The 72,089-nt window shown below is 45.7% G+C and overlaps 1 protein-coding gene and 1 long non-coding RNA gene across 2 annotated transcripts; both read left to right on the plus strand.

Annotated features, from left to right (window-relative positions):
- Window positions 1-8,599: 8,599 nt before the first annotated feature.
- Window positions 8,600-13,186, plus strand: PRLHR (prolactin releasing hormone receptor; the record flags this gene model as incomplete). Its single annotated transcript, XM_084753954.1, has 1 exon — window positions 8,600-13,186. One exon carries the CDS (start codon window positions 8,600-8,602, stop codon window positions 9,710-9,712), a length of 1,113 nt encoding a protein of 370 aa, XP_084610080.1. The 3' UTR covers window positions 9,713-13,186.
- Window positions 13,187-21,894: 8,708 nt separating this feature from the next.
- Window positions 21,895-48,574, plus strand: LOC311581884. The gene is made up of 3 exons (XR_014773916.1): window positions 21,895-21,977; window positions 46,660-46,791; window positions 48,428-48,574. It is a non-coding gene; the product is annotated as an uncharacterized lncRNA (long non-coding RNA).
- The last annotated feature ends 23,515 nt before the right edge of the window (window positions 48,575-72,089 follow it).

Raw genomic sequence — 72,089 nt, forward strand, 5'->3', positions numbered from 1 at the left:
GCTCTTGAGTCAGGCATGTTCAGGGTTGTCGGTTGTTACGTAGTAGCATTGTGACAGTTTCCTAGGAAACTGTCTTTGCCTTGCATCCTGTGTGTTTTCTTTTTGTTAATGAAGAGACTTGCATAAGAAATATCTCAGGGAACCCTGTAGCTGTGATTATCCTTGTCAATTTGATATAAAAAGAGAACTACTTCATTCACTATTTATATTTATGAATTGTAAGATGTAAAAGGAAAAGTAGGCAGGAAAAGAACAGTGATTACAAAGCAATGATTCTAATCTTGCATGCAGAAGAACCATTGGAGTCAGCAGAGCTCCGCGGGTAGAAAGCACCTGTGGTTTACAACCCTGAGTGAGCAACAGTTTTGATTAAATCCATTGAGTCATAGAATCGAACAAAACCGTGCTTGCTAAACTCTGAAGACTGCCAGAGATCATGCAGTCTGAGTTTCCCCTCGGCGTCTGAAGCAAGGAGTGGAAAGCTGAGTGGTTAGTGGTGGGTCCGGGCCTGAATGTGTTTCCTACATATCCAGGAAGGGCAGCCTGTAGAAAGAAAAGGTAAAGTGCAGCTCAACAGGACACCCAGCTGGGCTGGGGAGCTAAAGTGCTTGCTTGTAAAGTGTGAGGAAAGATCTGAGTTAGAGTGAAAATCCAGGTGTGGTTGGGGGGATACTTGTAATTTTAGTTCTGGGGGATCCCTGATTAGCCAGCCTAGCCTACTTGGTAAATTCTAGGCCAGTGAGAGATGCTGTCCTGAAACAAAACAGAGCAATAATAACAAAAACCCCAAATGAAGTGGATGGCACTGAATGAATGTCAGCTGGCCTCCATACATACCTTCAGACAGGCAGACAGGCAGACAGACAAACAGACAGACAGACAGACAGACACACGCGTCCAGCACACAGGAGCAAAGGATAGAACTGTAAACAAGAGATATAATTTCTTGTGGTATGAGAACAGCAGCAACCCAGGAGCATCTCTGGACCCCTAGTGTCTGAGCCTGGACCATCAGAGTTGGATGTCAAGGACAGGTGTGGGAATCAGGGGCAAACACCTTAAAGACCATCCCAGGGATGTAGCCATTACAACCATAAACCAAGTGGGACAGGGTCTTCTCAGACTGGAAATGGCACCAGGATGAGCTCACGTGTCTGAACAATTATGCACGGGTAGGCAAAGCAAGATGTAGCTAATGGTGAGATGGAAGCAGAGATCCTGAGCTGTGGAGGGCTTGTCCTGGGTGACTTGTAGGAGCACACACAGTCACCCACCTGTTCTGGTTGTCGACCTCCTGTCTGGACCCCTCCTCCTCACAGTTTGTTTCCACAGGGATTTAGCTGGAGATTCCTGGCCAGGCCTCACTGATCCAGGAATCCACTGAGTTACGTTTTGGCTCCGGACACTGATTTAGGCATAAACTTGTGGTTTACGTGAAGTCTTGGTAGTACGCGGCCATCCTCTGAGCACTGCCACCATCTTCATCACTTCATGAATGCCCTCTTGTGAAAGGCCGTCACGGCTGGGCCTGTTGGCTGCTGACCTTTTCTCACAGAAGACTGGACAAGGAGGGTTTTGGGACTGTCTGTCACCTGAGTGTGCAGCCATTCCTTCCACCCGCTTGAATGAAATTTTGTTTTAACTTCACATGGCCCTAGAGTCCTGGGAACGGGCAGGAGTACAAAGACTGGGGACGACTAGAGTCAGGGGCCGGACATCACTGATGCTGGGTTCAGACCTCCCAGTGTGGCTGTTTGAGCGTCACCTTCCTTCAGCTCCTGTCAGTAACTTCTCTCACATACCTTGTAAGTAATCTAATAAACCAGAGTTTCTCCAGGGTGGCCTTTGCTGGAAGTGACCTGCAGCTTGTCACTGGGACCTTGTGCAGGAGGAGGGCAGGTGGTGCTTAGCCTCCTGTGGGGAGAAAATTCTCCCAACACTCTCCCATGGGCATTTGGACTTAAAAGTAAGTTAAAATAGAGGTTCATCTGCTGAGCCCAAACCCGTGTGGCAAGCAGCACACAGATGACATGTGCAGTGTACCCAAATCCTGGTGGGAGAGATGGCATTCGTCCTTAGAGATTTTTGCCCTTCCCAGGCACCTCACGAAGCCCTGGTTGGCTGTGTACTAGGTACGAAATGCAAATTTTTGTGCCCGTGGAAGCTATGGGCAAATGTGGGTTACTTACCAGAAGAAAAGAGAAAGTGCAAGGAAGGACGTGGGGTTTCTGTTATCCCCAAAGGATGCTGCCTGGTTCACTAGCAGCAATTTTGTCACTGTCACCAACCATTACAGTAACTAAAGGCATAGAGAATGCGCTCCCGTAATTCAGTGAAAAAGTGAAGGTCCTGGGGTGAACCTTTGTTAGTTATGTTTATCATTGCTCTGACAAGATACCTGAGAAAGACAAGGGAAGGGAGGCTTTATTTCTGCTCTCACTTTGAGACCTATTCCATCTTGGTGGGGGGGCCTACCACTCAGGGGCTCACACATCTTTTTCAGCCAGGCCCTTGGGGCACGCAGCTACCAGCAGTAAGGACGGCATGTTTCTACCTTGGTTTAGTAGGAGCAGCCAATACATCTGGGTCCCCAATTAAGTAAATAAACATGGAGATCAAAACAAAGCCCTTGAAGGCCATTTAGATTGCATTCTTCTTCAACAGCAGGGACTGGCCAATTTGCTTTTCCATTTCCATTTCAACCCTCCTGTATTAGCGATCAGAGATGGCTCTTATGGACGGCAAAGCCCATCTGGTGTCTGCATTATGACATTTGGTTGTGAAGAGCAATTTGTAGACACATTCAGATGGAGACCTTGACCCAAAGAAGATCTCCATTTGGCTTTCTATTAGTATGTCTCCCCGCGAAACAGTTATGAGCCCAACAAATGTCCCACTAAGCCTGTCTTACTCTATTACCTAGACACGGCCAACTTCATTCAGGTATCATAGTTGGGATAGAGATTTTTTTCTATTTGTTTCTTTTATCTTCTTCCTTTTTCCTTTTTAGTTTTTGTAACTTTGTCACACACACACACACACACACACACACACACACTCATGTGCTCTCACCCTCCTCCATTCTGGGACAACAACATGGCAGGTTGACTGTCCCTGGGGGATGCATCTTTCTTATGCTTTGTCTTGTTAAGGGGGTCTTTGTCACCAGGGAAACAGCCTGGCTCTCATACTCAGGCAGATTATGAAGCAACATCTTAAGAAAGAGGCAACAGGAAAGCGGTGTGGGTTTTGTTTTGTTTTGTTTTTCCTGGTGTAGGCCATGGACTGCCTCCAGCAGGGTCAGCTCCGAGCTTGCTACGAATGGCTCGGCGTTACCAATGGTGCAGCCTGGGAAACTGAACTGATATCGAGCAGAGTGGGTTATTCTGACTCACTCAGGTGTGAGAGCAAACTCCTGCAGCGTGGCAGGAGGTGGAGAGTCCACGGGGTCCTGGATGCTGGCCAGGGCCTGAGAGCAGAGGCCACATGAACTGCGGACCCCAACCAGCCCGCCCACTCGCAGAGGTCAGAGGTGACCCCTGTCCCTTCCCCTGCAACCGCACACTGTGCAGTAGGTGCAAGAAGAGCAGCACTCAATGCTTTCTGCCTAGTCCATTTTCCCTTTCAAATGATTTTAATGACATACTAGGAAACAAACACATTCTCTTTTTTTTATTAAACACAGAGAAGGGGCAGGCAGGATGACTCAGTGGGTTAAGGTACTTGCCTCTAAATCAGGTTACCTCAGTTCTAGCCCTGGAACCCACATAAGGGAAGGAAAGAACAACTCTTAAGAGTTCTTCTCTGACCTCTACACATGCACCATGATGTAATGCACACGCACGTGCACACATGCACACACACACAGAGACAGAGGCATGTACACACACATGCACACAACACAATGCAAGCACACAGGCACATACACATATGCACTTGCACACACACATGCATGTGCATGCACACATACACACATGTGTGTGCACACATGCAAATTCATGCATACACAGGCACATGCATGCACAGACATACACATGCTCATGTACACACATGCACGTGCATGCACACGTGCACACACACATGTACCATGATCAGTAGACATGTAAATATATGATTTTAAAGCCTGAGAGCTCCATTTCCATGTTCAGTCCCAACTAGTCCCTGCGGTGTAATGTTTTGTCTGGGTTGGACGTGATCGTAGTTGTGTTGAAGCACAGCAGCTGAGATGACCAGCAGGGGCTCCCCGTGAGAGCGGCCCTATCATCATTTCCTTGTGGAGGATGCAAGATGCCTCATAAGAGAGCCTCACAGGCTGCTCCCCCCATGAGACTCAGCTCATGCCTGGAGGCTAAGTGATTGACTGGGGTGGGGCCTTCTGGTGCCTGTGCTCCTGTACAAAGCCTTCATATAGTAACACACTCGCTCTGTCTCTCTGTCTCTCTGTCTCTGTCTCTCTCTCTCTGTCTGTCTCTCTCCTTCTCTCTGTCTCTGTCTCTCTGTCTCTCTGTCTCTCTCTCTCTGTCTGTCTCTCTGTCTCTGTCTCTCTCTCTCCTTCTCTCTGTCTCTCTGTCTGTCCTTCTCTCTCTCTCTCTCTCTCTCTCTCTCTCTCTCTCTCTCTCTCTCCATCTTTCTGGTTCTTTGTGTCCTTCCCTCACCCCCCCACCGTGAAAACAACAGTCCCTCAGATATAACATTTTGGCAGGATATATACATTTCCATGTGTGTATGTGAACTGTAATAAAACACTATGGCCGGAAGCAACCTATGGAAGAAAGAGTTTAATTTGGCTTGTGGGGAGGCATGGCAGCATGTATAGCCATGGAGGTAGGAATAAGAAACTGAGAGCTGATGTCCTGAAGCCGAGAGAGCAAACTGGATTGGCATAAAGCTTTTAATCTCAGAGCCTGCGCTTGTCCCTGCCCCCTCCCACCGTCATTCCCCCTGCCCCCACCCCTGTGATGAAGCCACACCTCCTAAGCCTCCCCAAACAGTGCCGCCAGCTGGGAACCACACATTCAGGTATGTGAGCCTGCAGGTGTAGTGCAGGGAGACCCTTGGTGCTAGGACAGTGCTCACTGTCACGGTCAGGCCCAGATGCCTCCAAGACAGCAGCAAGGGGAAATAAGGCAGCCGTGGTCAGTAATAACTACCAACCTCACAGGATGTATAATCACCTCTGGGCATCTTTATGAGGGAGTTTCTAGGTGGAGTTAGTTGAGGTGGCAAGAACCAGTAAACATAGGTATCACAATTCCATGGTGTGGGGTGCCCTGCCTGGGGCCTGGATCTGGAGGGATAGTGTGAAGTCCAGCACCATAGGAGACTGCCCGTGTGAAGAATATGGATAGCCCATAGTCAGTTGGAAAACACTTAGGGCTCCTTAGCAACTCAGCCTGCCCTCCCGAACTGGATAATCATATCAACCAACAGTCCGGTACCTCCTGCCCTCACCATCAGCACTACTTGTGGGTCCCCTTGGGAGACTGATTAAAATGATCTGGAGAGAGAAAGGGGCAGGGCCACCCAGTAGCCTACCATGTTGCTCCACTTAGGGCTGGCAATGGGGGATGGTTGGCAGCTCTTCCAGGAAGATAGATGCTGAGTAAGTGGCTAAGGCAGGAAATGCAGTATCCTGATGCTAAGTACTGGCTGAGGAACATTCCAGTGATTCTGAAGGCATGAAGAACATGGCTTCCCCTTCATCCCATGTCACACGAACATATAAGCAACCTCGTGGGAATTTATTATGGACCCATGTGTGGTGTGCAATACACATAAACACGGAAGAGGGACACACCTAAGCAAGATATGTGAGGTTGGCACAGCTGGATAAAGAGGCCATGCACACTTTAAAATCATTGTACATTTAAATGCACACGATCTATGACAGCTAACACAGCTCTAACTTATAAAAGCCAGCCTAATGGCTTCAGTGATCATTAACCTCTCCAGTGTGGCACCCACCACGGTTCCTGTTCCTAAGCAATTTTTGTAGACGTCTCTCTCACTCGCTGGACTGCGGAATTTTAGATGATAATGCCTTTAAAATTATTTTGCTTCTGATTACTCTAACAACACCTGGCTCTAGGCTTTGCATGTCTGGGAAACAATGGCTACATGAAACAAGACTGAAAATGAGCAAATTCTCATCAGCACAAAGTCAGTCTCAAGCAAAGATACCATATTATATTTGTCTTGAGTATTTTCTACTCAGGGGGTATGCTGGGCATGGCCGCCTCTGTCTCTTGGGATTGTCCAGAGTCTACCAGAGCCTGCCCATGGTGAGCACGGCCCAAGCAGTAACTCATGAGAACAAGAAGAGGCTGTTTTTACCTCTGAACTTGACATGGGGGCAGGTGAGACTTTCTTAGATTAAGTTTCCTTTCTGTAAAAGTTGGCACTGCTCACTCTTTCAGAGTTCAATAACTTAATCAGTGTTTGCCCAAGTGTTCAGCCAAAAACTCTGGGACTCGATAGATGACTCCACATCGAAACGAGGCGGCCCTAAATCACACTTCAGGAATGCCTCTGGGTAAAGGGACAGCAGGCCCTCTGAGTCTAGCTTTCAAATTTTGATGGGACAAGGAGAAAAATCGCCATCTAAATTAAACACGTGGGTTTACTTTCTTAGGAGTTATTATGCCAGCCCCTACATTGCCCACCACAGCTGTTAGCTGCCCGTGCTCTGCTGCAGAGCCTCCTAGACCTGGTAAGGGGTTCAGCGTATGAGCCAAGGGAGTGCCCCAAGTCCTCCTGGATATGTGCTTCTGCCCTGTGACTGCCCGACCTTAGACAAGACTTAGGTAATTGCTTTCTTTCTGTACTGTCTCCTGTACACTTGGGACAACTCCAGTGTCTAAGCATACAGAGGACCTGAGTTTGGATGTCCAGTACCCATGTGAAAAAAAAAAAAGCATGGTGGCACGTGTTTATAGCCCTAGCTCTGGGAGCGAGGAAAGCAGACACGTCTTTGTTTCTGCTGTCTTTATCTTCTATATATTTATGCTCCATGTCGTCTGCACTGCCATTGTTTTAGGCAGCTTTTCATTACTGTAAGGGAGTGCCTACGATCTTAGTAACCAAGTGGCGAAGAGTAGCGGCCCAAGGCGATTGTGGTGAGTTCGAACACTGATACATAGACGGTGACTGGCTGCGGGGAGAAAACCAGGTGGTACAGACTCATGGTTTGTAGGTAATGTGTGTTGGAGGAGCAAGCTGCCCAACATTCAAGGAGGGCGAGGAGAGACAGCAGGCCAGGAACTCAACGATTCTCTGCTAGGACAGCTGGCGCTTTCCTCTTGCTGTAGCTGAGAAAGAGACTTCAGCAAGGGACCACAGGGTTGAGATCTTGGGCCGAATTTATGGAGCACAAACTGGCTTGAGAGCTGTTTTTTTTGTTTTTTGTTTTTGTTTTGTTTTGGTTGTTGTTTTTTTAGCTAGGCAGGTAAATGATGTCACGGTCCCTGATGGTGCTGATCCATATTGGAGCCAAAGTCACAAACCCTTTAACCCCAATCCTGCGCTTCTCTGATCCAGGAGCCCAGGGAGCAAGCCTCAGATCCACAAGAGCTGCGTCGATTTCGACAGTCGCGAGCCCCCCTCACGCAGTACCCACACACCACTCTGCAAGGCGCCCTGGGAGCTGCCCGTGGTGCTGAATTTTTTCCCTTTGTTTGAGAGAGACCTGGGCCCATCTTACTTGGAAAAAAGGGTCAAAGGATCCACTGGAGGGTTATTGCCCTAAGAGATGCCGCATAGCAAATCCCTGCTAGACCCCCCAACTCTAGCGCCTCTGTCAGCTGCAGTTGGAGCTCTGCAGGCTCTGGAGCTGGCCTGTTCTGTCTCCCCTTCGTTCCCCAGTTGTATCTAAAGTCTCCTGTCTTCACAACCTTTCGGACTCTGTGCCTTTTGAGAGTGCACCTCGTGGACCCCACAAATTGGCGTTTCCAGCATCCCTTCTGCCTTCCTCCGGAACACATCCCTCCGGAACAGCTTCTCCAGAGACACTGCACACTTCCGCAGTGGAGATCACCCCTTACAGCTTGGGGCCAGGTTTCTGGCCCCACCCCTTTTTTGTTATATTCCTTCAACACACAACGCTGCTCCCTTTCTCCAAGCCCAGAGTTGGGCAGCAGGCTCCGCCTCCATCTTCCGTAGAAGGGAGAGCCGAGGTGGAGGAAGAGGTGGAGGGGAGGAGCTCCTAGACCCCTCAAAAGCTGCCGGCCCACTGGGAACTACTACATCCCTTAGTAGAAGATAGCAGCCCGAGTGGCTGTCATCGGCTGAGGACCCCGAGGGACAGCAGGCAGTCCACTCCTGCCTTTGAGAGCCCTTTCCAGCCAGCCAAGCCTGCTTACAGGTAGGACCAGCTCCCCTGTCTGTCTGCCTTCGGGGGACCGCGAGAGCTATCCGCGAATACTGGCTGTTTTTAAAGCACCTGTGTTAGGCTTATTTTATAGAGCTCTAAGGACAGCATTTATTGAGTTTGATGTTCTGGGGCAACTTATGTCGAAGAGAGGAGCTGGGTGATAGGGAAGGTATATGAGGGGCTGATGGAAGATGGAAAGTGACAACTTTGATTACCTTTGGACAGGTGGCCATGACCTCACTGCCCACTGGAGCCCCTGGGGACCCCGATTTGTTTTCTGGGCTGCCTCCAGCCGGCTCCACTCCAGCCAACCAGAGCGCAGAGGCCTCGGAGGGCAACGGGTCGGCAGTGGCTCCCAGAGCCGCAGCAGTCACGCCTTTCCAGAGCCTGCAGCTGGTGCACCAGTTGAAGGGGCTGATCGTGATGCTGTATAGCATCGTGGTGGTCGTGGGGCTGGTGGGCAACTGCCTGCTTGTGCTGGTGATTGCGCGCGTGCGCCGGCTGCACAACGTGACCAACTTCCTCATCGGCAACCTGGCCTTGTCCGACGTGCTCATGTGCGCCGCTTGTGTGCCACTCACGCTGGCCTACGCCTTTGAACCTCGCGGCTGGGTGTTCGGCGGAGGCTTGTGCCATCTGGTTTTCTTCCTGCAGCCGGTGACCGTCTATGTATCAGTGTTCACACTCACCACAATCGCTTTGGACCGCTACGTCGTACTGGTGCACCCGCTACGTCGGCGCATCTCTCTGAGGCTCAGTGCCTACGCGGTGCTGGGCATCTGGGCTCTGTCTGCGGTGCTGGCGCTGCCGGCCGCGGTGCACACCTACCATGTGGAGCTCAAGCCCCATGATGTGCGCCTCTGCGAGGAGTTCTGGGGCTCGCAGGAGCGGCAGCGACAGCTCTACGCCTGGGGGCTGCTGCTGGGCACTTATTTGCTCCCCCTGCTGGCCATCCTCCTGTCCTACGTCCGGGTGTCCGTGAAGCTGCGGAACCGCGTGGTGCCTGGCTGCGTGACCCGGAGCCAAGCTGACTGGGACCGAGCGCGTCGCCGCCGCACTTTCTGCTTGCTGGTGGTGGTGGTGGTGGTGTTCGCCGTCTGCTGGCTGCCGCTGCACGTTTTCAACCTGCTGCGGGACCTGGACCCGCGCGCCATCGACCCCTACGCCTTCGGGCTTGTGCAGCTTCTCTGCCACTGGCTCGCCATGAGCTCAGCCTGCTACAACCCCTTCATCTACGCCTGGCTGCACGACAGCTTCCGCGAGGAGCTGCGCAAGATGCTGCTGTCCTGGCCTCGCAAGATCGTGCCCCACGGCCAGAGCATGACCGTCAGCGTGGTCATCTGACGTCACGCTGCCAGGCCTGAGCTGGGGAGCTTCATATCCTTTAGCCCCATTCATCACGAGACCATATTCCCAGCAACACAGTGCGAAAATTCTCACCCAGCTCTCTTGACTAGCTATTTGTCTTGTGTGTGTGTGTGTGTGTGTGTGTGTGTGTGTGTGTGTGTGTGTGTGTGTGTGTTTGTGAAACGTTAGGTGGGCTTTGGAATAGAAGAGCCTGGGGAGAGAAAAGCAGATTTATTAGTTCTTTCTTCTACCCTTGAAAGCAAAATACAGAAAATAATTCAGAAGCAGGTTTTTCTTTTTTCCCCCTCCTTGCTTACAGTGTGGGTGGCATTTAAATGTGGTGCTGGGGTTGGTGAAAAATTTCACCTTACTTTTCTTTCTTTTTTTTTTAAAGGTCCTGGCTGAGGTATAATGACTGTTTTGTCAATCAGAGCCTTGAATTCTCTATGATTTCAGATAAATGTGGATCCCAAATCAATATCCAGGACTTCAATATTTCCTGAATAAGAAAAACCTTTATGCTCCAAAAAGACTTTCCTTTTAAAATCCATTTGACGTTACATTTCGGGAGGTGTTGCTTTTGTCTTCCTTCTAACTGCCCAGGTACCATATTGAAAGGATGAAGGAAGCAGGTCCAGTTCGTAGGAGGCTTGCCTGACCCTGGGCTCAGTTGCTGCATAACAGGATGTGATGATGTGTGTGTGTGTGTGTGTGTGTGTGTGTGTGTGTGTGTGTGTGTGTGTGCCTGCAAGCCCATAACTTAGGAGATGGAGGGAGAAGGACCAGGAGTTCAGGGTAATCCTGGGCTACATAGTGAATTTGAGAGCAGCCTGGGCCATGTGAGAGGAATCTTTTGCTGAAGAGATAGGCAAAAGGAGAAAGATGCGATTCCCCTAAGGACTTATGTGCCTGCCATGCAGACAGACATCGGATGTGTGCACGCATGAGCAGTGTTTACCAGCAGACAGAAACTCAAATATTTGGCTTTGTGAATACTCAGTGTAAACTGTGTGCCACAGCATTCTCCTGCACCCTCTAATTACTGAATTTCAACAGATCAACAGCTGCCATCTGACTGCTCAGCACCTGCTCCCTGGAGATTCTTGCAACATATCAGCCCAGAAGCCAAGGGCTGGAAAAAAAGATTACTTAAGGAAAACACATTGAAAAAAAAAACTTCCACCCACAAGACGCACAGTTCAAATGCTAGTCACTTTCAGGGCTTCAGGAACCGGTGAAGGCTGTTGGGCGTGAGGCTGGGTTGGCGGTCAGCACATTAACCTCTTGAGAGTTCTGATAATGAGGAATGCATCTGGGGTGCCTCAGTAATGGATGCTGAAACAACCACTGTGGGGCCAGTGAGAGAAGTAGCTGTGGGGAGGATACACAGTATCCTGTTCTCAGCCCGGGGCCCTTGAATGTGTGGTATGAGTTATGGTCTGCAGCAAGCCTGTGAGGCTCTAGTGCTTCTCCAATGAAGTCTCCCCTTCTGTTACCTTTGGAAAGAGACTATCTCATGCATCAGAGTGCTGTACGAGAGGTGTGGTACTAAAATGTCTACAGCTGGTGGCGGAGTGAATATTTGCTACTGCGTCAGGCAGCTTTAGAAGTCTTTAGTAGCTACAGGGTCACATTCAACTGAAAAGGGTTGAAGTGGGTTAAGATGGGAGACGGCAGCTTCCTCTGGCAGTGAGATCTAGAGAGAGACCTATATCCCGTGATGCAGTGTACTCCTGCACACAGTGTTACAAGCAACAGCTGTCTTTGTTAGGCATCTCAGGGGCGGGCTTTGCACTTGCTGTTGAGGCTCAAAGCCAGAGCATGCTTTTGATGGGTACATGTGGAGAGAAAGGGAAATGGAGGGACCAAGTGGGATTAGTTAGGGGGAGACCTTGTCTTTTTGTTGAAATTGCTGGTCTCAGCCCTGGCTGCTCTTAGAAACCCCCTGGGGAAACACAAACCAAACAAAAAACAAAACAAAACAAAACACTGATGCCTAATCTCTGTCAAGTCCCCACCCCAATCTAACTGACTTGAGATGGGACTGGAGGGTCTGCAATTTTCAAAGTACTTCTGCAGATTTTAACGTGCAGCCTAAGTACATTTCCTTAAGAACAGCCCTGTTTTCTGTGAAGCTTGCTTTGTTTGTAGCTACCAAAATTGTTAAGAATCTGCACTGGAATTTGACAGAGAGTTACACATCACAGTTGGAGAGTACACTGTCAATCTTTAGTCAGACAATCCCTGATCTATCAGTTTTAGAGAACAATCCACATGATAGAATGTTTGGGCATTCATCTAGCGGTTTCTCCAGTCAGTTCCTGTGTAGCACATTGGTTTAGAAGGAACGTTACTATTCAGTTTTAGTTAAATGCCTTATAAAGCTGCCCATCCTGAAATAGTCCAAGACCTGATTGTTAAGGTGCTAAAAATATAAAATGTCCCCTGATTAAGGCCACACCAACAGTGAGAAGAAAGCAGCCCTCTTAAACTAGAGAAACTGCCACCAGTTTGCCATGCAGTGACTTAAGCTAAAAATTTAAACATTTGTATAGATCTTCCGGGGAGCTGAAAGAGGGTGGTAAACTAGGCTGTGCCTCATAAGCATCTTTGCAAGTTGTGAAATTGGCAGCTGAACGGCAGCTAATTAATTGTCACCCGATGTGACATCTCTTTGGAAGTAGTTTGCCAAACAAAGTGACTTGTAAAGACATCTCTCAGAGATGGGTTCCAGAGAAATCTGCATAGGCTTATACATAGAAATTGTATTTCATAATTCATTTTTTTTTGTTAGTATCAAGTGCCCAAGTTGAGTGAGCAGGTCTATTCCTGCAGGAAGTGAGCGAAGGACAAAGCTGGGAGCTGAGCCAGTTTGGAACTTGGCAGCAGCCTGTCTTCCCAAGGCTGACAAGGGCTTCTCTACTCCTTTTTGCGAGCCTTGTCAGCAGGCCTCACTTTTGGCGCACGATCAATAGATTCGTCTCACCACATCGACAGAGGAACGTTTCAATGTGTGTTGGCAACGGTGACCTTGGAACAGCAGCCGTGAGAGACACTGAAGTAACACTATGCTGACTGATGTAACCCTTCCCGCGTTGCTTCTCTGATGGATGTCCAGGCTGCTCTTTTCACCAGGCCAGTGCACTGTCAGGTTCATTTTCTCTGGTGAGCTACGCAGCCACCTTTGGTGGTTTGCATTCCTGAACATCTCGTAGCCTTTCGGATGCAAGCCCAGGAGCTGACCTCAAGAGCACTCACGTAAGACCATGACTCCATAGTGGGGAGTGGACTCACTATCCATGCCTCACAGAGACAGACTGGCAGTGCCTGTGCTCCCCAAGGCATGTCGGTAATGGATTACGTCCTCCGCACATTGATTTCTTTGCTGTGTATGTATGGTATCTTTGTTGCTGAGTCAGTGTGGGAGTTTCTCAGCCTGGGGCTTGTAGTGTGATTCACATAATAAATAGTAATCAGTCTCCAGTTGTGGAATTAATACATCTATCCAAAATCACCCCAAGAAAATCTTAGCGTCCAACATAGATTTCATCAGTTTTCACTAATTCCAGAGATGAGCAGCCCTCGCTGGCTTTTCTGTAGCCTTCTGGCCCTGGTCTGTGTGATGCTTTTACTGTATGGTACTAAGATCTTCCTATCTCGGAGCAGGAGCATAAATTCACAGGTGCATCAAGGAGAGGTGGAGGATTCCAGCTGCTTCTATGCTGTCATGACTGAAGATAAATATTCAATGGCTGACATTTTATCAACCATTTCCCTCATGTAGCCTGGAAATTTCTAAAATCATACAATATATGGGTCAACAAATAAGATCTAGAGCATTTTAAACCATTAATGACAGAGTCATAAACAAGGTTTTTGGGTGAATATATAGATTATAATTTTAAAATGGACTTATGGCTGGCTAGCAAGATGGCTCATCTGGTTAAAAGGTATTTGCTACCATGACTGACCATCTGGGTTAAATCTCAAGACTCACACGATGGAAAGAGAGAACAGGCCTCTGGTGTTGTCCTCTGACTCTCCACATTCACTCTGTGGCATGCACATACCCCCAAATAAATAAATGCAATAAAAATGAATCTATTTTTTCATGGGGGCAAGGTGGAGAGATGGCTCAGTGGTACTTGCAGCTCATTAGTGAAGAGCTGAGTTTGGATCCTAGCACCTACATGGGGTGTCTCACAAAAGCCCTGTAATTTCAGCTCCAAGGGATCTGACACTTCTTTCTGGTCTTTGAGAGCACCCGCACACGTTCATTTACTCACTCACTCACTCACTCACTCACTCACTCACTCATAAGTAAAATAAAAATAAAAACCATTCACAAATGGATTTATGAACACATTTCCCCTAGACATATTCTTCCTGGACATGAAATGGGCTTGTGTATAGATCCTGGAAAAGGGAGGTGTTCAGACGGCATGGGGGTTAATCATGTTTTCAAAAAAGCCTGGACACTCAGAGTCAGTCTTTGGAGGCAGGGAGCCTCATTGTGACAACCAAGTACAGACATTTCAGCAGGTTCCTTAAAAAACAAAAAACATTTATTTATTTTTATATCTTATGTACATGAGACCTCTATCTGCATGTACACTTGCATGCAGAGAGGGCATCAGATCTCACTATAGATGGTTGTGAGCCAGCCACGACGTGGTTGCTGGGAATTGAACTCAGGACCTCTGGAAGAGCAGCCAGTGCTCTCAGCCACTGAGCCACCTCTCCAGCCCCCTAGCAGGGGCTTTTGAAAATTCCCTCTCCTCATTTTCATTCCTTTATGTTGCTGTTTGTCCTTGCTACTGCTCTATTTATCTATAAAATACCTCCTGTCTGAAGTCGCTCCTTAGGGATACGGCGATGATAGGGTTCAAGCACTCGTCTTCTGTTTGATTCCTGTAAAGGAGAAGCCGTTGACTCCAATGGAGGCATAACAGAAGGCAGCTTGCACCATGAGACCAGGTGTGTCCCGGCCCCAGTGTTGCCTGTATCCTGTGGGGTCTGAGGAGTTCCACCATCAGCTGTTTCACCTCCAAGCTCCAGCCTCAGAAACTTAGGCAGAATTTTCACAGGACCCTTAACTTGATTGACCTCATGGAGGGCTCTCAAGAGGACCTAAGAGGAAAAGGCCAAATGGTTTCATTTGTGCGTCTGGTGTTAAAGACACTGGATCCAGCGGAAGCAACAAGCTTCCCCGCTTTGTTGCTCAGCTCTCACGGACTCCTTTCTCGGCTCGCTGATGGTTAAGTCTCCTGGTTCCGGAACACGTACCCTCCCTCCGGATGGCAGGAATGCCACCACCCCTCTGCTACATCCAGGCAAACGAGAGGGGAAAAAAAAAACCATTTGAGCGGAGAAGACTAAGTCAAGACTTCGGGTTTGAGCTGGGAGTTAGAATTAGGTGCTAGAGTGACACAATCACTCTTACCCTTGGGTCTTCACCCCAGGGGGTGGGGTCAAGGTAAGAGGCGTCCTAGGGTGGGCAGATTCGGTGTCCACGCTATAGCTGGTGTGCTCATAAGCAGGTTCCTTTGAGGAGAAGAGATTTTCCTTCTGAGCCACTGCCCCCTTTCAGCGCAAATGCTCCTCCCATTCCGTGTTGCAGGCAGGTAGAAGAGCAGGGCGCTTGTCAGCTTTATGACTCTGTGGTCAGGTCTCTGTGTGCTCACATTTCCTACCTACTCCACACTCCCTGCCCTTACTTCTCTCTATGATACAATCACAGAGTTTGGTGCATTTATGGTTCAATGTCACTTTTTGGAAGAGGACTGGCCTTTGACAAACTTAGACTGAGACTAGCACTGGGTAGTTTCTTGTCCAGCCCCCTATAGCTGCATCAGAAGAAATGATATGGTCAGACACGGGGTGTCAGTGACTTTTCTCTTTGCTGTGACAAATACCTGACAAGAGAACCGTACGGGAGGAAACACTTATTTTGGTGCCTGGCTTGAGGGTCTAGACCATCGTAGTGGGGGTTGCATCGTAACAGGAGTGTGAGGCAACTGGTCAAACTGCACCTGCAGTCAGGAAGCAGAGAGATGGAGGCTGGTGCCCAGCGCTCTCTCTCTCTCTCTCTCTCTCTCTCTCTCTCTCTCTCTCTCTCTCTCTCTCTCTCTCTCTCTCCCTCATTCAGGGCTCCAGCTCATGAAAGGGTGCCGCCCACACACCATGTAACCTGATCTAGAAATTTCCTTACAGATATGTCTGGAGTTTCTTCTCCTAGGTGATTCTAGACTGTGATTTAAAGTTGACGGTATCACCTCAGTGTAATGTCATCTACCGCGTGAACTCAGAGTGGGATCTTTCCCATAGGAAACAGGTGGCTGGGAGAATCTCCTGTGGGGCTATAAATCCAGAGGGTCAGGGAGAGTAAAGTACTTTGTCCTATCTAATCACAGGTGAGTGTTTTGGCCCACATTTAGATATAGTAGCAGTTCATTTATTGCATAGACGTAAGGTGAGGTGTAGGGACATCCAGGGATGGGGCAATGACCTCAGAATAGAAATAAGAGGGCTGAAATTCCAAGAAGAAGGGTCATTTGGAAGAGACCACCTCTAGAGAAGCAGTAGCCTCTGGGAGAGGAATGGAACCAGCCCCACATATCCCTGTGGAGAGGAAGCCTGTGGCAAAAGTTAAGTTTGCAGGAAACTGGAACTTTCCCAGGCAGGTTCGAGGATCTAAAAAATGACATACGCCGTCCAAATTCAGTAAGGACCTCTCATACTTGACCTTGGGGCACCTAGAGCCTTTGCGGATAAAGTGACGTTTGAGTCAGACTCTAAAGGATGCTTGAAACTTTAAGTAACAAAGAGGGTGCTTTGGACCAACATGCCTCTGGGTTAGCAGAGGTAAGGCAGGGTGATGGCTCACCAGGAGAGTGTAGGCTGTGCCTTAAGAGGAACAAATGGGCTCAGAAAGATAAATAAAGTTGGTTAAATTACTTGGCTTTGCTATGTGTTGGGCATAGTACCAAGGACCTCACATTGTTCTTGTTTTACAGAGAAGAAAACAAACATTTAGAGAATTGAGAAATTTGCCAAGCTGTCACCATGGTATGCAGTAGCACTGGGCTAAGAATTCCAAAGCTACAGCTTTGGAACAATAACATAATCCTTGGATTCAGCCCTGATTGCCTGGCCCTTTGGGAGAGGTAGTAGGGAGCCTTGGAAGGTTCAGAATAAGAGGAAACAGAAAGAATGATTTGCTCAGGACTAAACTCTAGGCCTATGGCAACCAGCAAAGAGTGAGGCCATGTATGAGTTGCTTTCTTCATTGGTATGACCAGATTCCTGACATAGACAGTGTAAGGGATGAAATATTAAAAGTATTAAAATTTAAGTTAATATTTTGACTTATGGTTTTAGTGGCTTCAGTCCACAGTCCTTGGTGCCATCAACTCTAGGCCTGTGGAGAGGCAGACCATTACAGTGTCAGGAACATGTTCGTGATGGATCAGAGATGAGGTGTATACCCTTCAAAGGCTTCCAATGACCTATTTCCTTCAACTAGGCTCTGCCCATTAAAGTTACGCTGCATCTCTTCTTCAGACCTTGATACATGTTCAGGGAAGAACAGAAGTGAAGCAAGCCTGTGCTTTGGCTTCTGGGATGTGGTAAGCTACAGTTTTGGAGACTTGGGCTAAGTAACGACTGATTGCTATTGATTTCTGCCGCAGGTGTTGTGACATTTTGTGTGCCACCAGCTATATCTCAGCAGAAAGCTGCCAGAAAGTTAATTTCTTTCTTTCTTTTTTAATGACCTAAGATATCTGTGAAGCATGGACACCATGAATATGGATGAAAGGTGGCACAGAGACACTCCATGTTCACATACGACCGACCTCATTGAATTTCTTTTTTTTCCTTTTCTCCTGCTAATTCTTTCAGACAATGAAAATAAGGTGGCTTCCCACTCTCCAGCAGGCATCAGGGCTTCCTCTTATGTGGTGGTTCTCAGCCGTCCTAATGCTGTGACCCTTTAACACAGCTCCTCCTGCTGTGCTGACCCCAACCACAAAACTATTTTCACTGCTCCTTCATAACTGTAAATTCGCTACTGCTTTGAGTTGGAATGTAAACAGCTGTGTTTCCTGACCCCACATGTAGAGAATCACTGCTCTTAGGTGAGACCGCCATGGGTCTGCCAAAGAAACCTGTGGTGCTCTTTGCAGATGCCTCCCAAGCAAGGAAGAGACCAGATTTGCCTGCCTTCCTGATCTGTTCCTTTGCTCCCTTCTGGCAAACATTTATTATCCTCCCCTGTTTTTTTGGTATGGCTACTGGTAATTTTCTGCTTGAGTGGAAGGAGGGAGACGCACTGCTGCTTGAATGAATGCCCTACAAAGCACGCAAGTGCAGCAGTCACTTATCAGGCCATTACCACTCAGGTGCCCGTTATGATGATCAGCAGGCACTGATGGGCTGGGGCGGCTCCTGGAGCCCGAGTGGAAACCAGGTTACCTGTACCAACAGGAGAAGGATCCGTGTAAAGCCGGGTCATGTGTCCATCTCTCAGTCTCACTGTTAAGGTGGTTAGGATGTGTGTCTTCACGGTCTATTAAGGGTGAATTGGCTTTGAGTTTCTGTGGTTCTCTGGACACATCTCTATACTCAGCATGTGTTCCCAGAAGTGTGACCAGGTTTGTGGCAGACAAGACAGTGGCTGCCCACCCACAGCTGGTAGAGCAGCTCACAGCTCCACAGTAGTAAAACTGATTTTGAATTTTGTTTCAGGCTGTCAACTCTAGTCCAGGTAAGCACTGATCATGTTACAGATTTCTGGTTGCTGCCCTGCCAGTTGGGCTTGGACAAGACGCTTTTCTAACATTTAAAAAAAGATTTATTTTTATTTAGCATGCATTAGCATTTTTCCTGTATATATGTCTGTGAGAAGGTGTCTGATCCACTAGAAGTGGAGTTACAGCTCCATTGTGAGCCACCATGTTGGTGCTGGGGATTAAACCAGGTCATCCGGAAGAGCAGCCAGTGTTCTTAACCCCTGAGCCCTCTCCCCAGCCCCTCTTTTCCAACATTTAGACATGGAAACATGATGTTGTAATCTACAAAGTCCACATTTGATAACCATACCATTCTGTCTGTCTGTCTGTCTGTCTGTCTGTCTGTCTCTCTCTCTCTCTCTCTCTTTCACACACACACACACACACACATGCCCCTAAGTAAATCATAATTTTTTTTACCATTTTTTATCATTATTATTTTGTACAATAATTCTTAATGACTTTTCTCTTGCTGTGATAGAACACACTGATAAAAAGCAACTTAGAGGAGTGGAATAAAGGATTTGTTTCATCTTATGCTTCCAGGTCACAGCTCATCAGTGAGGGAAGTCAGGGCGGGAACTCAATGTAGGAATCTGAAGGCAAGACTGCTTGCTAGCCCACATAGCATTACCTCTGATGAGGAAAATCAGTCATGGCCAAGGGAGGCCAGCAAGGATCATGAAGAGTGCTGCTTGAGGCTTGCTTGTCTGCAGACTCATACTTAGCTCTCTTTTAAAAATACAGTCCAGGACCATCTGCTCAGGATATGATGCCACCCACAGAGGCCTGGTCCTTCCTACATCAATTAACAGTCAAGACACGCTGTTGACCAATCTGGTTTGGGAAATCCCTCAGTTGAGGTCCGGGTGAGGTGACTTTACGCTGTGTCAAGTTGACAGTTAAAATTCAACTAGGACATTATGTTTCAAGTGTGTTTATTATTTTGTGTTGGCCTGTATTCATAGGTATCTTTAGCCTCAGGGTGGGCATGTCAGTTTGAGATTTTCCCATTGGCTGATCCAGCTACAAAGGCAAACCTCTTTATTCATTGATTAAGAAGTCCTGAAAAGCACTTCAAGTCCAAGATCTCAGAAGGACTCCAGGGAAACATGGATCTAATCCCTTATGGAGAGGATTGGGAGGTTAGAAAGTTGGGGGCTTGCCTTAGGGTACACAGCCCACGCCAGTGCTGGCCTCCGACTCACACAGATCCACTGCCTCTCAGCCTCCCTGAGCACCGGGATTACAGGTGTGCACTGAATAGCAAATAGCCACTGGTCTGGTGGGTTTCAGGGTGCACACCACGGGTATCTGAAGACTCTGACCTCCTGAGGTACCAAACACACACAGACAGACAGATAGATGACACGCAGACACGCACACACTTACACACACAGAGACGGCAGTCAGCAATCAGAGGCTTCATCTCCAGGGAAAGCTTTATAGCAAGGTTGTTGGCCTGTATCCTATGGCCTGTGGGATTCTGAGAGAGGAGAGAGACACCGGAGGGACATATATGTTAGCCTGCTACACAAGAGTTACGTTTGGGTTTCCTATTATTTTACTTTAACTTTTAGTAACATTTAAGAGATGGGAGGTGCTTGTGTGTGTGTGTTCAATGCAAAGAAACTTAGGTGTCAAGAGGCGCGCTTGTCTCCCCGGAGAATTCCAGCAATGAGCTTGTAGTGTGTGCCGTTGGGTACTATTATGAGCGGAGTGGGTGACCTCGTCCACTTCCTCTCCTTGGACCAGGCTTAAATGACAGACTAGGGATGTCCAGCGCTGCTAGCCTTGTTCTCAATCTGTGGACCTGTGTTCAAATCCTCTGAGAGTTTTCCTGACTGTCCTTACAACCCAGAGAAGTTGTGATGCTGAAGAGACAGAGCCCATGTCTCATCTTCTGCTCTTCTCAGAGAGCCCAGCCAGCATCTACAAGTATAAGAGGGTGAGTGTGTGAATGAACGAGGGAGTAAATGCAGGAAGAGATGAGACGCCTTCTCTCTGTCCCAGCATCATCCTAGAAATGTTTGTACTTGGGAATGCGCATTTCCCCTCCCTGATAGCCTGTTGGCTTTCTTTGGGGGTAATGAGCTTTTCTTGCCTGGGACCAGTCTCATGGACCCAGTCAGGGTCCCAGCTCTGGAATAAAATCCTGGCCAACGAGTAAGTCCAGGCCGGCCTCTCCGGCCTCTGTTATGCTGGGCAGGGATGTCATGGTCTGGGAGCATGTTATCGATGTGCCTGGGATGTGTGCACGGCTTCAGACTCCCAAATGGAGCAGTCAAGAGCTTGGTGGCTCTGAGAGCTGATGTTCTAGTCAAGGTTCCTATTGCTGTGATGAAATGCCATGCCCAAAATGCACTGGGGCAGGAAAATGTCCCACTCACAGTTTATTTTTATCATCGAAGACAGTCAGGGCAGGAACCTGGAGGCAGGAGCTGGTTCAGAGGCCATGGGAAAGTGCTGCTTCCTGATGTCGTCTCATGGCTTGCTCAGCCACCAGGCGTGGCCCCACCCACGATGAGCTGGGTTCTCCTACATCGATCACTAATAAAAGGCCCAACAGAAGACATTTTCTCAATTGGAGTGCTCTCCTCTCAAATGACTCTAGTTTGTGTCAGGTTGGTGTAAAACCTAGCCAGCACAGTTGATTTTGATTTTTTCTTGATTGGATTAAGAAACTCTCAAGGCATTAGTTAATTACTATCTGTGTTGGGGGGTGGGGGAGCACATCCAGGAGGAAACTGAGGGAAAAGACCTTGTATGTGGGTGGCCCCAACTCTGTGGTCCAAGTTCCCAGATTGAATAAAGATGGAAAAATGAGAAAGGCGCTTGAGTACCAGGGTTCTTTTTCCTGACCCATCTTTTTCTGTTTCCTGACCCATTGAGATGTAGGCAAGTAGCCTTGGGCACAGGCAGGAGTTGGCTGTAGCTATGCCTTTCCTGTCACAGTGAACTGTATCCCCTGAAGCGTGAGCCAAAATAAGCCTCTCGTCACTTAAGCTACTTATGTTGGGTATTTTGTGAGAGCAACGAGAAAAGCAGTGACTTTAACAAATAAGTTCTGGGTTTGGACCTCAGCTTGCGCTAGGATTTGGCCACAGGTGAGAGACTAATACATCCCAGGAAGATCCTCCAGCTTGGCACGATGACTTTAAATTGTCAGTGTCTAGATTTTATTAAAAGTATTTTGTTTTGATTTGAATTATGTGTATGTATGTCTCTGTGCGGGGGATGTTCACATGAGTGCAGGTACCTGGGAAGGCCAGAGGAGGGCACCAGATCACCTGGTGCTGGAGTCATAGGCAGTTGTGAGTCTCCTGACATGGGTACTAGGAGCCAAACTCAGATCTTCTACAAGAGCAGCAGGTGTTCTTCACCACCGAGCCATCTCTGCAACCCTTCTGGATTTTTTTTTTTTTAAAAAGCAACAATCAAGCTGAGCCAAGTTGGCAGTTTCCAGTGTTGTGAGTACCACGTTCTATTTCTTGAGTTCCTTGCACCACCCAGGGTACCCTCTTGCATCCTCTTGCCGCTCCAGGGCCGCCAGGGAAACGCTTATGAGCTGCACTGTTAGCTGTGCCAGGGTTATCTGAGTACCATTCAGTGCTCAGGATGGAGCTCCTGGACCAGCCATGGGAGTCTGCTTCAGAATTTGCTTTCCTGGACCATTCTTGGATCCAGTGGTTTCAGTGGAGGTTAGCCTCTGGGGTGGGTAAGAGAAAGTGTTCCTGCATCAACAGCTATTGACAAAGCAGGTAGATGGGGAAGGGGAAAGGACTGGGTGTTGGGAGGAGGCAGCTGCCATCCATAACACACACACACACACACACACACACACACACACACACACACACGAAAGAGAGAGACAGAGACAGAGACAGAGAATTGGGAATGGCACAAGTCTATTAAAGCCTCTAAGCTCATCCCAATAGACCAATAGACCAACAGACCATCTTCATATTTTCAACATGTATGTGATGCATACGTGTGCAGAAGCATGTGTGTGGATGCATGTGCATGTAGAGTTGCAAGGTCAGAAATTTCCTTGACTACCCTTCCACCTTATCCAAGGAGGGAACGCCCAATGGCTAGTTTTAGCCAGCTTGACATAAACCAGAGTCACCTGGGAAGAGGAAACTCCGACTAAGAAACTGCCTCCATCAGATTTGCCTGCAGGGGTGCCAGTAGGGATGTCAGTGTTTTCTCAATTAATGGTTGATATGGGAGGACCAAAACCTCTGTGGGTAGTACCGCTCCTGGGCATGTGGGCCTGAGCTGTGTACAAAGATGGCTGAGCAAGCCAGGCGGATCGATCCAGCGAACACTGTCCCTCTGTGGTTTCTTCCTGAAGCATTTGCCTTGTGTCCCAGCTTTGGTTTCTCTCAGTGAGGAACTGTCAGCTGTCAACTGAAGGAAATCCTTTTCTTGGCCCAAGTTGGTTTGGTTAGTGTTTTATCACAGCATCAAAAAAAGCAAACCAGGACAGAAACTGGTAACGGAATGTGGGATTTCATTGCAGTGGACCTGAACGCGCTGTCTGGGGAGGATTGTGGGAAGGGTTTTGGAGCTTTGAACTGAAAAAGCCTGTGGGTTCTCAGAGTTTAATGAGCTAGAAGGTTGGAAGAGAAGAGTGTTGGGAGAAATGTAGTGATGGGGCCTGGGCTTAATGACGTTTCAGCAGTAAGTTTGAGAGTCCTTCACTGACTGTTGCGGCTGCTAATGTGGTATTTTGTGATCAGAACCTGTGAGTTTGGGTTAGTGGGAGACGGAATAATCAGCTATGGTTAACAAGAGACCAGAACAGCTGAAGCAAAAAAACCTTTGTTTTACTGGGAAAACTGATGCTCATTTGATGGGGGCTGAAAAATCAACTGTGATTAATGAGAGACCAGAATTATCGAGGCAACATCTTGGATGAGTGTTTTCTCAGGGTCAGCACACAGAGCTGCAGTCCAGCCAGGAGGGGCAAGCTGCATCTTTTTTAACTGGAAAGAAAAGTTGGTAATGTAATGAGAGTCTCTCACACAGTACTGACCTTGAAGGAATGAAGGGGTCATAGAAAGCAGTTGAGGTTTGGCGCTGTGAAAATCCAGGAGGGGCTGTTGGCGAAGGTGTAGCCATTGCTGCAATGATGACCTCAGAGTTATGGAGAGAAACTGAGGCCTCCTCAGCCTCGCCATCCACAACATGTACAGCTTGCCCACACGTCTTGGGCTATCTCCACTCCATACTTGTGCCGTCGCTGTCTTTAGCATCCCTCACACCTTATGGTTTCAACTGCTACTGAGACTCCACTGTTACCAGTGGCCTTTCCTGGCCTCTGATGATGCCGAGCCTCAGTTTCTTAATATTTGCATTTTGCGCTATGAATTTTTCTTGCTTTAGCAGATTAGCTAACATTTCATTTTCATTCAGTTATGTGTTTTAATTTTTCTTTGAAGTTTGTTGTTCTTATTATTATTATTAATTAAGTTGTTTATTTACTTTACATCCTTATCAAAACTTCCCCTCCCTTCTCTCCTCCCAGTCCCTCCCTCTCACCTCACTTCCCCTCGTCCCCCGCCCCCCAATCCCTTTCTCCTCAGAAAAGGGGAGCCCTCCCATGGATACCATCCAGCCTTGGCATATCAAGTTGCAGTAGGAGGTGCACATCTTCTCCTGTTGAGGCTAGTTGAGGCAACCCAGTTAGGGGAAAGGGATCTAAAGACAGGGAATGGAGTCAGAAGCCCCTGCTCTTGCTGTTAGGACACCCATGCAGACCCAGCAGCACAAGTGTTGCACATGTGCAGGGGCTTAGGTCAGTCCCACACATGCTCCCTGGTTTGCAGTTTAGCCTCTGTGAGCCCCTATGGTCCCGGGTTAGTTGATTCTGTAGGTTTTCTTACGGTGTCCTTGACCCCTCTGGCTCCTTCAATTTTTTTGTCCCCCTCTTCCACAGGATTCCCCAACTCCACCTAACGTTGGCTGTGGGTCTGTCCATCTGCATCCATCAGCTGCTGGGTGAAGTCTCTCTGAAGACAGTTACACTAGCCTTCTATCTGCAAGTATAGCAGAATATCATTAGTAACTTCTGGGGTGGGCTCTTTCTCATGGTATGCGACTCAAGCTGGGCCAGTCATTGGTTGGTCATTCCTTCAATTTTTGTTCCATCTTTTAGCCCCGTGAAGTTTCTTTTGATTTGTGGACCATTTAGAAGTGTCTTGTTTGGTTTCTAAGTCTAGACACTTCCCCTACCATAGACTATAATTTGACTTCATCGTTGTCAGAGCACATCCTAAAATATGTGTTTAAGCTTCTTGAGGATGGATTAATGGCCTGTCTTGGTGTGTGGTACCTAAGCACTTGAGAAGAAAATAGATTTGCGTTAGGGTGAAAGGCTTTGCAAATGTTTGTTTTGTCTTGTTTGTTGAAGATGCTGAGTTTTCCTATTTCATTGCTAATTTTCTGTCTAGATGTTCTCTCAATTGTTGAGAGGAGGATATTGGTCTATGATATATCTTTGGATGTACTTCTTAGCAGTCTTTACAGCTTTACTGCTTCATGCATGGACATTTAGGATTGCTAAGTGTTTTTTTTTAGAGGAATCACCCTTTTATCAACCCATAATCCACTTCTGTTTCTGGTAATTGGCCTCCACATGAAATCTATTTTATCTGATGTTAATTTAGCCACTCCAGCTCTCCTGTGATGTTTGTACAATGTACTTTCCTATTCTTCTACTTTCAACATGACCATATTATAGTTTGAAGTGATATTATATAACTCAACGCTCTGTACTGAATGTTTGTGTCCTTTCTCAAACCCACATGTGAAAATCTTAACTCGCAATGTTATGGTATTTAGGTGAGTCTCCGGAATTAACTAGGTTCGGATGAGGTCATGAAAGGGAACTCTCGTAATGATGTTGGGAATTGTACTAGTAACCTTTTTTCTTATTGTAACACATGATCTTACAAAACAACTTAAGGAAGAAAGGTCTTATTTCGGAGCATGGCTTTAGAGGGTGCACTCAATCATGGAAACGAAGGTTTGGCAGAGTTCAAGGCAGCTGGAATATGTGGCTAAGGCTTCTTATATCTTGGTGGAAAACTAGACGTGCACCTGAGGTGGGAGGCAGTGTATAACCTTTAACAACTTACCATAGTGGTCTACATTTACTAGCTAGCATCCATGTCTCAAAGACTCCACAACTTTCCAAGACCATGCTTCTGAGAGCAGAGAAAGTGTTCAAACTCATGAGCCTGTGGGGGATATTTCTCTTTCTACTGGATAGTTGACACAAGTTGATACCAAGCTAAAGGCATCTGAGAGGAGGAAAATACCTCTGCACTCTGGAGGCAGAGGCAGGCAGATCGCTGTGAGTTCAAGGCCAGCCTGGTCTACAAAGCGAGTGCAGGACAGCCAACGCTACACAGAGAAATGCCCTGTCTCAAAACAAACAAACAAACAAACAAACAAAAAAGAACAACCCTCTGTTAGATCTGTCTGCAAGCAGTACTGTAGGACATTTTTCTTAATTAGTGATTGATGAGGGAAGGCCCAGACCATTGTGGGTGGGGCCATCCCTGGGCTCTCGGTCCTGGCTTCTGTAAGAAAGCAGGCCCAGCAAGCAATAAGAAGCAAACCAGCAAGCCCCACCCCTCCATGGCCTCTGTATCAGCTCCTGACTCCAAGTTCCTGCCCTGTTTGAGTTCCTGTTGTGGTTTCCTTCAACGATGAACTGTGGCTTTCCCTTGTTCCTGGGGTTGTTGGCCCATGAACATGAAGGAAATGACCTTCCAGGACCAGCTTCAGGGAGGCAAATCAAGTTTTTTTAGGGTGAAAGAGAGTTATATAGAACTTTGGGGAAGGGGTAGGGCTATCCCAGGGTGGGCAAAGCTCATTGACTGAAGGACTAAGGTACTGAGACGCCTCATTTGCATGGGGAGGCATTCCCAGAATCCCAGGTGCTTGCTGAAATGGTTCTTATCAGGAGAAAAGGAGTTGGGCCTGTAATTTCCCTAAGGACTCCATGGCAGTCTTCAGGTAGAGGGTGTGGGGATCCAGGCTCCCCGAGGCAGAGAAGAGAAAGCCTTACCAACGGAGGGAGCCCATTTTGTACCCAGCTCAGACCTTTCTGGGAATGGTGGACCGTGCCCTTTAGCAGCAAGGTTTCCTGACACAGCAGAAGTGTAAACCAAATAATCCCTTTCCTCCCCAACTTGCTTTTTGGTCATGGTGTTTTGTTGCAGAAACAGAAACCGTAAGTCACACTTGTAAACACCCCTGGCCATATCAGGACACAAAATGCATTTAACCCAATTTCAGGATTTGCCCAAGTCTTAATGGTCGTGACACATCATGGTCGAGTCATCTAAACTGCAACAGCCTTGATTACTTCTCCCTCAGTATACATGTTTTCCCGGGCCATCTCCACTAGGTGGCTGCAACTTTGGTTGGCAGACAGGAAGGGTTTCCACTTTAACTTAAACCTCGCCCTCATAGCTTTATACATTGTCTTATGGAGCCATCTTCTCAGAGAGCCTGATCCTGGTACGTAGTGCCCGGCCTTCCAGGCCTTTCTCTGCAGTTTTGTGGCAAACCTTTATGACCCCCATCACTGTTGCATTTTGCATGCCTGAAAAAAACAGCAGCATACAAACCATGCCAAGTCCTGCTGCTGGCCTCAGATGTAGCTGAACTCTGAAAGGTCATGTTCCCTGAGTCTCTGAAAGGCTGAATCGGGGAAAGCACTTCCCTAGGCAGCCCTGTTCCTGCAGCGCGGCTGTGCTGACCATCTCTCTCTTCAAATGAAAGTCACTCGAGTGGGTTTTGGTTTTACACTTAGAGCCTTTGAAGGGAGCCTGGCCAGCTTGAGCATGGCTCTGGGAGGCCTTACCCTTCTGCCCGATTCGCCCCGATTTACTAAAAACTGTTAGGTTACATTCCTGAAGTTAGTCCTCAAGGTCTAGTCCCTTAGCCGGCCAATAATCCTCCTCCTGAGGCTGACTGCCAAGGTCCAGCTTTCAAAGTCTAGCAATCAAAAGCCCCCTTCAGCTCACCTAATTAACATGCCCAGTGGAATTAAACACCTCCTCCTAACACAGGCTTTCCTCCTTTTCCTTTATAAACTGCCGGTTTCCTGTGGACCACATCGGTCTCCTCTCTAACCAGAGGCCATCCTTTGTCATCCCCAGTGCCCAGGACAGGTACCCCTTACCTCTCTCCCTTGTCCATTTCCTCCCCTTTGTCCCCTCCCCTTCTACCTCTTCCTCTGTTGCCTGTCTTTGTGTCTTATCCCTGCCCTCTGTCCCTTTGGGGTAATAAATCTCCTTTGCACCGAGTGCTCTGTCATCTTTGGGGGTCCTGATCCAATACTTTTCCTTTTGGGTGGGGTCTTGCCTTGAAGGTATCTTCTTACTCCCAAAGTTTGCTGTTTCTTTCTTTTCTTTTTTTAAGATGTTAATCTCCTTAACAATTACAGCTGCTTTATCTACTTCCAACCTCCTCGTTGCCCTTGCCTTGCCAAACTTCACGTTTTTCACATCTTTATGTTCTACTGTTTGCTTTGAATCCTCACTGTAAATCTGGCTGAAGGCAGCCATAGCAACCACACCATCTCTAAGCCAGGAAGAGGGCCCTCACCAAAGCCCAATGATGCTGGCGTCCTGATTTTACACATCTTGCCTCCAGAACTGTTGCTCAGGCAACTCTGTCTACAGGGTTTTGTGTTAATAGTATGATGGGTTGTGAGTTTTAAGCTATTTCTTCCAAGATCTGTCTTCTATTTTGTATTAAACTGTCCACAATGTATGAGTCCTGGTTGGAATAAAATGCTTTTAAATGCAGAAAATAGACCCAGTTCTATAAAGGAATCAATCATGTTAAAGCAAAATTACCAGGATTTTCAAAGCTCATTTTTGGGACATATTAATACAAATGTTTCTTTATTAATATTTGAAATATAATACTCAATAGCAAGCCACTACAGTGCTGAAGTAGAAATTTGTACTGGTGGCGTTCTGAGAATCTGCCACAGCTGCAATTTCCTCTTGAGGAATCTGTGGTTTTTATTAGTGACAAAGCCTTTGATTTATCTAATAACTCTGCATTCATAATGGAAGTAAGTTTGAAATTATAGTGTTAGACAAATCCTTAATAACAGTAAAATATTTTCTGATCCCAGTTGATGTTGTGTTACTTTGCCTGAGAAGAAGAACAAATGTCTACTCACCTGACAGAAACCGCAGGCCAGAGTGATAATTCTACCAGTGTCCTACTTAGTGAATTGGTGAGTTCACTAGGGTTAATTAGAGGATCAGGGATGACCCCAGCCTGGGACAAGGTGTGACAGCTGCATTCCTGGAGAACTTTGCACTACTTGCAGGCAGCCCCACTGGCCTGAGAGTCTCATTTCTCCAGCAGTTGTTGCTGCGTCTAGAGCCTCGGGGAGGGGCCTTACGAGCTTTACACGGTTCAGCTTTTCCAGAGCATGTGAGGCTTGCTTGCTTCTTGAGTCTCATGTGTCTCTTTCCAATCCTGGAAGGAATGTTCAATTAAAGAGAAATTACTACAACACACACAGAACCCTTAATCCTGGTTAAGGCCCTTAGCGGTTAAGGATAAATCTGGACATATTCTTAAGCTTGGGTCCAAAGAGACAAAAGCAAGAGGTTAAAAAAAATTATCAGAAGTCAAAAGCCCATAGTGATCAATAACAAAGATGACCAGGCAAGGTCTAGAATGTGGCCCATCAGAAGGCCACAGGAATACAAACCTCTGTCCAGGCCTTAGGCCTCAGGGATTACGGCTTCCCAGGGGCCAAAGACCCTGCTTGGCCAGGTGGGATGCCTTGGGGAGCCCTAGCCTTTGGTGTTTCCCAGCAAAAGCTTGTACGTAAAGAGCACTCTCTTCACCATGTCCACTTAACAGCGTAAGAAGGAATGGTCACTCAAGCATCCTGGTTGCTTTTTCTGTGGCTGTGCCTGCTGTATAAAAACAATTTCCCCCAGAGAATACCATGTTCTGTACTCCAGAGTTCAGCCCCGACTCCTGAACAACGGTTCCCCAGGCAGCCTCAGATTGGATTGGCAAAGGCGTTGTTTCGATCAAAGGTGTCCCTGCCTCGTGAAGTCCGAGGAGCTAAGTATACAGTAAAGACAGCACCCCGATTTAAAAGTTGTGGACTTGATTCTGTTAGTCTGGGGCGGGGAGCGGGCCTGTGTAGTCCGGAGGGCAGTTACCAGTTTCTTCTTTTGTCTCATTCTTTGCCTTTCTTTCCTTTTCATTAAAGTTATAAATAACTGTCTCACATCTTAATGAAAGGGAGTGGTGTGAAGGACCAGAGGCCTCGGGTAGGAAACCTGCAGTAATAGCGCAGTTGCTAAGGAACAGGGCTGGACAAGTTAATTTTGTTGGCATAACATCTCCTTGTTATTTAATCTCATGGTGTACGCACTTCATCCATCTGTCACCACAGTACTGCAGCCAGGAGGAGCTGCTAATTGCAACACCAAGGTTGCGAACAGACCTGTCCAAACCTTGTGTAGATTTCAACTGTCAGAATGAGGCCTGAGCTTTGATTTTACTTCCAGAGACACAGAGAAGAAAGCTGGTGAGGGGCCATCCCTGTCTCCCTGCCAGACCAAACACTCACATGACCCAGGAGTGGCTCATCCTGGCTGAGCATTAGTCACTTGGGGGTGTTTTTGGAGTGCACCAAACCTTGGCTTTCACTTTCAAGGATACTGGTTTAAATGGTATGAAAATGGGTCCAAGGCATGAGAATTTACTGGCCCTAATGTGCCTGGGCTGAGCACTACTTATCTGTAGGACTTTCTATTGCTGGGTTCCATTCTTAAGGTCTCAGAGCCTCTTGGGATTTGTTGTTAGTCTCTCTACCACATCATCTCATTCCCTCCCTCCCTCCCTCTTTCTCTCTCTCTCTTACACACTTACACACTTACACACTTACACACACACACACACACACACACACACACACATATGCGCACTATAACCACAGAGTTCAGAAGATGTCTCAGTGGATAAGAAGCATGGGGACCCGAGTTTACATTGCCAGCATCCACTTATAAAGGTGGCTACAGTGTCATGTATCTGCAAGCCCTGAGCTATGGAGGAGAAGGCAAGGCTTGCTGGCCAACCACCCAGCTCAGCGGGTGCTAAGTTCAGCAAGATACATGTATCAAAGAGAAAAAGAGCAAAAGATAAAGACGACAGACTTTGATCTCTGGTCTCAACATGCTTGCACACAAGGACACACATTCACATGTTCACATGCACACAAACAAACACATAATAACCACAGTAATGACTAGGCACTGCATGCATGTGTCACCTCTTGGCATCTTTAACACAGTTATGCAAAGAGAGAGTTTTATAAAATCCCACTTGGGGCTGGAGAGATGGCTCAGCAGTTGGGAGCACTGACTGTTCTTCTAGAGGACCCGGGTTCAATTCCCAGCACCTACAGACAGCTCACAACTAGATCTAGACTTGGGTCTGATGCAAGAACCCTACTCTGCATACCAATGGCTTCCAATTCCCACGGGACACTCACAAGACCACAGATGCAACTCATGTCTCCGCTGGAGGACGGAGAGACCTGGAGACGGCAGCTGATTAGCCAGTCAGGGTTAGCGGTGTGGACTTAGTTCCTGACTTAGAGTAGAAAGTTCGCAAGCCTCCGTGTCCTTACTGTGGATTGAACTCAGAGCCTTATACACACTAGGAAAGTACTCTAACACACTGAATTGTACTTCAGCCCTCTAGTCTCCTCTTACCAAGGAGTGAACCTGGCCAAGTGCCTTAGCTTTCCTACCCCACTCCCATATTTAAAAGTGAAGCTAGGACCTTGCTCATGCTGGGCCTGCTCCCTACCTACTGTCTGTATTCTCAGCACAGCCTTAGCTTTTCCCCCCAAAACTTATTAGTCACCTTTCTATGAGGCCGATAGACATACCTGCCAAGGCCCCTTGTCCTGATTAAATGAAATAATACACATAATGTACTTGCGTTAGGTCTGGCAACATCCCCCAGGGAATGGTGGCCTCCATTGTTAACTTCTCAGGGCCTGGAGTGGAGCTGCCTGCCTGCCCACCTGCCTGCCCACCTGCCCGCCTGCCTGCCCACATGCCCGCCTGCTTGCCTGCCCACTTGCCCACCTGCCCACCTGCCTGCCCACTTGCCCACCTGCCTACCTGCCTGCCTGCTTGCCCACCTGCCCGCCTGCCCACCTGCCCGCCTGCCCGCCTGCCCACCCGCCTGCCCACCTGCCCACCTGCCCACCTGCCCACCTGCCCACCTGCCCACCTGCCCACCTGCCCACCTGCCCACCTGCCCACCTGCCCACCTGCCCACTTGCCCACCTGCCCGCCTGCCCGCCTGCCCGCCTGCCCGCCTGCCCGCCTGCCCACCCGCCTGCCCACCTGCCCACCTGCCCACCTGCCCACCTGCCTGCCTGCTGGCCTGCCTGCATATAGTCTTTAGGCCCAGGTCCCAGATGCTGAACAGCTCTCAGGCTGTCTTCAGATTTTGAGTCTGTTGCCAGGACTTGCAGTCTCCAATGCAAGCAGTTGACTCCCAAACACTGGCTTATTCTGCTTTTGGCTTTTAAAATCACACCAAGACAGCAAGGACTTGTCTGCAATGAGGATTTTTGCCCCCCTGGAGGGAGAGAGTCTATCGATGAGGTAGATTTAGCATATGTCTCACTCTCCTTTGCTTCATCTTGTCTTCAAGCCTAGGCTGTTCTCCAGTTCAAGTATATAATTTTTAAGGTGTGTGTGTGTGTGTGTGTGTGTGTGTGTGTGTGTGTGTGTATGCATGTATGGTGTGTGGGCATGTGCATATGTGTGGTTGTTAATGAGTACACATGTATGTGTAGATCAGTGGTTCATGTTTGGCATCTTCCTTGGTAGGCTTCATTTATATACTAAGACATCTCTGTCTCTCCCTCTCTCTCTCTCTCTCTCTCTCTCTCTCTCTCTCTCTCTCTCTCTCTCTCTCTCTCTCTCTCTCTCTCTCTCCCTCTCTCTCTCTCTCTCCCTCAGATCCTTCCCTAACCCTGGTTGCTGGTTGCTGTGAGCTGCCATGCCCACTGGCCTTTCCTGGGTTCTGGGGATCAGATCTCCTCCACTCCCCACTTTTCAGTCCTTATACTTGTGTGGAAGTTGCTTTAAAAACTACTAAAAACTCTAAGGCTGGGGAAATGGGTCAGTGGATTGTTGAGCTCAATAATTCCAGTTGTAAATCATCATGGGATAGATTCAGATCCGATCCCTACGATCCAGGCAGTGAGGCAGCAATTCCCATCTTGGCCTGCAGGTGGAGGAAGAGCAGAACACGGTTCAGAGCCCAGGCAGTTCATAGACTTAATTTCCCTCAACAGTCACAGTCACCTAGAAGCCACCACTGAGTCTGGCACCTTGGTGGCTCTCAGGGTCCATTTGGTAGTTTCTTTACCCGGCAAGAATATGAGCCGTAGAAAACTAGACGGAGATGGTGGGGGCACGGAGGGCTTTTTCCCCTCCAGATATTACAAAACAAAAACTAAACCCTTCTCAAGACTTGAAGGAATCTGGGCAGGATCAGCTTCCAGTTGTGTCCAAGCTGTGTGAGTCTTGATCGCCATCAAGCGACAGACAGAAGTATTTTTCTAGGATGAAACTGCAGCAGGACTCTTTCAGGTATCACACTGCTTGCCCTGTGAGGTGCCATTCTTTCTCCTCAACGGTGGAGAAACTACAAGAAAGTGTGGTGAGTGGGACAGTAGATAGCGCTGGGGAGGAACGACATCCAGGCAGTGGACACAGAAATGGCGCGTTGTCTATCAGGAGGATTCCCAGCCCAGGGAATACAGCAGATGGACGTGGACTTAGTTTCAGAGTGTAACAAGTGTGGAGGCTTGGGAGACGCATCGATGCTCACTTTATAAGCACAAGGACGTGAGTTTGATCCTTTGAACCTGCTTTAAAAAGCTGAGCATGGTGGTGTGCACTTCTCCTCAGAATTGCAAAAATATTAGCAGGTGGATCCATGGCACTTACTGGCTAGTTGGCCTAGACTACCCTAGGCCAGTGAGGGACCAGTATATTTACACGCATGCTTACCTGGTGAATAAATAGGCAATGGTTTCTTCTCCATTCCCTACCTCCTGCTCTGTTTCTTCCCATGAACTTATTCCCAGTACTAAAATTACTTTCTGGCACATCCCCACATATATGCATGCATATGAGTGTCTATACTTATATACAATATAGATTTTTCTTCCTCTCTGCAGGCCTACAAGCTGTTTTCCTGTCTAGGATTTTCTTTGCCCATGCCAAAAAGTCTTTGCTTGGGCAAATATCAGTGAGGCCCCTGAACCTTCCCTGTCGCCTGACTGTGAATCTCCTAGCAAGAATCTAACTGAACCAGCCTAGCCAGAGCCCTCTCTGATCTACCCAGCCTTGGTTTCTGATCCCTGTCTTCCTGCTGCTGTCCTTCAGGGGATGTCTGCATATGTTTGCCTGTCTTCAGTAAGGACCACAGTAGGTTAGGACCTGAGACCCCAACACTGTTCCTCAGGTTTCCTTAGCTCTCCTCTCCTCGGGTTGCTTCTTGACGCTCATCTCTGCTGACCCAACCTGCATGTGCAGCTGAGTCAGGTTCTACACTGAGGTCTCTTTACCCCCTGGGAACTGATGTCTTTCCTGGTGCATCACCCTCTGTATATTGGGCATGGGGCACGGACCAGCAAACTGGCCTGGCAGAACCGCTTCTCTAGAGCCGAGGACACCCCACAACACTCAGGCACTGTGGCTGACTCTGCACTTCTCCCCCCCCCCCCCCACTGATTCATGGCTCTCTGCAAGCCCAAGCCTGTCAACAGAGCCTCTGCTCCATTCTGTCTGGGCTGGGAGGGACCTGACTGAATAGCCCAGAGGGGCTGGCCTGTCCCCTGAGTTGGGCATAAACATGCCCACTGTCATCCCACTCACCATGGGCCACTCTGCTTAGAGATGCCATAGTCTCTTTTGTGTCACACTTGGACAGCTGTTTCATTACATGAGATGCAGCAGGGAATGACATGGGTCATCGCAAAGAAATAATTATGTAAACAGCCACACATGAGATAGTGCCAGACACTATTCCTGGTCCTGGGCATAGAGGCTTGACTTGGAACAAGAAAGCTCCCTGTCTCTCTCTAGAGAGAACATGTCAATGAAGCATTATGTTTTTGGTTGACAGTGAGAATTTTGCACCAATTTCCCTTTTGAAAAGGATTGCTGAGCCATGGGTATAAGGGCATGGAAGAGGGAAAGGGTGGGGGGTCCTCCCTGGGTCCCAACGTAGCATGGAGGTGGCATTGAGGATTTAGACTGTAGTGGGAGCAGAGATGGGTACGGGCTTGGAGCAGATATAGATTAGGAGGAGAAAGAAGACACAGGGAGACACACGTGCTCGGTATGGTGTGTGGCAGCTGCTGGTACCTTTTGGCTGAGAAAGATGAGGGGATGGGAGACTGCGTGGGAAAGCACAGAGATCAGGGATGGAGCATGTGGCCAGAGAAGCCACCTTGAGACTGACTTGGGCAGGAAGCATCCTCCACGCTGGTTGCAGATCCCAGGCTCTGAAGGACCGGAGGCACGGAGAGCACTGGGGAGCAGGAATCGTCCCAATTAGCCCCAAGGAAGCCATCTCGTGAGTACTGCTGAAGTAGGTACCTGGGCCTTTCCCTAGCAAGGCTCATGAGGACCTGTATATGTCTAATTCCTGCCCCTGATATCCGCCCTAGAGCAGGCTCATGACTGTTAGTATTGGCCCCATCTTTACCTCAGAATGGAGTTCGCTGCTCACTCTTTTAGTTGAGCAGATTAAATGTTGGGCCTGGAGGGTCCCCATGACGACTCCCCGACCCCACACTTAGACAACAGATGAGACAGTGGCAGTGTGATTAATAGTACAGTGTGCTGCCAGATGCTCCTGGCCACACCAGTCTCCCACATGTTGTATCCGGGACCTGGAAGACTGATGGAGCCTTCACACAGGTCTTTCGTCATGAGCGTCTAGGCTCTCCTCTATTTCTTGGGTATTCAGACCTCAGTGGGCTGGTGGAGGTGAGGCTCCTAGCAGGAGTTGTGTGAGCTCTTGATGGTTCATCCACAAGAACGTGTTGCCTCACAGAAGCTTCCAGGCTGACTGACTCTGGATGCCTTCCTTTCTTCAGAGAAAGACTGCGTGTGCAGGGCCAGCCACACTTTTTCAACAGTTGAAATAAAGGTGCCACTTCACGCTTCTCCACCAGATGTCAGGCCGAGGCTGCGCAATTGAAGCCAGTTCTGGGCTTTGCCAGGTGGCAGCACTTCAGAGAGAAAGGAGGAGAGAGCCAGAATCTTTGAAGACCTGTCCTTGAGCCCTCATATACGTTTACTTTTTATTACCACAATTAATGGGGAAGAAGATACAAACTCAACTGCACTCAAAGAGAGGGAAACAGACCTGCCTCCTGCGAGTGGATGACACACAACTCATAGCTGTGCTATAAAATGGCCATACTTTTTTCTAACTAAAAAAATTTTAGACAATATCTTATATAGCTGAAGATGCCCTTAAACTCACACAATCCTCTGCTTCAGCCTCCCAGGAATATGTACCACTATGTCCAGCTAACACAGACACAGACACGCATGCGCACACTCATGCACGCACACATGCACATGCCCACACAGTGCATGTCTGTAGTATGCATGCATGTGTGTGCATGTGCACGTAAAGGTCAGAGGTCAACCTTGAGTGTCATTCCCCAGGATGAGAGCAGGATGCTTTTCACCTTGCTTTTTGGGAAAGGGTCTTCATTTGACATGGAACTTGCTGATTAGGCTGGCTGACTAACAGCCCAGGGGTCTTCATGTTTGGACCATCCTAGAGCTGGGATTATAAGTACATTTTGCGGGGGTTGGAGAGATGGCTCAGAGGTTAAGAGCACTGACTGCTCTTCCAGAGGACCTGAGTTCAATTCCCAGCACCCATATGGTGGCTCACGACCATCTATGATGAGATCTGGTGTCCTCTTCTAGTTGTACATGCAGACATGACATTATATACATAATAAATAAATCTTTTTTAAAAAAGTACATTTTGCTTTTTAATGTGGATTCTGGGGGTGGAGTGGAAACCAGACCTTTATGCTTACAAGGCATGTACCTCACCAGTTGAGTCATCTTCTAAGTCCCCTGTACTTATTTCTGATTTTCAGTATCTGTGTTGTCTTTATTCTTCCGTATGCTGTCTGGGGGTTTGCTTATTTTACTGCATTCTTCTCTCATTTTCTGACAGTGTCTCACCTTCATACTGTTGATGCTGTCTTCTAACTTTTCTCAGTTTTTTGGTGTTGCAAAGAACTCTGCCTCATCTGTTGAGATTGAAATATGAAACCACATCTTTCCCCCAGAATATTTCCAGAGATGTTTTATTAACACGATTATCAACACAGGCATAAAGGCACCCATGATCTTCTACCAGTTAATCCAATTACACATTCTGTAGAGCAGATTTATATATTTAAAGTACACTACTGAATGGTTGCATTGGGCATCTTTACAGATATGTGGGCTACCACGTAAGATCAGTTTGTAATTTATATCCAGCATTGGAGGCATAGATTTCACGTCAGCTATGTGACCTGCCAGTTTCCCTGTGATCAGGTACACAGAACTCAGTTTCCACGTAGCTTTCATTTGAGATTAAAATCTCTGTTCAGCCCAATGCTTCTCAATATCATCTTAGGCCCCTCTTTGCGTTTGCACAGTAACAATAGCTCAGGGTTTAGGACCGCTGAGGCCCACCCCTTCTCCAGTCCTGGAGATTGAACTCAGGCCCTCACAGATGTGAGAAAACTATGTTACTACTGTGATACACCTATCTTCACTTCTTATTTGGTGATAAAGTTTCACTAGTTTGCCCAGTATGGCTTTGAATTCCTTCTGCAACCCAGGTAGGCCTTGAACTTGTGAGCCTCTTGTCCTGAAGCCTAGAATTATATGGATAAACTTTTGGTGAAGAAAACACAAGGCAAATAGAAGGCATTTATTCAGCAGCTGTGTGTTCAGCATGAGATAGGATCTAAAGGGAATTAGAGAAGTGGAGACAATGTCCCTGTCTCCAAAACTCACAGTGCTGTCTGCTGCACACGGGGCAGTGTGCAGCCTACTCTCTGTGTATTGTGGTTAACCCTATGACAACTTCTCACAAAAATGCCAAGTAGGGACTTTGCTTGAGAGAAGTGAAAGCACTCGCCTATAGCCACACACCTAGCTAACAAGAACGAACCTTGGCATTTGTCACAGTTAGGTTTTCTCAACTTGACACAGACAGACATCCCTGCAAAGGCGGGGTCTCTGTTGGGAATTTGCTTCCATCTGATTGAGTTGTAGGCACGTCTGTGGAGCATTTTCTAGACTGATGATGGTCGATGTCATCCCTGGGAAGGTGGGTCTGGGATGTTAAGAAAGGCAGCTGAGCAAACCAGAAGAAAAAGCCAATAAACAGTGCTCCTTCACGGCTTATACCTCACTGCTTGCCTCCAGGTACCTGCCTTGAGCTCCTGACATGACTTCTGTCAATAATATCTGTATGTAACCTATAAGCCAAACAAACCCTTCCACTCCTAAGTTGCTTTTGGCTAGTGGTTTTTTTTTCACAGCAACAGAAAGCAAGAACAAAATTCAAACTGAGATTTCTTTAGATAGAACATCCATATTCTTTCCTCTTTCTGGTGTCAGTCTGGAAACTTCTCTTGACCTGGCTAACACTGGACTAACTTTCCTGCCACTGATTTTATGTATGAAGCTCTCACATAGATTTTGTTTGGAGGCTGAGTTTATGGATATGACAACAGAGTTAATAGAAGATGAGGGTTTTAGTTCCAGTTGAGGTAAACATGGACAGCAGGAAGAACTGACAGTAGTTAGAAAAGCAAGAAGAAAAGTAATTCTGGAGCTGGAGCTTTAACTTAGCTGGTAGAGTGCTTGCCTGGCACATAGGAGGCCCTGGGGTTGATACCGAACATGCATAAAGTAGATGTGATAATACACTTGCACATCACAGTACTCAGCAGGTGGATCAGGAGCTCAAGGTCATCTTTGACCATATATCAATTTTAAAGCCAGCTCAGCTACATGAGACCATGTCAAACAAAACAAAACAGAAAACCAAGGGTGTGTGTGTGTGTGTGTGTGTGTGTGTGGTGTGTGTGTGTGGTGTGTGTGTGTGTGTGTGTGTGTGTGTGTGTGTGTGTGTGTGTGTGTGTGTGTGTGTGTGTGTGTGGTGTGTGTGTGAATTTGAAGGCACTGGAGGGACATCAAAGCAACAGAGCAGGAGAAAGGGTTCTTGGAGAAGTCTAAGTGCTTGCAGTTAAATTCCATTCTTATTTACTTGGCTTAACTTCTCTGCTCAGGACTGTTTTTCAATTCGACAGAGCACGGGGCATCTGCTGAGGAGTCTATAGCTTGCTAGGCCAAGGACTGTGAAGTTTAAGTGTGCTGGAAGAGGTCAGAATTCAGGAACGAAGTTCTGGGGAAACTGGCTGCAAAGAGGGAAGGTTTAAAATCCTCATCAAGTCAACTGAGTATATCCTGAGATTTCCACAGAGAGTGAGATAGCAAGGAGCCCATCAGGCAGGTTTTATTAGTTGGGACTCTGTTTCCAGTGTGATTTCAGAAGGATCATTCTCTGGGAAACTCTTTAGTAACTTATGGAGGGAGGAGGTGTTCAGTAAAGACAGCCTCAGGGACCTGAGAGCTGGCTCAGTGGTTAAGAGCACTTGGTACACATCCACATGACTGGAGTTTGGTTCTCAGCACCCGCATCAAGTGGTTCACAATTAAGTGTAACTTCAACCTGGGGGTGGGGTCTGACATTTTCTGGCATCTCTGAGCACCAGCACCTAAGGCACGCGCGCGCGCGCGCGCGTGCGCACACACACACACACACACACACACACACACACACACACACACACACACACCACTCCTTAAAAACAGAGGTAGACTCAGTTAACACATTACCAAGTTTCTCTTAGTTGATATTTATAGAGCCAGCAAACAGCAACGGAAGAATATATGGTCCATTCAACATTCGCCAATAAAGATTAGTTTTGGACTATAAAACAAGTCTCAACACGTTTAAAAATGATTAAAGTCATAGAGTGTATTTTTCTGTCCATAATGGGATGAAATGAAAAATCAATAAAGATAATTTGAAAATTCCTATGTACCTATCAAGTTAAGCATAACATTAGAAAGTAACCCATAGTCAAATAAGAGAGAGCAAAGGAAAGTAGAAAACATTTTGGATGGAATGCTAATGAAAATATATGACACAGCCAATCCAAACTGACAGAAGCATAAATCTGAAAATTATATTTGATAAGAAAATTGAGTGCATAATGATAAATCTTTTCTCAAAGAAAATTCATGACCCTGATGATTTTTGTTATGAAATTTTTATATATTAAAGAAGAATGTTTGTTTTACATAGGCTTTCTAGATAACAGAAAAAGAAGGGATACTTCCCACTTTATTAGGCCACTACACCCCTGATGATAAATGAGAAATGCTTCAAACCAATATTTCTCATGAAGCCAGACTCAAAAGTTTTTAGCAAAACTTCAGAAATGTGAATCCAGTTTTGAATGTAAAACATATCCAGGAGTATAAGATGAATTTAATACCCCAAATAAGTCATTGTAATTCATACCATAATAGAACAAAGCAAAAAGCATTAACCATCCCAACTGATACAGGAGCATTTAACAAAATAACAAAGAAATTCTTATGAAAATATTGTAAGCAAGCCAGAAGTAGAAGAAAATATCTTTATCTCAAAAGATTATTTTACATTGTTCTTGATAAATTTCTGCTTATATGATCATATTTTGATATGTAAAATTATAATCTTATATGATTTACCTTACAAAACTATAACCCATATTGTATTTAATGAAGACATATTGGGTATTTATTAAATTTGGGAATAATTCATCATCACTGCATTTATTTAATGCTGTGCTTGAGGATTCAGACATTGAAATAAAGCAAGAGAAATAATTAAAAGACACAGGACTGGAAGTGATATAGAAAAGCTAATTCTTTGGAGACTTGGAAAAACAAATAATTTCTATGTAATTCCACATTTTTAGTAGAAAATGATAAAATAATTCGAAAATGTCTGCAGCCATATAGAGAGCATCTGACGAGCTATGGTGCTGAAATGGTAGTAAACACACGGAAAATTTTTAGCATCATTATTTACCAAGGAAATGCAAGGACCATTACAGTGGGAAGCTCCAATACATGCAACAAAATGATTGACACTTGAAAAAAAAAAGCGTAAAAATCTGAGTACAAGAACTTGCCATGTGAGCCTGACGACCTGAGTTTGATTTTAGAGGGCACATGTGGTCATACAACCCCATGCAAAGAAACTGCGACAGGCAATGGCGTGTCTAAATGTTACGTACAAAGCACTGAATGCCAGAAACTGATGTGTAGGAGTATATGCTAGCTAGGTTTTCAGCACTGGGGAGTGAACTTAAGGCCCTGCGCATACAAGGTAAGTACTCTACCACTGATTTATATGCCTAGACTGGTTAATCCCATTTCTAAAAAGCTCAACAACAGCCAAAATGTATTAAATCTCTAGGAATCAGATGGGGGTCACCTACTTAGGGTCAGTCAGCAGGGGTCCTGAGTGGGAGGGATGTGACCTACCCTTAGAGGCTGAAAATGCCCTGCATCTTGATTTGTATGGTGGCTATTTGTAATCTATACCCTACGTAAAAGAATAAATCAAGTTGCACATGTAAGATCTGGGGATCTAATTATCCCAATTAGAGTGTTACAGCAACCTATGTAAGGCAGCTTGTCCAGAATGAGTGGTGGACCAAAGCCTGCCAGCACACAACACAGCAAACACACGCCATCACTCACAGTCAACTTGGCCAGTGACATCCAGTCCTGACCAAGACACTCCCAATCCCTCTTCCCAACTCCTATCACAAAATAAAAAAGAGAGGGAAGTAGAGGGGAAAGGAGAAAGAGGTTGTGGGCAGGGTGCTGCGGAGTGGGTTGAATTGACTTACAGGATTCTGGCAAGAATTAGAGCTGCTAAGGAAAGGGGCAGCCAGCCCAGCATCCTGTGGCCACAGCTGTCACAGAGGACGGAAGGATGTTCATAGCACATGGTGGAGGATGCTCGTAGCACGGTGGACCCTAAAGGACTAGACTGGAAAGAAAGGGTAATTTCCCTGCCCCTATGGTGGTGCAGAGGCAGAAGGAAGAAATCTGTGTGGCAGGCCATGCATTCTGCCGTCTTCTAGTTCCATCTCCAGGACACCAAAGGCCGCAAGAATGCTCCGAAGTCCAAGAGCCAGATCTACTTCTCTTTACACTTTTATTCCTTTCACTGTCAGTTCTACTCAAGGAACTGTAGTATACTTTGGGAAACACACGCCATCGGTGCTTTGGGAGGACCTGAAATGCTAGCGAGGGTCACATCCTTCTCTGATCCTTGTATGTCCCCTGAGATGTCCTGGGATATTTGCTTTGTTGCTGTTTTGAGTGAGGGGTCTGAAGATGGAGGAACAGGAAGAGTTGATGAAACATGCTGCTCAGATAGTGCCTTGGACTGGGATGCAATTACAGAATTGGGTAATTAAATGTATTCTCTGAGAGCTCCCATCAGATGTTGGGCAGTATATTAGTAATTAGCGGATCAAGAAACAAAAGGACACAGTGGTACCCAGGAGTACTCTGCCACCTTTAGGTCAGAAGTGTTAGAGAACATCAGGTGATCGTGTAGCCCCTGAGGGACACATGATGCTCCCAGGACCCAATATGAGCATCTGTTGCTGAGGCAGGAGGGAGATGACAAACGCCACCCAGTGACTGTGTTGGTCGATGATGAAACAGCCTGGAGGGCACCAGAAAGATTTGGGGGACACTACAGGGGTCGGGGAGAGTGCATATGTTCAGTTGTAAGCTGACTAAATGTAGCACAACTGTCATGTTAGCCTAAGAGGAGTGCTATTTACTCTGTGATGCACAGCACTTCGGTGTTAAAAGGAGCTCACTTAAATATAATACTCTCCTTTCTCGTGGGAGAACAAAACCCCAGCTGAGCAAAAGGAACCATTTTCCCAAATACCTTTATTACCATCCTTGTGACTAAAGAGTAAGTGTAATGCCGGTGTTCTGACTCTCTGCCGTCTGGCACAGCATGGTAACAGTCGCAATGAGGGAGGCTTTTTGGTGGTGCAGCTGCCCATGAATTGGCCGTGCCCCGCCCTAAGAAATCCCAGTGCCATACTCCTGTAGGAAACACCTCATCTATGCCCCTATAAGGAAACACAATTACATTTATAATTCACCACCAAGCTAGGCTTGGGTAGAATAATTTCATCATCTGTCCTTCATACCCTACCTGGGGGCTGGGAAGGGACACAACATTTGTCTCCATCTTACTAGGAAAAATTTTCCTACAAAAGCTGCCTCTACCACTCGTTGGCTTAGTGAGAACTGAGTCCCCCATGGCCCCGGATGCCACCAGGGTGGCTCTGATCCTTCCCTTCTCCTCTGTTAGGATGAAACCAGTAGCAGTTGGGATCAGCCTCTTGCAGTTCAAGGACCCCGGGTAGTGCGTGGAGCCACAAGGCAGTTTGTGACAGTGTGAGCGGGGAAGAGGTGCAGCCAAGCAGAGTTTCCAGAGCATGGTGGCACCAGGGCGATTGCTTACCTTTGCCTCATCCATGTTCATAAGCAATAAGCAGTGGGGAAACATATTCCAGAGGCTTCTTCTGCATGTCCCCCGCCCCATCTACTTCCCGTTTATAATTACATGTATTAACAAGTTCACGGTGGTGCTATATGAAGAAGCATATTATGTAATCAGATTGTCTTTGATGGTATAGTTAATGCCAAGGTGATGATTATGTGTGAGCATTTAAATATGTGACACTTATTATCAAAAAAATGACTTCAGGACCAGACAGCAGCCCCCCCAGCCCCCCAAACCTCAGTCCTTTCATGTTCTTTGTCTCTCAGCTCTTAGTTATTCTGTAGGAAGGCACGTGTCTAACTCAATCTTTAACGCAAGGACTTGTTGGCATTCTGTGAGCGGGGGACTGCTGGCCACCCTTTGTTCTTCTCTGGAGTCTGGGACAAAAGCTGGCCTGAGTTTTCCCGCAGGGAGGAACCTGCCTCTGTCCGTGGAACTGGGACAGGAAGCAGGAACTCCAGGGAAGACAGACCCAGGTGCAGGGGGGGAGAGCCTGGACCAGAGGAGGCTGGGTGCTGGGGGCCATGCACAAATACCCGCTGCCTGCCACAAACTAGCTGACCTCTCTGCCTTGTGTAGAAATCATTTGCATAAAGAAAGTATGAGCCAAGAGAGGACAGGCTAGCTAAATTATAGTATGGACAATAAACAGGTGCACAGCTCTTAGAAAGATGGATTTGGGTAGATCTCTTAGTGTTTACAGATTCAATGCCAACTGTTAGAAAAAAGTAATTCAAATAGAGTATAATCCTGCCTAAAACATAATTATAACATGGACAAAAATATCTAGAGGAATAGGCACTAAGACACCGCTGGTCTCCCTCCCCCCTCCTCCCCTCCCTCTCTCCTTGCCTCCCTTCCTGCCCCTCCTTTCTCCTTCAAGGTCTTATCTCCCTCCCCTTTCTCTCTCCCTCTCTATTCCCCCTCTCAGGTCTCATGTGCCCCAGGCTGACCACAAACTCACTAAGTAACCTAGGATGGCTTTGAACATCTGATCCTAACGCCACCACCGGGGTCACGTGTGTGCACTGCCATGCTTGGCTTCTGTAGTGCGTGGGGACGAAGAGCCAAGGGGGAGAGGCCAAGAGAAGAGCCTCTAGAGGAAATATTCTGACTTTTAAATCCTTTTAAGGGGCGTCAGAGGATTTAGTTCAGCACAGCCTGTGTGACAAGGAGCACTGGCACTAGGACTACAAACCCAGAGCTATAAAAGCCATAGCTCTCCTTCTGCAGTAGCACTAGGCCTGTACCTTCAGGTTGCCAATCTGGCCTCTTAGAGTAAAAGCGTCTTAAAGTGGCAGGGCCCACGACCTAACTAACATCCTTATAAACAGACTTCCCACCACCTTATCAAAGCCATGGGCATGCTCAGCACCGCCTCCCCAAGAGCTTTCCTCAGCTCCATGCTTAGGAAATGTGTATCAGGCTAGGGATGTAAGGACACCGAACATACATATTTTGAAAAGGGATGCCTGGTGCATAGGAACCCAATGCCTGAGGTCGAGGCATCCTAGGGTGTGCACTTGCATTGCGCAGGTACTTATATCATGAGTGATTCCGACCAGTTATCCGCGTTCCGTGCTAACCTCTGTGCTTTGTGACAGGCGGGGCTTGAATGCGTCTGTTCTTCCTTCATGCATAGATTTTGGGAGGTTCTCTATGGGCGCTGCTAAAGAGGGGCTGGAAAGCATAGGTGTTTGCTTCTAACTCCCTCAGCAATCTCTGCGTATGATAACCTTGCCTTGTTTTTATGCAGTGCCTCACTGTAGAGCTTGTGCTAGCCTCTAGCTGGCAGCAATCTGCCTGCTGTATTCAGCCTTCTGATCGCTAGGCAAGTCTTGATGTTTCCCACTTAGAACCCTGAACTCCAGTGAGCTGTGAGTGAGCACCCTCAGGCTGCGTGCTGTGAGTAGGAAATGCTCTTGAGGTGAACTCGGCCTTTTGCAATGGAGAGCATTTTGCATTCTACTTTAAAAACATAGGTGTTTACTCTAATTTAAATGTCTTTCAGAATGCCATTTTTCCTCAAATATTTCAGTGGAATGGTCTCCAGAACACGTGACACCTGACTCCCTTATCCACGTCTCTGTTCTTCTGTGACTTAACTCAGGGCTAGGCACCCTGGGGGAACAGGCGGGCTGGTACCCTGACTGTTGGCATCCTTCACGGCCTTCCTCACGTGGTTCTACTTCACATTTCCAGCCCCCTGCTCCTCTCCTGCTCTCCGCAAGGTTCCCAGTGAGGCTCTTGGTTGTTCTAGGCTGAGGGTGAGGTGCAGGCTGCCTGCCTCCAATCGCACAGAACGAAACCTCCTGCTAGAGCATGTCTTCCAGGTCAGCTTTCTAAAGACCCTAGCCTCTGCGCTTTCTCATGGCTGCACTTTTCTACAAAGCCTGTGAGGTAGGCACCTCTCTGTCCCTTTTATCCCCAGAGTTTACTCATCACCTTTCTCAGTCTAGGGACCGCTGAAGTGTGCTTGCCTGGGCCTCCCCCAACTCACTTCAGGGCTGCTTAACCTTTCAGGGGCCTATACCCAACGTGACCAGCAGATGGCATAAGGGCTTCTGAATCAGTTTTCCAGAAGGTTTCTAGGATTCTCCGTCCTTTCAGATGCAGCAGAGAACAGATAGGAAGGGACATTCCACCCACACAAGGCCAGTCAGAGGGAGGGTATTCCAGTTTGTCCTGTATGTTGCTGTAAAAAAAATATAGCAGTTATAACCTCTACTGTTGCTTAAGAAACAAAACCCAAAGAGCTCCAAGCATTAGTGGCTAATGGGCTTTCAGGTTGGTTGAGCTGTTTGCTTCCAGGCTGGGTTTAACTTACCCATCTGAGGATGGTGAACCATCCAAATCTGACATCTTCCATCAGTTTGTCCAAGGCTTACTAAAAGGCAATTGACTTTTGTGAGCCATCAAGAGCCCCAACGTGCAAGCACTTTTAATGTTTTGGTGTGATATTTCCTAACACCTCCTTGTCCAAAGCAAGACATGTGGCCACCGTAGACAAGACTTGTAGTCACATGGTGTAGCTATAAAGTGCATATCCAACTGTGAGTGTGAATCTATTTTGAATCTATTACAGTAGAAAAAAACATTTTCCCCTAAATGAAATTGCCCATGGAACTACACTTCCTAAGGCAGAGATTTTCTGAAGAGCGTAGTGGTGGAGTGCCGCTGGCTACCCCAGGCGTCAAGAAAATACCAGGGTTCTGGAAAACAGGGTGTGAAGCTCCAAGCCATGTCAGAACCCTTTACTGTGCAGGTCAGGAGTCTGGAGCTTTGAACATATCAGTTCCTTAAAGCTGCTTTTTGTGTTTTCTCTTACAGTAAATAAAAAAGAATGATGATTAGAATGAGATGAATGAGGCAGCAACTGGCAAAAACAGCTTGTAAACCTTCGTAGGACCTAATGACCTTTCTTCTTCAAGTGGGAGTTGCAAGACTACAAAAAAGCAGAGAGTGAGAATCTATAGTTTAGAAAGAGACTTGGGGGAAATTGCCACCAATGTCACAATATACAGGGCTTATTTTGACATAGGCCCAAATAAACTGTAAAAAAAAATGGGCTTACCAAATGATTAAGGAAATCAGAATACTGATGGAATACTTTATGAAATGAAGAAATTATTTTTAATACTGGGTATATGATGGAATCATTCCTAGAATTGTAACATTATTTTAAAAATGAGTAGATGATATCATGATTTCTTAAAGAACCTTATTTTATAGAAGCAATGCAGAAACATTTCTCAGAAGATGATTATACCATCTAAGATTTTCCTCCAAGTAAGTCTAGACAACAGGAGGGGTGGATAGTGGTGGCTGCCGTACTTGCTGTTTCCCACACTGTCTGGAGTCACGGTGCACCCGTATGCTTAGTTCAGTGTGCCTCATCACAATGTTGCCCACCTACAGCCAGAGTGAGGTGAGGCTCACATCCAGGATCGGCAGGCCCAAACTCCATGTTTTGCCCAAGGAGTGGAACAGTAAGCCAAAAAATTTGCCTTCAGTATTTCCTCTACGAGCAGCTCATTTTCTAGAAGCTTCTAGTAGATTATGAAAATTAACTCAGAAAGGGAGGTGGTACCACACCAGCATCATCTTTAAAAGTCTTTCTATGGGTGTGTCCATACTGACCCACTACTTGGTAGCTTCTGTGTGCGGTCTGACATTCATCCCTAGGGGATCCACCGCCAGTTTTGTTTCTGGCCGAGTGTCTGTGTAATTCAGTTGGCTTTTGATCCAAATTTACCTAAGGGAAGGATTATTGAAAATGTCTATTAAGCAACAGCATGCTTTACCAGGGTTCTTGGGACTGCACTCAATGGGAAGATACACAAAGATCATAATTACAGCTGTGATCACTGTCATCTGTACCATATCCAGCCAACACCCCTACTTCCTGCATTGCTACATCACCACCACCAGCACCACCACTACCACATCTGCCACCAACATCACCTGCCACTATGGTAACCACCGTCACCACCTCTATTATCAGCACCACTACCCTCACCCCCACTACTACCACCTTCACTGTTTCAACCACACCACCATCACCATGAACTGACTTGCCACTGCTCCTCACCATCATCACCACTGTGTATCTAGATAGCCTTGTAGATTATAGAATAACTTCCATTCCACCTTCTACCTTTTTTACCTTTGCTTTCATTTAATTTGTCAGTAACCATGGAGCTGGGAGACAGTCTGGCTGGAGACCTGGGTAGCCATGGTTTCCGTCAACATGCTATGTTGATCCCTTTTGTGTCTTCTGGGTTATTTCTCCCGCTCCCCAGAAGACCAGAAGTGAGGGGAGACCCATTGTTTATCATAAGAGAGGCTGCATCCTGCCTCCCCGTGCATGGGAAAGCCCATGCGGATTGTAACAGGTGACTTGAGTTTGAAAATGAGCAGCTTGGTTCCTCATGGGCACTACCCATGTGACTGGCATTTGTAGGACCTTTTAACTTTTGCTCATTGGTTCTCTATTTGATATTTGGGGTACTATGATGGGGCTACACAAAGATTTCAACCTCATGCTCTTAATGAAGGCAAAGGACACTGAATGAGTCACTCATTATACCTTCTCTAGGGCTTCCAGAAGGATCCCACTGCAAGACAAGTTCCATCTGAATATTAACAGGAAATGAATCCTAGGCACTTTGTTGCCAAAAGACCCAAGATCTTTCCAGCAAGGACAGAACTCACTGGCAGGCCTCTGAACACCGATCAGCAGGGAAGCACCGAAGTCCTTCCATGGAGGACATCTTTCTGTGGGGGCGACTCGTAGAAAGGAGAATTTTTTTTCCCCACACACCATCTGCTGGAGTGGGTGGATCCAGGCCTGTTTTTATCTACTATCATGCATGTATGTATGCAAACACAGCTGACATGAGCAGTGTTGCTGTATGCCTGTGCTGTAGTAGTTCAAGGAAGAAGGAAGAAACATGTACATCTATTACCGCAGTTAAATGCATCTAATGTCACAGGCAAACTCAGACACCTGGAGACCATCAAACTCAAATTAAAAACTCATTGGAGGGAACAGACAGTCTTTTCACAGATTGCCTATAAATCTTCAACAACCAGCTCTCCTTGGGCGTAACATCAAATGTTTGCCTTCTTTTTGGTGTCTCATTAGGGAGGAAATTTATTGCCCAACTCTTGAACTATGTCATATTTTAAAGAAAATTCTATGAATATTTCCAGGAGCCACATTCTTGATTTTATATTAGCTTTATGCAACCGAACAAAAAACTCTTGGTCTTTCTCAATGATGAAATGACACTAATCATGAAGCTAAGGGAGTTAGTGTGTACTCAGATGGAAGTGGCAATGATTTTCCAGAAATGTATGCTGCCCTGGCTCTCTTTGATACGTTAGAATGACATCACTCCCTTCGTTCCAGAGCACCCTTTCCCCCTCCCCCTCCCCCCGCCCCTGGAGGCCTTCTTCCCCTGTCTAAAGTTGACTCCAAAGAGAATCCTTCAGAAGAACCCCATCCTTATGCTAGCGTGTTTCCAGCTGTGCTTGCCTGTCTGCCAGGATAGGATGAGTTTTAAGGGACCGAGAAAGAAAGGAACACATTAAAAAAAAAAATCAGTGAATTGTATATGGTGTCCGTTAAAATGAAAATAAGAGGGTGAGAGGAAGGGCTTATTCATGTAGACTTGTCTCTGTTGGGACCCTGCCACCCCTAAAGGTGGAAGCTTCCTGTCCCTGCTGCCCTCGCGCCTACCTACACCCTGATGCCCTCCGCGCCTGCTCACGCCCTGATGCCCTCGGCGCCTGCCCATGCCCTGCTGCCCTCGGCGCCTGCTCACGCCCTGCTGCCCTCGGCGCCTGTCCACGCCCTGATGCCCTCGGCACCTGCCCACACCCTGATGCCCTTGGTGCCTGCCATGCCCTGATGCCCTCGGTGCCTGCCCACACCCTGATGCCCTTGGTGCCTGCCATGCCCTGATGTCCTCGGCGCCTGCCCACACCCTGATGCCCTCGGTGCCTGCCCACGCCCTGACGCCCTCGGCGTCTGTCCACGCCCTGATGCCCTCAGCGCCTGCCCACGCCCTGACGCCCTCGGTATCTGTCCACGCCCTGATGCCCTCGGCACCTGCCCACGCCCTGATGTCCTCGGCGCCTGCCCACACCCTGATGCCCTCGGCGCCTGCCCACACCCTGATGCCCTCGGCGCCTGCCCACACCCTGATGCCCTCGGCGCCTACCTACACCCTGATGCCCTCCGCGCCTGCTCACGCCCTGATGCCCTCGGCGCCTGCCCATGCCCTGATGCCCTCAGCGCCTGCCCACGCCCTGACGCCCTCGGCGTCTGTCCACGCCCTGATGCCCTTGGTGCCTGCCATGCCCTGATGCCCTCGCGCCTGCCCACACCCTGATGCCTAAGACTTCACTACATCACGCAGAAAGAATGAGCAGTGGGTGTGGGCTGGGGATACAGGCAGGGAGCTGGGGGGATGACTGGCTGTAGCTACATCTTCTCGGTAAGGCCCAGAGACAGGGACACACAGAGAGAGGCACAGGGGGACAGAGAGGAGAGTGATCAACGGGAAATATCTCCTTAGATGACGGAGGATGCAGCAGGTAGATAAGGCTCATTTTATCATTTTTTCCCATTCAGTTCTCTGACGTATGGTTTGGGTCTTTAGCTATGCAACCCTTGAGTGAATATCTTTTCCACTTCAAAACTCGCTCTTTCTCTAGAATTGATTTTCAATTCTTAAAAGAAGACATAATAGAATAAAATGTCTTCTGGGTTAAAGACCCTTAGATATGTAAGCAAAAGAGTTACACACACACAATTAGTATTTGAATAAATAAATGCATGCTATTATTTTCAAACTCTAGTATAAAACTAAACATGTGTGGGACATCCATTTCTTTAGTTAGTGTAGGTGTTCCCTTTGCTGAGTCAATTCTTTTAATTCTGGGCTTTTTAGAATATTATCATTTATTTCACCATATAAATAAACTTTTAACTTTATTTTTTAACAGATTTATTTTTATCTTACATGCGTTAATGTTTTACTTGCATGTGTGTCTGCTCATCAGGTGTATGTAGTGCCTGCAGATGGCAGGCAGGACAGTGGATCCTCTGGAACTAGGGTCACAGATGGCTGTGAGCCACCATGTTGGTGCCAGAAACTGAGCCTAGCTCCTCTGAGGGATGATGAGGTCTTGAATTCTAGTTGAGACTGCCAGTTACCAGATGTCTAGGCTGATGAGCCGTATTCTGAGGTTCACAAGCCCGATGAAGAAGAGGAGTCAAGTGAAAGCACGTTGAGCCCAATGTGCAGCTCTCACAGCCCTTCCTAAATGACAAGAGTTCTTTCTTTGATGAGTTTATATTGTCTTAGCATATTTATTTTATGTGCTCTATCTGTAACACTAGCAACAGTACATGTGCCTGAAAGAGGGGAAAGAACCGTTGAGAATTGGACTCTTTGTGTACAATCATTTCCCACAAGTCACTCTCACACCGAGGCCCACCTCCAGGGGCCTCTCCATGGATTTAGAACTAGAGAGAGATGCTCTTGGAAGTGAGAACATGCTAGATTTCTCATCATTAAATTTTCTATGCTATTAGACTTTCCTAAATGCTGAGTTAAAAATTAAAAAAGTCCACTCCTCCAATGGTCCCTACTTGGTGTTAGCATCATAAAATGGCCACCACCCATTCAGAGATTGGGGCCCCTCAGTCCTTCCACAGTTGGTAGCAAACCACTCCATGCTCCCTGGATGATGGCAAATACTTACTCACCTCGAGCGGAGTTTGTGTTGTGTGTACATGTCAATCAGGGTTAGCTTGAAGTTTGTGGTTTAGCAATGCCATCTGCCTGCGCGGAAGCCATGTATGCTCTGTAAGGAAGCAGTGGAATGGATGCTGATTTAGGAACAATCCCTATGGCAAGTGGGCCAGGGTGATGGAGGAGTTTGACTTGCTCCCTAATGAGCTCTTCCCTGGTGTCTAGTTTGGATAGGTGTGGCCCACATAGACTCATGTGTTTGAATGCCTGGCTGTTAGGAAGTGGCACTATAGGAGTTGTGGCCTTGTTGGAGTAGGTGTGGTCTTTTTGGAGTAGGTGTGGCCTTGGGGTAGGTGTGGCCTTGTTGGAGTAGGTGTGGCCTTGTTAGAGTAGGTGTGGCCTTGTTGGAGTAGGTGTGGCTTTGGGGTGGGTGTGGCCTTGGGGTGGGTGTGGCCTTGGGGTGGGTGTGACCTTGTTGGAGGAAGTGCATCACTGTGTAGGTGGGCTTTGAGATCTCAAATACTCAAGCCATACTCAGTGCTTGCTGCCTGTGGATCAAGATGTAGAACTCTCCACAACGTCTGACTGCAGGGTGCCCATGCCTCCCTGCCATGATGATAATGGACTGACCCTCTGAAGCTGTAAGCCAGCCCCAACTAAACGTTTTCTTTTGTAAGAGCTGCCGTGGTCATGCTGTGTCCTCACAGCAATGAAACCCTCGCTGAGACAGGTAGTATGTGGGAGGGTAAATAGATGGTGGCCTCCCGATCCAGCTGAGGCATGCATGCTTTCCACTTATTTTAATTTTTAGAGGCAGTCTCTCATGGATGACTTTAAATTTTCTTTCTTTCTGTCTCTGCCTCTGGAGTTCTGGACTTACAGATGTGTCCCGCCGTGCTGGTTTAGACAGGACTGGAGACTGAATCCAGAGCTTCGTGCACACTCTTCAAGTACTCTACCAATGAAGCCAAGCTCTGAGTTCCCTTTCCATGGAAAGCGATGGCTTCGCGAGGCTGCCATATTTCTGAGATTCAGGTGGAGAAGCAATACACAACGTGTGCAGCAAGCAGTGGTCATGGCCACTGGGTACTGGCACGCAAATGGTATAATTATTTGTTGAAATTTGAACCTGGCACCTGATACTTGTCTGAGAACCTAAGAAAAGCATCAGTTAACATCATGGTAAAACTAATCAGGGCATTCTGCAGTTTTGTCTTAATGACACAAGACATGAGAGTAAATTTTAAAAACGTATTTTCTGAACCAGCCTGGGCAGAAATCCTGTCTCTGGGTATGCAAGTGCACTTGGCCTTGGTGAGTGCTGGTGCTGTGTAGGGCATTTGAGTTCTGAGCACATAAAAAGAGTGAGTTTCATTCTCTGGTGCTCCTTCTTATGCCCCAGGAGGAATACAAGGAAGTCATTTCTTCTGGCTCAAATGTACCAAAAAAAAAAAAAAAAAAAAATCTAACTAGCTGGATAACCACGTCTCCCCTCCTCTTCCTGCACAGGCCACCCCAAGGAATATACAGTAGTCAGGGTTACACTTTGAACTTCTTTCTAGCCAACAAACCTCAGTTGTTTTCTCCAGCTGGTTCTGATGCCCTCCGCCTGTCTGATTAAGCTCTCCTGCTGCTATTTAAATGCCAAGGCAGAGGCTCTGCATTTACCAAGAATAAATGTTGAGGTAAAGACTTGATATTTATTTTCAAAGTGGGAGGTCATCTTCCCAGCATTGCATCCCATTTGTTAGATATTATTTTTATTAGACCAAAACGATCTACATTAGCAAATAAATATAAATTAGCTTATTAGGCCAGCTGGCTAACACAACCTCTATTCTGGATTTTATTGGAAAGATAGGTTTGGTTTTTCAGTGCAGATGTGCACATTCAGGGATGGGCTATCAAATAAAGTGGACGTTCTCTCTTGGATCTCATTGTTAAGTCTGTTATATCTTTTGTTCTTAGGATAATACTGAAAAACACAAATCTGAGAAAACCCACCTTATTTAACAACTGGTGCCAGGAAAACTGGATATCTATCTATCTATCTATCTATCTATCTATCTATCTAGTCATCTGCCTATGAAACCAGATCCTTATCCCTCACCTCACACAAAATTCTACTCCAACTGGATCAAGGACCTCAACATAAGATTTGAAACTCTAAAACTGCTGGTGGAAATGAAATATTAGTTGCCTTTCTATGTATAAAAAGATTAAGAAACCTTCTCCCCCACCCACCAACTGGGAATTAATTAAATTCACCAAAGCCTCAAAACAAAAACAAAAATAAAAAAGACAATTAAAAAAACCCAACCTTGGAATAAACTTAACCAATGATGTGAAAGTTTTTATAAGAAAACCTTTTAAATGCCGAAGGAAGAAATGAGGAAGACACTAGAAAATGGAAAGGACAGTGACTGTGGAACAGCAGGATAAACTTCCGCATGGAAACAACCCTTGTAACTGAGTGAAGACTCAGCTTACAGAATGGGAGGAAACATTTGCCAGCTCTACATTTGACAGAAGATTAGCATTTAGACTATGTAAAAAACCCAAGAAACTAAACATCTAGAATACAAGTAATCCAGTCAAAAACTGATCTACAGAACTAAACAGAGAATTCTTAGAAGAAGAAACACAAATGGTAAATAGACTTTAAAAAATAATCAATGCTATTAGCCACTATGGAAAAAAATGCAGATTAAAACTACTTTGAGGTTCTATCTCACTTCAGCCAAAGTGATAATCATCAAAAACAAACAAACAGGCAAAATGACAATGATGTGGGTAAAGAGGAATGCTTGTCCAGTGCTGGTGGGATGCAAATTGATGCAACTACTATGAAAATTAAGATGGAGGTTTCTCAAAAGCCTAAACTGAATCATACCACTCTTAGGCATATTCCCAAACAACTCCATATTCTACTATAGAGATATTTGTACACATTTACTGATGCTGTATTCATAATAGTTGGGAAGTGGAATCAGCTTAGATGTCTATCAACTATTAGATGGATAATGAAAATAAGGTAATATGCACCATGGAATATTATTCAACTGTATAGAAAAATGAAAGTATGAAATTTATAGGAAAATGGTTAGAAATGTCATGAGGTAATCCAAGATCAAAAAGTTAAGTTCCAAGACTCCAAGATGGCAGCACCCAGTTTTTACCATATCTATCTGAGTAGCTGGAACTCAGTGACCATGGAGCAAGCAAGTGGCTGTATTCCTGTCTCCAAAATGCCAGTGGCCCTGTTTCCCTGGTGAGAAGAGGGATCCTGGCTATACACAGTTCTGGCTTCCAATCCATGGCTCTACTAACCTTCCTGAGGAGACCTGCTGGACTTCAGGATCATACAGGTTCTACACCCCACCCCAATCCCCCTGCCTGTAAGTCCCCCTGGGATACAGCCAGCAGAGAACTGAGGGCTACTTGCTGACATCCAGCCCCCTGCGCATGTCCCTATCCACCACCCTGAAGAGAGCTGCCAGACCCAAAGCACATCCACCTCTGGCCCAGGGCTTCTCTCATGTGCACAAGAGGTCCAGTGGGCACCAGGAACAACCAGCCAACATCAGGGACAACCATATGGCTAATGGCCAGTGTAAGAACACAATCAACAAAAGCCAGGACAATATGGCACCTCCAGAACCCAGCTATCCTACTATAGCAAGCCGTGTATATTAACACAACTGAAACACAAGAAAATGACCTTAAATCTATGTTTATGAAAATGATAGAGACCTTTAAAGAGGAAATGAATAAATCCCTTAAAGAAATACAGAAAAAAGGTACAGGAAACACAGGAAAATACAATCAAACAGGTAAAGAAAATGAATAAAATAGTTCAGGACCTGAATATGGAAATAGAAACAATAAAGAAAACACAAACTGAGCAAATTCTGGAGGAAAACTTAGGAAAGAGAGCAGGAACTACAGAGGTAAGCATCACCAACAGAATATATAAGATAGAGAAGAGAATCTCAGGCATAGAAGATACAATTGAAGAAATTGATTCATCTGTCAAAGAAAATATTAAATCTAAAAAATTCCTGACACAAAATATCTAAGAATTCAAGAACATGATGAAAGACAAAACCTAAGAATAGTAGGAATAGAAGAAAGAGAAGATTTCTGGTTCCAAGGACCAGAAAATATTTTAAACAAAATCATAGAGGAAAACTTTCCCAACTTAAAGAAAAAGATACCTTGAAACATACAAGAGGCTTACAGAACACCAAACAGATTAGACCAGAAAAGAAATTCCTTCTGCCACATAATAATCCAAACACTAAATGTACAGAAGAAAAAAAATATTAAAAGCTAGAAGAGGAAAAGGCCAAGTAATGTATAAAGGTAGACCTATCAGAATCACACCTGACTTCTCAACAGAGACTCTAAAATTCAGAAGGGCCTGGGCAGATGTCATGCATACCTTAAGAGACCATAGATGTTAACCCAGACAACTATACCCAGAAAAACTTCCAATTATCATAGGTGGAGAAAACATATATTCCATTCAAAGCCAGATTTAAAAAAAAATCTAAGCACAAACCCAGCTCTACAGAAGATACTAGAAGAAAAAAAATCCGACAGGAGGATAACTACACTCAAGAAAATACACTTCACTGTAATACATAAACACACTAACTCCACTAACATTGAAATAAAAGGAACTAACAGTTATTGGTCATTAATATCTCTTAACATCAATGACCTCAATTAACTAATAAAAGGACACAGGCTGACAGAATGGATGTGTAAACAGGACCCATCATTCTACTGTATACAAGAAACACACCTCAGCAACAAAGATAAATTTTACCTCAGAGTAAAGGGCTGAAAAAAAGTTTTTCAAGCAAATGGGCCCAAGAAGCAAGCTGGAATAGCCATTGTAATATCTAATAAAAGACTTTCAACCAAAATTAATCAAAAGAGATGAGGAAGGACACTGTATTCTCATAAAAATCCACCAAGAGGATATCTCAGTTCTGAGATATCTATGCCCCAAATAAAAGGATACGCACATTTGTAAAAGAAACATTACTAAAACTTAAATCACACGTTGTTCCCCATATATTAATAATGAGAGACTTCAATACCCCACTATCACCAATGGACAGGTCATCGAGATAGCAAAGAAATAATGAAACTAACAGATGTCATGAATCAAATGGACCTAACACATATCTACAGAACCTTTCACCCAAACACAAAAGAATACACCTTCTCAGCACTGCACAGAACCTTTTCCAAAACTGACCATATAGTCGGTCACAAACAAGCCTCAATAGATACAAGAAAATTTAAATAACCCCTTGTATTTTATCAGATCATCATAAATTAAAGCTGGACTTCAGATATAACAAAAAACCTATGCACTTATAGAAACTGAACAGCTCCCTACTTCAATGACCACTAGGTCAAGGAAGGAATAAAGAAAGTAAAGACTTTCTAGAATTCAATGAAAATGAAGGTACAATATAACCAAACTTATGAGACACAATGAATGCAGTGCTAAGAGGAAAGTTCATAGCACTAAGAGCCTTCATAAAGAAATTGAAGAGGGGGCTGGAGAGATGGCTCAGAGATTAAGAGCACTGGCTGCTCTTCCAAAGGTCATAAGTTCAATTCCCAGCAACCACATGATGTCTCACAACCATCTATAATGAAATCTGGTGTCCTCTTCTGGTGTACACGTGTACATGCAGGCAGAACACTGTATATATAATAAATAAATACATCTTAAAAAAAAAGAAATTGAAGAGATCTCATACTAGGAACTTAATGACACACCTGAAAGCTCTAGAAAAAAGAATCAAACACACTCACGAGGAATAGATGGCAGGAAAGAATCAAACTCAACTGAAATCCACAAAATAGAAACAAAGAGAACAATACAAAGAATTAATGAAATCAAGAGCCGGTTCTTTGAGAAAATCAACAAACAAACTAACTAAACTAACTAAATGGCAGAGAGACCATATCCAAATCAACAAAATCAGAAATGAAAAGGGAGACATAACAACAGACACTGAGGAAATCCAATCATTAGATCTTACTTCAAAAGCCTATATGCCACAAAATTTGAAAATCTAAATGAAATGGACAGATTTCTAGATAGATTCCACTTACCAAAGTTGAATGAAGATCAGATAAACAAATTAAATAGTCCTATAACCCCTAAGGAAATAGAAACAGTCATTAAAAGTCTCCCAATAGAAAAAAGCCAAGGGCCAGATGGTTTCAGTGCAGAATTCTACCAGACCAGAATTCTATCAGCTAATACTGATACTTTTCAAACTATTCCACAAAATAGAAATGGAAGAAATATTACCAAACTCATCCTATGAGGCCCCAGTCACCTTGATATGTAAACTACAAAAAGATCCAAGAAAGAAAGAGAATTTCAGGCCAGTTTCCCTCATGAACATTGATGCAAAAATGTTCACTAAAATACTTGCAAACCGAATGCAAGAACACATCAAATATATCATTCACCATGACCAAGTAGGCTTCATCTCAGATATGCAGGGATGGTTCAATATACGGAAATCCATCATATAATCCACCATATAAACAAACTGAAAGAAAAAAGATACAATAATCTCCTTAGATGCCGAAAAAACATTGACAAAATCCAACATCCGTTCATGTTAAAAGTCTTGGAGAGGTCAGGGATACAAGACACATACCTAAGCATAGTAAAGGCCATATATAGCAAGCCTATAGCCAACATGAAATTAAATGGAGAGAGGCCTAAAGCAATTCCACTGAAATCAGGAACAACACAAGGCTACTCACTCACTGTAGCTCTTCAATATAGTACTTGAAGTCCTAGCTAGAGCAACAAGACAACTAAACAAAACCAAAGGGATACAAATTGGAAGAGAAGAAGTCAAAGTCTCGCTATTTGCAGATGGTATGATAATATATATATATAAGTACATAAGCGACTCTGAAAATTCTACCAAAGGCCTCTTATAGCTGTTAAACATCTTCAACAAAGTGGCTGGATACAAGATTAACTCAAAAAAAGTTAGCATCCCTCCTACATACAAATGACAAATGGGCTGAGAAGGAAATTAGGGAAATAGCACCCTTTACAATAGCCACAAATAATATAAAGTATTTTGGAGTATCTCTAACCAAGCAATGGAAAGACCTGTATGACAAGAACTTCAAGTCCCCAAAGAAAGAAATTGCTGTGAAACGCTGTCTTTTTGTCATGACAGAGCCATTCTACCATGACCTTAAAGCAGTCGGTGTTACCTGCAGAAGACCCACACAAGAGCAGGCCAGCTAATATCTCATCATCATGGGAGAGGGCTCATGAATCTCCTCGCCTATCTGAGGTGCTACTGGCAATTGATGGCTACTTATCAGGAGAAATCATTTTTTCCTTGTCGGTGATTGATTTCCTTGGCACCGGTGGTTGGCTGGCCATGCTCTGGTGGGCGATCCACTCCCATGTTCGTACATATAACACCAATTAGAGTCATTAAATTATTTAAAAAGAATACATGAGGTGGAAGAGGAAGTATTGGGAATGCTTTGGGGGAGTGAGAGGTGGTTTGTGGGCATTTGGGTTGGATATTATCAAGGCACACTGTACACATGCATGGAGTAGTCAGGGTTAGTAAGTATGTTACAATGAACTGAGAATAGAATACAAATACAGAATTATCCAAATAACTGTGGGAATTATCTTAAGGCAACATGCATAAGTAATGTTTGGAGGTGGAAGATGACAAAGTAGTGTGATTATAAATGATAAGGGATATATTTTCTTACAGCTGGGGATGCATTTCAGTGTTAGAGAGCGAGGCTGCAAATATACTATTTTGATGATAATCAGTCAAGGCACATAGGTGTATTTGTGCATAAATGCAGATTTTAAAGTCTAAAAGCTGGGCCTGGGAAGATAACTCAGCGATCAGAGCCCTTGCTGCTCTGTGGAGGATGAATGTTGGGCTCCCATCACCCACATCAGATGGCTCACATGCTTGTAACTCTGGTTCCAAGGTATCTGGTGTCTTCTTCTGGCTTCAGGCATCTGCATGCCTGTGGCGCGCGCGCACACACACACACACACACACACACACACACATACACACATGCAACACACACACACAGAGCAAATTTTTTTTAAAACATCTAAAATCTACATCACTAAGATGAAAAGAACTCTTCCTTCAACTACGGAATCACAAAATTGTCTTGTTCCCAGGCAGTCATCTTATTTTCTAGAGAAATACAGTATGTATTAAGAAAATTCTATGTGTATTTTCTTCCTTTTGCATACATTTACAAAAGAACCTTGAGTTGTATAAACATGCAGTTTGGAAAACACTTTGTGATTTTGTGCAGCTATGATGCTTTCGTCTGTATGGATGGGTCACACATTGCTTCTTCATTCTTTCCTTGTGGCCTTTGGAATGTTTGTGATCAGCTCCTTTTACAGTAATGCCCCGGGGAAGGGTCATCTGTCCCCTCCCGGCTTCCTTCTTCTTTTTATTTTTTATTTTTATTAATTTATTCTTGTTACATCTCAATGGTTATTCCATCCCTTGTATCCTCCCATTCTTCCCTTCCTCCCATTTTCCCTTTATTCCCCTCCCCTATGACTGTTCCTGAGGGGGATTTCCTCCCTCTGTATATGCTCATAGGGTATCAAGTCTCTTCTTGGTAATCTGCTATCCTTCTTTTCTCGGTTCCTGTGGCGCTGAATTGTTCTGACTGTACCATAGGCTCCTCTGGTTGCTCCTTCATCATCTCCTTTAACAGTTTCCCTCCAGTATCTTGCCCTCTGAATTTTGAAGTTACTTGCTCCCCGGACTTCTCCCTCTGTACTTCCTTCTTGGGTGTGCTTACTCATTCCAGGCTTTATTATAAGGAGAGTTGATGATTGCCTGTGTTTTACTTACAATCAAATCTCAGCTCTAAATGTCAGGGCCAGCTTCACACTCTCACTTATATCACCCATGGATGCCAGAATCTTCCCATTCCCCAAAGAGGACTCTTCAGTTTCCACTTAATATTATTTTTGGGGAAAATCAGTAATAAAAGCACTATTTCTCTAGTTCCTCCTGCTAAATCCTGGATATAAACCTACCTTACCCAAAATATGCATATAACCCTTTTACCATTCCCCTCTCTCCAGTGTCCAATGTTTCAACAATGACACCAACCACCATCTTCTTTCATGTGCACCTCAGCAATGCCAGGTCAGTATGCTCTCAGCAGCTGGATGGAGTAACTTCTAACACATACTTTTGTGTGGCATGTCAAGCATTACCACGCTGCAGTAGAATGGGGTTTTTTTTTTTTAGAATGGCTTTTTAAAAATGTTTGACTCTCTGGAATATTGGGGCTTCCTCAAGATACTACTTGTTACTGATTCTCCACTTCCTATAACCACGGGGTTCTTGTCACGATAAGAAATTTATGTGGAACGGGGGTTCTGACTGACAGAGAGAAATGCATTTAGCTTAAAGAGACATGCTTTAAGTTATGGAAACGTTCAGGGTCCGTTTGAACCAAACACAGGACATCCTGACCCATGGTACAGCTCGACACCCTTTCTTCTGCTCATCTCACTCTCTCAGCATCAGAGACGCGATAGGATTTTTAAATAAGAGCAGATCTCTCTGTGGTTCTCATGTTTCCCAGTCTTCAGGAAGGTTCCCTGGCTGTGCAATGAACTCTAACAGTAAAATGATAGTTTTTACAGGCTTCCCGGATCTTCTGTTATTCTATTTACGAACAGTAATGATTATTATGATCTACCCCTTTATACAGACATTTTAAAGACTGGTTAAGCAACCGAGAATTAATTTATTGGTAATGAGCATTTTCAACTTCATTAGATGCTCAGAAGCCTTCGCCATTATCATTATCTGGATGCTAAATTTTAATTGCATGCAGCCTGGTCCCTCAATAATTAACACATTGTATATCCCACCTAATTCACAAACTAATTGTCATTTCTTAGATCTTAATATTACTTGCTAATTTTGCCAAGGATAGGAAAAAAAATCTGACTGTCAAAACTCCAGAGTAAATGACATTATCCAGGCACAATAGTGACAAAACAAGTTAATTTATTGCAAAGTCACTGGGAGAAGGAGTTTTTAATTGCATATTTGTTACCTTCATAAAAGACATAAACGGCTTTTTAGTTACATATTTGCTTATTTCTTACATATTAAAAAAGTGTTAACAAGCCTGATTAAAATTAATTGCAAAGGTCCAAGATGTGAGCGGAGATTCCAGCATTAGTAAACTTCTAATTGAAGCTGAAAGAGGAAGAAGATGAGGAGACGCTGGGTAGAAACGGAATCAGAACAGATGTTTGTGGAGATGAGAAATAATTAAATGACCCACCAAGAGAAAGAGACTTTAAGGAGGAAATCGAAGTTGATAATAAATAAGAAAATGTTATCTTAGCAGTATTAACAGTTGGGGAATGTGATTTCTTTCTAAGGGCTTTGGTGGAACAATAGGCAGTGTTATTGCTGCCCAACTTCAAACAAAGCTCAGTCCATTATTATCATGTGAAAAACCAACATCATGAAAATGCCTCACCTGGCAGCTTTCCAAATCCGTGTTGGTTCCATACATACTTTACATATGAGCATACATGTCTCTATGCCGGCTCCACACAGACTGCTGTTGGCAAGCCCTGGCATGCCTAGTAAGTCACGCCCCTTAGTAGGTCTGATGGATGGGGGAAAAAAAGCTCTTATAATTCTACAGTTGGTTGGTTACAACACCTCCCTCCATCACCTGACATTTCCTTGTCCTGCTCATATGAAGCGTCTTTCAGCCCAGCCTTTATCTGAACAAAGGAAAAATACCTGGGAGGATCAAGACATTAGATATGTCTCCCCAGGTGAGAAATGGCTTCCCTGACCCAGATCAGACAGGGCTTCTGCAGGGGGTTGATGTTAGGTCAGCGGAGAGTGGTTGCCTGCGACACTTATGAAAGTAAATTGGAAGTCCTTTTGGTGCCATGGGGCATACAAAATATTCACATTTAATTTGTTTTCTTGGGACATTTTGTACAGTATATGTCATTGTTTCATATATAAACAAGTTATATAATGTATTCCCTTTACAGGGAATTCTCCTCGCCCCAACATTATCTATTCAGTGTGAATCCTTTTGCTCAATGTAATTAAAAATAGTTATTAGTCAGCTAATTGTCTAAAGTGGGAATTTCAAAGCACGAAATACTTATTTTGTTCTTATTTAAAACATAAATGTGCTCAATTCAACAACATTTTGACATAGGCTAGGGCCTCTCTCTCTCTCTCTCTCTCTCTGTGTGTGTGTGTGTGTGTATGAACATATGTATATACAGGTGCACATATATGTGCATGCCCATGGAAGCCAGAAGACACCCTCTGATGTCATTCTTAGCTGCAATCACATTGGTTTACGAGATGGGCTTCTTGTTTTCTTGGAACTCATCCAGTGGGCTAGACTGGCCAGGGAGCCCCAGAGGTCTGTCTGTTGCCACCTCCTCAGTGCTGTGATCCTAAGCATGCTCCACCATGCCCAAGGCACCTGGAATCAGGCTCAGGCCTCATGTTGGCAAGAAAAGCATTTACTGGCTGAACTATCATCTCAGCCCTAGGGATACATATTTTAATATATAGATTTACAGTGAATCCTGGGCTTGTTATTTTTAAGGTGTATCTATGTAGGAGTTCTATGAAGGTGACTTTTTTGGTCACATAATTCCATGGAAAGCTCTTTGTAATATAGTATGTGAAATTTCAACTTGTAATTCAGGAAGTCTAACATATTTGTAAGAATATACTCATGCTGGAAGATTAGATATTGGTGGCCTAAAGCATACTGACATATTGCCCCTGCACAATGCTGAGATGACCGAGTGAAGACTGACATTCATTTCATTTGTGTTCTTTTATGATTAAAGGAATTGTCCGTGTGGGTTAAGCCTGGCTTCCGTGCCAGCTGGAGGCGCGGCTTTCAGTTCTAAACTAAACAGCCCGTTACAGACATTGTCAGTAAGTATCATAAAGGCCCTGAATCCAAGGTGCTCTGAAGGTCTGTCCTACTTTCACACACAAGGCATCAGGGTGACAGACCCACCCAGGGACATGAGGCCTCTGGGCTAACAGGGTAACTCTTTGGAAGTTGAGGTCATAGGAGTTGGTTTTTTGCTTTCAGTTAGAAACAACTTCTCAGTGTCAATGATATTAGGCCCGGCGGGTGGACTCACACTTTCTACTTTAGAATGTTCTTAGGTCCATAAGACACTTTAGGCTCTTAGAGCAAAGAGACATTGTGCTTAGTATTTAAAAATTCCTGGTCTTCTGAGAGGGGCATTCAGAATGCATCCCATTTCCTTCAAAGCCCAGAAAATAGAAATGTGTTTTAGAATGAACTATCTTTAAAACATTCAAATTTTGAAAAAAAAAAGTGTCTTAAAAAATCTTTATGTAAGCTTCCAGGAGACCACAGCTTTATGCGAGCAGTCCTCCTGTGTAGGGAGCGTGCCCCAAAGGAGGGAGACCCCGTACTGTTCCACTAGATGGTCACTGCTTGCTATAAGATGATAAAATTTGGCAAAACATGTTAAAAGCTTGGCACATCAACTCCTACAAAAGTTACAGCAGGAATCAGGAGGAGGGGCTGGGGTGATGGCTCCGCAGCCAAAGTGCTCGCTGTGTAAGCGTAATGACGTGAGTTCAGTCCCAGCACTGGGGAACTCTGAGCCGGGAGGACCCTGGAGGCTTGCCCCGCAGCCAGCCCCTCTAGCTGAATCAGCAGTTTCAGGGCCAACGAGAGACCCTGTTTCAGAACATTTAAGGCGGAGAGCATGGGGGAGACACCTGTTGTTGGCCTCTGCCCGCCACATTCACATACACAAACATGCATGTATACACAGTTTTACTTGCTTGCTGTTTCCTTAGTCTCGCTGCCCAGAGGGACCCTGGGATCCTCCTGTTTCCGGATCTCCCTAGCACGGGGGCTACTGGTGCACATTGTCAGGCCCAGCTTCCTTACTCAGGTGATGGGGAACCCAACTCAGGTTCCCACACTTGCGGGCAAGCACTTCACCCGCTGAGTTATTGCCCCGGGTCCTTATTTTTAAAAGATAACGTTCTAGAATAATAAAAGGCAGCTATTAAAAGCTAACATTTTCCCAGACTGCTACCTCTTGCACAACAGCTCCCTCTCAGATCAATGCAAGTTTCTGTGTCTCCCAGACCCATTTGGCACATAGAGGGGTGGTCTCTGTCTTCAACACATTTTTCTGTTTCTTCTAAATTAAAAAAAAAAAAAAAAAAGGAAACAGATATTTCAAAACTATGTTCACCTTATTTGCTCTAACTCTGCACAGATAACTTCCGGTGGATTTTGAATCGCCATCAGCTCACACAAGTGAGACGTTTACTCAACCTCTCATTTGGTTTCCGTTCCTGCTTCAGGATGAAAAACAGCTTCTTGCAATTTTACTTAAATAACCAATTCTGATACTGTTCCCCATTAGCTTTCTAATAGCATGAAAGCCCAGAAATTAAATTGTTCCACTTCCTTATCCATAATTATGTGCAATTAAAATGGCTACAGACCCTAAACTTTTTTCTAAGCCCCAGACCCTTCAGCCGCCACCCTCTATTATCCTGAAGCCCAACACTTCTAAGCAGCATGCTGTAACAGTGGGTTAAGTGATAGAGGAAGCATTATATTTAACTGATGTGGGTGTTCTTTAATTAATCTGAATTAGCTTTTTTGATATGGGTACTAATTGTTTTCTTTGAAAAAAAAATCACCGTAGATGTGTGATTTTTCCACGCTTGTTGCTTTTCAAGAATGCAGTTAATTGCGGAAAACAAGAACACTACGTTTTTCAAGTGAGTAACCGGCTCTCCATTTGAAACAGCCACCTTAAACGCAACTTTCTGATTTGTGTGAACAAGAAGTCTGTAGCGTTTGTGAACAGCAGTGTCTGCAGAGACTTTTGATGTCCTTTTTAAATGTGTTCACAAGTCAAGAGACATAATTACAACAGGAAGTTGAAGTAGTGGGTTGTCAATTGTTTGTCTTCACAACAGCTCAAAATGTTTCAAACTTTTCATAAGAGAACAAGGTAAAGTTGGCGTCTGTGAACAGAATTGCAGAGGCAGCTCAACCAAATCGCTATCATTTTTTTTTACAAGATCACTTAATTCATTTACTTCTACAAGGTAAACAGCTTATGTTAAAGAGATGAGCTTGGCTATAATTACCATACTCCACCCTCATTAAGACACCCTGTCCAAGATCTAAGTGTTCTGAGCCTTTACAAAGGAGTCTTACAGGAGCGATAATGAGGGAAGTGGGCTTGGCGGTCAGGGTACGGCGGAGTAACCAAACTTTAAAGAGATCATTAAACCAGTCTTCTCCCTTTTTAATTTGTTCACAGCAGTTTTTCAGATTACTCATTTTTTAAAAAATGAATATAAAATTGGATGATGAATCCTGAAAAAAAAAAAAAAGAGAAGAAGAAGAAGAAGAAGAAAAAAAGACTCTTGAAAACAGTGATTAAAACTGAGCTCTGTATCTCATGCTGTCTATTTGCTTGATATGCCTCTCCATTCAGGAACGGGATAGCATCTTTGAATTTAGTAGTTGTGTCTTATGTGAGTGAATTATCCGTAGTTTTATCTGAGTAAATAGACTCCTAGTAGAATAAGTAGCCATGTCCAGCATTAGTGAATCGTGAATGCGTTTCCTTAAACAGTTAATGTATTTTTACTTGACCTTATCAACTCTGGAGTACAGTTCTTCCATAGACCATGAAGCTGTTTGTTCAGACATGGTGAGCAGAGGTAAAGCACCCTGGAAAGAAAACAATCCCATGTTAAGTCGATAGCAGAGTGCTGTGAGCCATTTCCATGAGGAACGTGCCCACAGGACAGTTTTCAGGGCACTCAGGTTCTCATGAACTTGATTTTGGTTCCAAATTCTATCTAAGCATCAACATGTTGGCTCTTTTCTCACACACCAAAGCGTACACTCTGTACACTCTTGTGGAGGCTCTGTGGCATCAAGAGCATGGTGGGCATTGTGCCAGAGCGGCATTCCCTCTGTGTGGAGTACAGAACACATATGTGAGTTACATAGTGCTGGGTATCTGCTGTGATTTCAGAGGTGGAAAGTAAGGGTAAAGCCAGTGACCAGGATTGTGCTATGAAAAACATCAAGGCCTGGGAAAGGAGAAGAAAGGGCCTCTGAGGCAAAGACCCAGAGCTGGGATCCACAGAGTGCCCGAGGAGGGTGGCACAGCTTGACACAGAAGCCACTGTTTATTAGGTGAGGGAATGGAACCAATGGAACCAACAGTCTTGTGAAGAAAAGTATTTGGGGTTAAGTTTAATTGAGGTGGTGGGGTTGGTCTGTCCACTTATGCTGTGTACTTAGAATGTCCAGCAAAGAAAGGCTTCTAGAGGCTTCTGCTAAGAGCAGGCATGTGGCCCACCAACCAGGCTCTCCAACTTTGGTCTGGTAGAAGGGCAAGGTCGTAGGGGCAGGCTCCATTCAGCTTTATGCTCTTAGAGCTCCTGACTAGGCATTCCTTGGCTGCCCCAAGAACCTCACTGGGATGGCCCATCAAGAAGCAGTGGTGGGCTCTTCCAGGTCCATTCCAGTAAGAAGCAGTGGCAGGCTCTGTTCCAGTATTCTTAAGGTCATGTTTTTAAAAATGTTAAATACAGGGCCTGGAGAGATGGCTCAGCAGTTGAGGATGCTCGCTGATCTTCCAGAAGACCCGACTTAGGCTGTTCACAGCTGCCTGTAACTCTAGCTCCTCAGATATCTGAAGACTCTGACCTCAAGGTAACACACACACACACACACACACACACACACACACACACACACGAATGTGTTTTGGCTCCTCACTGGTTTCTCACACCTGTCTAGACACAATTCCAGAAGATGTGCATGTATGAAATCATTTAGCGCGGCTACCATTGCCTCTACACTGCTGATGTGTTTAAGGAAGCACAGCTGGTGAAGTAGCCACCTCATACATTCCTGTATCCTTGTGCTTGCCTACACGCTGTGATGCGCTGGCTCATAGCGTGTGCCATCTGTGGGTGCCCCATTAGGGGCTGTGTGACCACTGGAGTGTAACATTGAGGGGGAAAATCGAGTTTAGGAATGAACTAGTAGCTGGCATCCAAAACAAAGCCAGGTGGGAGAGAGGAGATGAGACTGTGTGAGGAGGGGCCAAGGAAGAAGTTCCAGGCAGGTAAAACTTTAGAGTTGGTTGAACTTGAGAGGTGATATGACGGTTAATTTTCACGGCTGGATTTGGCTTAGAATTACTGAGGAGAGTGAGGAGCCCGTCTAGGTGTGTGTCTGTGGTGATGTGTCAGGGGCCATTTAACTGAGTGCATAAAGATGGCACCATCCTCCCACACACGCTGTGAGACTGGATGGAATAAGAGAGGAAACAGGAGAAAGCGAAGTGAGTACCAGCGCTCATCTCTCCCTGCTGCCTGACCTTCCTGGATGTGGTGCAAGCAGCCTCCATTCATGTTGCCATGGAGACGCCTGCGCGAACATTTCCCATCATGAAGGCCTGTATCCTCTCAGACCCTGAGCCAACGCAAGCCTCTCTTCTCTTACCTTTCCTCTCGTCAGGGAGCCTTAGAACCCCTCCTTCCACTTTTTAAAATAGAAAGGACAGTTTCACTAAATAGGACAGACTGGCTCACAGCAGGCCCTCAACAACGGAAGCCCCAACTACAGGGAAAGAGGTTAAACAAATGGTTGGTTGCGAGGCCCACTTGGAAGAGCAGCTGAAGATGCGCGCGGGTTGGCATTGGACTGACACCAGAGGGGCCACAGATGCCTGGCAAAAGTACTGTTGGGGGTGTGAGGACTTTGCAGACCTCAGCAGCACAGCCTGACGGGTCTGAAAGTTACACAACTCTCTTGGAAGAGTGGAAGTGGCAGGCGGAACTCAGTGAGCCAAAGAGATGAGGAGAAAAGATCGTTAGACCCCGGGAAAAGGAAACTGATTGACAAACCGTTTGCCCTGATCTAACTCCGCGTACCTTGAGAAGGACTCCATCCGATGCAGGCTTCCATGGCAACCGCACTGCCCCGACCGTTTGTTTTGTTTCAGCTGTGTGGACTTTTCCTCTGTATTGGGGCTTAAGGGACAACAACAGCAACAAAGCTGAAAGATGTGATTGCTTAAGCGGGGCCTCAGTCTGGCAAATCACCTATTTTGTTAGTTGTAAAATGAGCCGAGGAGAAGGCTCAGTGTAAAAAGCTTTCTGTATAAGCATGAGAGCTCAGTTTGGATCCTTAGCACACAGGCAAAAGCCAGGCGTGGCAGTGTGTGCTCGTAGCCTAGTGCTGGTGTGTTGGGAAAGGGCATCTTCAGGGCTCACTCCTCTGCAAGTATCCTTGAGACCACTAGCTTTGGGTTTAATGGGGGGCAACAAAAATGGCAGAAATTGATAGCAGAAAATACTTGGAATCAACCTCTGGCTACTACATGTACACATGCACACACACACACACACACACACACACACACACACACCTGTATACACACATGTTCATGTACACAAATACATGTACACAATATACTCTTGTATACGTACACATACCTGTACACACACACACACACACAAACACAGAATAAAAGCACATAGATAAAACATAGAGAAACAGTACCTAATGAATGACATTTTCCATAAGACCCATCTAAACTTTCAGTAAGTGCACACTCAGGACTAGCTCTCGGTCAATTGCCCCATATTGCTTCAGGCTGCACTTTGTGAGTGCCAGGCTGGGGCTGGCTCACAGCTTTCGTGAGACTTCAGGAATTAAGAAAAATGGAGATTGAGAGAAGTAAAGCACTGAGGACAAGGTCTGGCACGAGGAAGTGCCTGCACCCAGCCTTTGGTGTCCTATCTCATCACCCTTTTAAGGCCAGGCGTGCAGTCTAGGCTGTGACCCAGACCTGTGAAAGCAGGGATCTACGTGGGAGCTTAGACAACCTCTTTTTCATTATTCACTTCTCACTCAAAGTGGTAAGAATATAGTCTGTAGCCTAAAAGATACTTGCAGAGTATCAGTAAAAATGTGTTTATTTGTCATTTGTAGAATGTTTTATTTTTAGATTAATGAAGATCCAAATTAAGCCATCAGAGCACAATCATCCTGTAGTCCTTAGCACATTCTTCTCATTATCACTTCATTTATATTTATGATGAACAGATGGTCCCAGTGTCATATTTCAACGTGTATCATATCCAGCTAAGAGGAAATATCTCATATTAGCTGCACTTATCAAAATATTTGTACTTAACAACAACGGAAATCTGAGTTTATGTACTATCTTGTCACCGTGTCGTAGCTACCATTTAGAGAAGGCCGTTTAGATTAGATATGCTGAGAAATAACTCATGGCTCCTCGTTACTGAACGAATGCATTGAACTCTGAACAGTAATTATGGGTTAGTCCTAAGGAGAGCATTATTGGGCTTGACTGAAGAGGGGGAGGGGCGAAACCAGCAATTAATCTGTTGTTTTGTGGCAGGCTCAGAAATTTTGATTTAATCTTCTTTCAGTAGATGTCACCACAGGAAGGGAAGGGACTAGGTAGTGGAGGGTAGTGGAGGCTGAGGATCCCAGGATACAATGGGGGTGCTTACCAAACCTAAACCTGCCAGCCTACCTCTCTTTCTAAACGGCGTCTGCAAGGGGAAGGGGCGGGGTGCAGAGAAGTCTGATTGCAGAGGTGAGTGATGAGGTCTTGAGAGTTGCTTCTGGAATGTACTACAGCACACTTCAGGGCAAAGGAGAGGGAGTGTAGGAGCCCTTTTCCTACAAATAACAGCACTGTGCTAACTGTGATTCTTTCTCCAAGTAAGTTGTTGATCCATGTGTCTGTCTGTCATGTGTCAGATTTCTGAAGGTTCCGGAAGCACGTCATGAGCTCCTTGTCTGAGAGAAACTCATAGTCTGGCTTGAAGGCTGCCCATGATAACAAAAGGCCCCAGTGTCAAACAGAAGACAGCGATGTGTTCACAGGGCCAAAGTGCCTCAGAGGAAGAGCTTCTCTCTGTGGAAAACAGGAAGAGCTTGTAAATTGGGTGATCCTGGCTGGGTGTGGTAGTGGCTGCCTAGAGTCCCAGTACTTGGGAGGTTGAGTTCCAGGATAGCTTGGGCCACATAACAAGATCTTGTTGCATTCTCCAAGTCCCCACCAAGGGAGATGATTCTTGACCAGGCATGTAAAAGCTGAGGTATAATGATTGGCTGTGGGAATTGGCTTGAGGAACACTCTGCCAGGAAGTAGTTTGTGGGAGCAGCCGGGAGTTCTGTTTTAGTATCAGGCTGATAGGCCAAGTATTGGCTCTGTTGGATAGATGTGTGAACTTGGGCAAGCTACTAATTATGTGCCTCAGTTTCCCTAGCCTACAAAGATCAGGCTCATGCCAGGATCTATTTCACGAGAGTGCTGTGCCATCATTGACACAGTTTCTGGCACATAGTTCAGCTAATGTCAACTATTAAGAAGTTTCCAGACTGAGTGGAAGACAGTGCACAAATGCTCTGAGGCATGGCCTGTGGCATTTAATATATTTCAGGGCATAAAACACTAGTGTTTGCTTATAACTCTCTAATCAGGAAAGATAAAAGAGCCAATGACATTACAAAACTGTCAGAACTGTATTTCATCTGAGGAAGGGGGCTGCTGGGTCTGCCTTCAGGGACAGGGGCCTCTAGCAAATGACCACCTGGGCAGCCACCAGAGCAATGGTTTTTGGGAAGAAATGGCTCTGGCACCAAACTCCAACAAATGGAGCTCCTGAGGCCTTCGCTGGCACGCTGACTGGATTGACCTGCTGCTCAAAACAGATCGGTGATGGTAGGCAAACTCTTCATGCAGAAATCAAGAAGAATTTTTAAAGAAAAGTGCTACCTTGAGAAAAATATCATATATTGTTAAAAGGAAAATAAAAAGAACGGAATTGGCGACAAGATGCACATGAAAGTCTGGTGGCGGCAATTTGCTATTCTTTCAGGATGCATATGTAGACACAGGCATATTTTGGCTCAGTGAGTCAAAGTCCCCTGCTTGCCAAGTTGGACATCATGTTTGTTTCAGTGAAGCAGCAGTTCTGAAGAGGGCAGGAATGTCTGGAGCTCTCACTCACGCATGGGTATTTCAGAGGAGCTAAGCGGGGCACTTGTCACCCATTGCTGCACTGAGACTCTCTCCCTTCCAACACAATACCATGTACCTAGATTCTTCCCCTCAGGGTGTGTCCCTTCTTAGCTGGCTCTTGGTCTCACATGTATCAGCAAGAATTTTTTATGCCAGCGCCTGAGTAACGATGTGGAGACTTATTATCAGCTTGTGGCACTAAGCTGGGAAGATTCTGGGTTATTTTAGCCCAGCAATATGGGCCTGGTCTACGTCCCAGCCACATG

The sequence above is a fragment of the Acomys minous genome (assembly GCF_964271855.1).
Source record: "Acomys minous genome assembly, chromosome: 2".
Taxonomy (NCBI): Eukaryota; Metazoa; Chordata; class Mammalia; order Rodentia; family Muridae; genus Acomys; species Acomys minous.